The sequence below is a fragment of the Stenella coeruleoalba genome (assembly GCF_951394435.1).
Source record: "Stenella coeruleoalba genome assembly, chromosome: 1".
Taxonomy (NCBI): domain Eukaryota; kingdom Metazoa; phylum Chordata; class Mammalia; order Artiodactyla; family Delphinidae; genus Stenella; species Stenella coeruleoalba.
In genome coordinates this window covers 115080999-115150303 of record NC_137169.1, presented here as the reverse complement: position 1 = coordinate 115150303, position 69305 = coordinate 115080999, and the positions used below count along the sequence as shown (strand labels likewise).

Sequence of the window (69305 nt, the reverse complement as noted above, 5' to 3'; positions counted from 1 at the left end):
GAATTTTGTTTGTCAATTTCAGGATGTGTCCTGAATGAAAAGGGCCATGCTCTTCTTTAGATCTTTTCCTGCTTTCTGACAACTGTAATGTAAATGTGATGACAAGCACTCTGGCAGCCATTTTAGACCATAAGTAGAAGTTACTTGTTGAGCATTATTGCAAAATAGGAGGAGTCTTGGTGTCTGAAGGGGTCTTGACGACTTTCTATCAGCTGTGGATTGCTTATCTTTAGATTTCTAATAAACGAGAGAAGAATAAACTTCTATTTTGTATAAATCATTGTTACGTTGTTTTTATTGGTCATTGCAGTTGAACCTAATTCTAACTGATGGAACTTTTCATTAGATTCCACTGGTATCTGCATATTCATGTAACAAGGCTATGAAATTAGATTTTAACACTGTAACATATTTTAATATGTGATAACGCATATACCTCTCAAAATGTTTTGTTAATTATTCTCATCTGTTATTCTTCTTGATACATTTTATGATAAATCAGTCAGTTTGCACACAAAAAATTCATTTGGGATTTTGATTAAAATTGCATTAAATTTGTAAGTTAATATAAAATCACTGACATTTTCACAATACTGCATTTTACCATCCAGGAATATGGTACATCTCTCTCAAAGCTTTTATTATATTCCTCAATATAATTTTTCCTTATATCAGTTCATATACTTTTTAAAAAATAAATTATTGATTTATTTATTTTTGGCTGCATTGGGTCTTTGTTGCTGCACGTGGGCTTTCTTTTTAGTTGCAGCGAGTGGGGGCTACTCTTTATTGCAGTGCGCAGGCCTCTCATTAAGGTGGTTTCTTTTGTTGAGGTGCATGGACCCTAGGTCTGCGGGATTCAGTAGTTGTGGCACATGGGCTCAGTAGTTGTGGCTCGCAGGCTCAGTAGTTGTGGCACATGGGCTTAGCTGCTCCGCGCATGTGTGATCTTCCCGGACTGGGGCTCGAACCCATGTCCCCTGCACTGGCAGGCGGATTCTTAACCACTATGCCACCAGGGAAGCCCCAGCAAAGACTAAGAACCTGGTGAAGTCCAGGAGTTACAACAAGAGGTAACCAGGAGAAATACAAAGTCCCCTGAGAATATTATTTAATTGGAAGTGGAATCGTGTAACTAAGAGATTGGGACTTGAACCCATAGTCTTTTTTTTTTTTTAATTTTATTTATTTTATTTTTGTCTGTGTTGGGTCTTTGTTGCTGCACAGGCTTTTCTCTGGTTGTGGTGAGTGGGGGCTACTCTTCGTTGCAGTGCACGGGATTCTCATTGCGGTGGCTTCTTTTGTTGTGGAGCATGGGCTCTAGGCACGCGGGCTTCAGTAGTTGTGGCTCGTGGGCTCTAGAGTGGAGGCTCAGTAGTTGTGGCACATGGGCTTAGTTGCTCTGCGGCATGTGCGATCTTCCCGGACCAGGGTTCAAACCCATGTCCCCTGCATTGGCAGGCAGATTCTTAACCACTGCACCACCAGGGAAGCCTGAACCCATGGTCTTTTAACTGAAATCACACGTCTGGTCTCAGAACTTAGTGAAGCTCAGGTTTTTGACGTCTCATCACAGAAAGAATTCGGTGAGAGGCAAAGTGATAGGTAAGAAGTGGATTTATTTAGAGAGAAACACACTCCACAGACAGAGTGTAGGCCATCTCAGAAGGCAAGAGCGGCCCCAGGGTACAGGGTTGTCAGTTTTTATAGGGGCGAGTAATTTCACAGGCTAATGAGTGGGAGGAGTATTCCAGCTAGTTTGGGGTAGGGGAGGAGGTTTCTGGGAATTGGGCCACTGCAGACTTTTTGACCTTTGATGGTCGGCCTTGGAACTGCCAAGGTGCCTGTGGGTATGTTACACTGAGTGCATACTGAGGCTCAAGGTCTAGTGGAAGTCTACTTGGACCATCTTGGACATATTTGGTTCTAATCAGTTTACGTTATGTCCTTGGGCTATGTCATTCTTATAAAGATTGTGCCCTGCCCCCTTCCCTCCTGTTTCAGAGGGACCCTGGATTTTCTACATGGGATGGAGGACCGAACTGTTTTCTTTGAATTGTAGAGAAAGGTAATCCAAGAAGGCTGATGACTTCAAGATATCCTGGTTGCAGAAATCTAGGTTACAACTATACTTCATTACCTTATTTTGTGGTTCATTTTCATTTATTTTTTGGTTGATATTAAGAGACTAAATATACAAACGGGGGACTTCCCTGGTGGTGCCGTGGTTAAGAATCCGCCTGCCAATGCAGGGATCTTCCTGGTCTGAGAAGATCCCACATGCCATGGAGCAACTAAGCCTGTGCCCCACAACTACTGAAGCCTGCGCACCTTAGAGCCCGTTCACCACAACCAGTGAGCCCATGTGCTGCAACTACTGAAGCCCACGCACCTAGCTCCCGTGCTCTGCAACAAGAGAAGCCACCGCAATGAGAAGCCCGCCCACCACAATGAGGAGTAGCCCCCACTCACCACAACTAGAGAAAGCCCATGTGCAGCAACGAAGATCTGAAGCAGCCAAAAAAAAAAAAAGGAAAGAAAAGAAAAAAAATATGGAAATGGTCAGACCATAGATGACCATAACACTCTGACCCATAACCTTTGTAGCAACCAACCTGGAAAGTCAAGCCAGACTCTGCAGCGGTCAGACCAGAAAAGTCAGGACTTGGTCAATGGTGGCCAGTTCCCCAAATTTTTGCTCTTGATTCTGTAACTGAGCAGGACCCTGTGGGGCTCCTTGGCACAAAAGCCTTTCTGTGTCCCTGTTTCTTTTTTGTAGGAGATAGGCTTCATTCAGCCTCCATGACCTTCTCTGAGTTTCAAAGGGCAGGTTCAAAGAGTTGCTAATCAGGGAAGGGAGGGGATGCAGAGACCAGGGAGGAGCAGACAAGAAACAATAGTGCAGCCTTGGGGCAGGGTCCTGGTTCTGCCTCAAGGGAGATACATAACAATACCTTTGAGCTGTTTTGCAGATACTGAAACCCCCACCGGCTGGAAGAAGTTAACTGTCTGCTGCCCACTAGCACGAGACCCCAGACCGGTTGGAACCAGGTTGATGATGCTGGCTCCCAATTACCTCACCACCAACCAATCAGAAGAATGTCCACAAGCTGATCTTGCTCTCCTCTTTGAACCATTACTATAAAACTCCTCACTACACCCTCCAGGTCAGTTTTGAGGGCATTATTAATTAGCCCACTGTGACCCCCTTTGCCTGGCAAACAATAAAGTTATTCTTTTCTACTTCACCAAAACTCTGTCTCCAAGGTTCAGTTTGGTACCAGTGTACAGAGGTGGAATTTCGGCTACAATTCCAGCTCGGGACCAACCAGAGAAAGTCAAATATGCTCCCCAAATCAATCACATAGGATGAATCTAGTTAGCCTGGCTTCAGTGTCCCCATGCCAACAGCCTCCTATCTGAGCATACTTGAAACCTCCCCTCTCCCGTTTTTGTTTTTTTATTTTTCTCACTGTAAAGCTTTCCTGCTTGCATTTGAGTTCCACCAAACCCAAGTGAATGTGACTGACTCCCCCCCTAAACCCAGCTCTGAATAAATAGCCCCCAATTTGTTTTCATTTGGGTGGTCTTTATTTTCACAATATTCTTGGGTTTTACAGGTAGGCAACTATGTGAACTGCAACAAAGACTTCTCTCTTTCTGATAGCTATACATTTCTATCTTTTTTTCTGTCCTATTGCATAGAGTTGCAACAAAGTCATATAACAATGACAATAGCAACTATCTTTATCTTACTCCTTACTTTATTGGGAAAGTCTCTAATGTTTTGCCTGTATATAACAACATTGTCTAGTGGTTTGAAATGGATATTCCCTCTTCTATTAAATAAATATATTTTCATCTCCAGTCTATTTAGGTTTTCCTCTTTTAATATCAGAAAATGATGTTTTTACTGTATTGAGTTAATCTTTTTATTTTTCTCCTTATGGGTAATAACATATTAATAGATATTCTAATTTTAGTCCTTGTAGTCTTATAAAAATAAACCTACTTGATCACAGTGCATTATTCTTTTAACACACTGCTGCGTTTAATTGGCTAATATTTTATTCAGGATTTTTGCATCTATATTCATAAATCAAGTTAGTCTGTAATTTTCTCTTTTTGGTGCTATTTTAGTCAGATTTTTGACTTGAAATCTAGTTCATCTACTATTAATATGGTAGATATTTTTTGTTAGCATGAACAACTGGCTGTTGGTTTGAAATATATGCTTTTTTGTCATGTTAAAAGATTACATCTAGACCTACCACATTTGGAGGATGGATTCTTTGGCAATGATTTCCAATTTGTTCCATGTTTGTTAGTCTTTTCGGACCTTCTACATTCTCTTGAGTCAATTTTGATAATTTTTAGTTTCCCATACATTTACCATTTCATGAAGATTTTCAAATAAGTTGGCATGAAGTTTTATATAGATTTTTAAAAAAATTTAGTCTCTCTATGTGTGGTTATAATATTTAGTTTTGATCTGTGGCTATAAAATATCATTTTTAATTTGGTGTTATTTTTTCTCCCTCTATGGGTACAAGACTTTGTTTGTTTTGGATATTTATTCAATGTACAGTTTAGGTTTCCCTTTGAGAAGGATTTGAGCTCAAGGAGTTTATTCAGTTTATTTGGTTGATGCAAGAGAACACTAGAAGGGAGCAGGGAGGTGACCCAGGGGAAGGAAGTCAGCCAATAAAGGATGAGTTTTCAGCCAGCCACTGCTGTGGGGACGGGAACGTGATCCTGGGGAATTCGGGAATAAAGGCATGCCTCAGGGGGATCCCGCCGGAGGTGCGGTGGCGTGGAGGTATTTACACACACAGCTCCTGACCGTTATTGGTTGAGGGTTACTGTGTGTAGAAATGGGGTGGGTTGTGAGTGTCAGGGTGTTCATTCCCTGGCACTTAAGCCTGTCTTGGGCACAAGCAGAAAGGCCTCCCATAGTCTTAGAAAACGCTGTCATACAGGGGGCTTCCCTGGTGGCTCAGTGGTTGAGAGTCCACTTGCCAGTGCAGGCGACACGGGTTCATGCCCCGGTCTGGGAAGATCCCACGAGCAGCAGAGCGGCTAGGCCCATGAGCCATGGCCGCTGAGCCTGTGCGTCCGGAGCCTGTGCTCTGCAACGGGAGAGGCCACAACAGTGAGAGGCCCGCGTACAGCAAAAAAAAAAAAAAAATCTGTCATACAAAGGGATGCAGATACTGACACTGGAATTCCTTTGGAAGACACAAAAGTGATGATGCCCTGGGCATTGGGACAGGCACAACAGCTTCTGCTATGTACACCCTCTGGGGCTTATTTATCAATTCTGTTCTTTCATAGGTTTCTAATTAATTTCATCATTTGGCTTTATTAATTTATTTCTTCTGTTTTTTATCTTATTTTATTTATTTATTTATTTATTTTTAGCTGCGCCATTTAGCTTATGGGATCTTAGTTCCCCAACCAGGGATTGAACCTGTGCCCTGGGCAGTGAAAGCATGGAGTCCTAACCATTGGAGAGCCAGGGAATTCCCTATTTCTTCTGTTTTTTAAACTTTAATGTTCTTCTTTTTAACTTCTTGCATGATGTGCTTACTTCATATATTTTTACTTTCTTATTTGATAATATTAATAAAAGCATTTCAGATTGGTTATGAGGAATAATTGAGAAGCTACATGTAAAAGTGCTTAGTGCAGTGTCTGTCACATAGTAAGTGCTCAACAAATGTTAATTACTATTTTTATTGGCTACTTTGAAGTAGCCTCTGATTACAGATTTGGCTGTCTCCTCTTGATGTTAATATGTGGTATTGTTATTATCATTATTTTTGAAGCGTTCTTTAAATTGTGGTTTAGGTTTCCTCTTTGATCCATGGATTATTTTGAAAATTTTTTCCATACCAAGTAGTCAGACATTCTTTTGGTTACAGATTTTTCCAATTTCTAGTTTTATTGTATGTGGTAAAGGGTATAGCCATGTGTAATTTCTGGGTTTGGAATTTTGTTAGAGTTTTTTGGTGGTTTAATACACATCCATTTTTTAAAATATCTTTATTAGAGTATAATTGCTTTATAATGTTGTGTTAGTTTCTGCTGTACAACAAAGTGAATCAGCTATATGTATACATATATCCCCATATCCCCTCCCTGTTGAGCCTCCCTCTCACATTCCCTCTCCCACCCCTCTAGGTTGTCACAAAGCATAGAGCTGATCTCCCTGTGCTATGCAGCAGCTTCCCACTAGCCATCCATTTTACATTTGGTAGTGTATATATGTCAACGCTACTCTCTCACTTTGTCCCAGCTTCCCCTTCCCCTGCTGTGTCCTCAAGTCCATTCTCTACATTTGCGTCTTTATTCCAGCCCTGTCACTAGGATCATCAGTTCCGTTTTTCTTAGATTCCATACATGTGCGTTAGCATATGGTATTTGTTTTTCTCTTTCTGACTTACTTCACTCTGTATGACAGACACTAGGTCCATCCACCTTATTACAAATAACTCAATTTCATTCCTTTTTATGGCTGTGTAATATTCCATTGTATATATGTGCCACATCTTCTTTATCCATTCATCTGTCGATGGACATTTAGGTTACTTCCATGTCCTGGCTATTGTAAATAATGCTGCAGCGAACATTGGGGTACATGTATCTTTTTGAATTATGGTTTTCTCAGGGTATATGCCCAGTAGTGGGATTGCTGGGTCGTATGGTAGTTCTATTTTTAGATTTTAAGGAACCTCCATACTGTTCTCCATAGTGGCTGTATCAATTTACCTTCCCACAAACAGTGCAGGAGGGTTCCCTTTTCTCCACACCCTCTCCAGCACACAATCCTTTTTTTAAATTTTTTTTTTTTGGTGGTACGTGGGCCTCTCACTGTTGTGGCCTCTCCCGTTGCGGAGCACAGGCTCCGGACGCGCAGGGTCAGCGGCCATGGCTCACGGGCCCAGCCGCTCTGCTGCATGTAGGATCTTCCCGGACCGGGGCACAAACCCATGTCCCCTGCATCGGCAGGCGGACTCTCAACCACTGGGAGGGAAGCCCCACAATCCATTTTTTAAAATATTCTGTAGACACTGAAAAAGAGAGTGTATTCTCTTTTATTTTTTTCATATTTGCTAAATGTATCTCAGCAATGCGTTTTGTCAGAGGTTCGACATCTTTATGTTTGTTTACTTGATCAGTTAAGAACTGACAAAGTCTCCACAGCAATTGTTTTTCAGTCATTTTCCTCTTATTATTCAGAAACTAAAGGTTTATGACAAACATATCTTCATTCCAGATCTTGGTCTTCATTAATTATTTTTTATTTTGTTTAATAGTTTAGGACTATAATTTTCCTTTTCTAAATATATCTTTTCCCATCTTTTTATTTTTAAACATACCGAGTCACTTTGTTTTGGATGTGCCTCTTGTGGACAATATATAGTTGGATCAAATATAAGAATCTTTGTCACTTCAAAGGGAAATATAACTTATTTAGATATATCATGTCAGAACTAATGTGTTTGACTTTCTGATGAATTTATCTGGATCCCTTATTGAGGTATAATAAGAAAAAACTATTTGATGTTTGCCCCTGATTCCTGGCAGAGACCTAAAACCCATGGAATTTCCCAAGTGATAGAGGTGATAAGAGCATCTTCCCATAATCATAAGGGGCCCCTTTCAACTAAGTTCATGCTAATAATGTGACTCTTGGCCAGCCCCTAGATAGCTTCAGGATGGGGGTTGATGCCAGAAAGAACAAGGCAGGATTAAACACTTGGAACTTTCAGCCCCACTCTGCCCCCTCTCACCGTCTTCCACCCAACCTCCTGGGAGGGAAGAAGGGTTAAAGTTGAGTTAATTACCAATGGCCAGTGATTAATCAATCATGTCTGTATAATAAAACCTCCACAAAAACCCTTAATTACATGGTTCAGGGAGCTGCCCAGTTGGCAAACACAACCAGAGAAGGTGGCACATTCCAAATCCATGGGGACAGAGGCTCCTGTACTCGGGAATCTTCTGGACTCATCCTACGTATCCCCTCATCTGACTGTTCATTTGTGTGCTTTATAAAGATAAAAGATAAAATGAAACATTTTATAAGTTTTAAGAGTTTGAGCAAAAAAATCCATTGGAATGGGGCAATGCCAAACGGGAAGAGGTCAGGTGCTTTCCGCCTGTACGAGCTCAGGGAGTGACTTAGAGGAGGTGCCAAAGAAAGGGAATTATTTGATTGGCTGTAGCTTAAAACCTGATTGGCTGTTTGTGATCGGGTGTCCTTAAGCTTTCATTTCATAACCTGAAGGCATTTCCAGGCTTAGGTTTTGGTTTGTTTACATAGCCTGCCATGACATTAGAGCCATCTCAGTCTGATGACCTCCTTGTTTGATTAATTCAACATAAACTGTAATAATAAATGTAGATTTTTCCTGAGTTCTGTGAGTTGTTCTAGCCAATCATGGAACCTGGTGGGAATGGGGGTGGGTTGTGGGAACCCCTGACTTTGTGGTCAGGTTGGACAGACGTGTTGGACAGACCCCAGTCTTGAGGCTGGTGTTTCAGGGACTGAGGCCTGAAACCTGAGGAGTCTGCATGGGCTCTGTGTACTTAGTGTCAGAAATGAATTGTGGGGCAACCAGCTGGCATCAGAGAATCAGCGATTTGGTTGGTGTGAGAAAAAAACCTCATGCTTGGCAAAGATGGAAATCTACTTTCAGTTTAAGTGTTTGCTAATATTTATAAATACTTGCTATTTTGACTCTAGGGATTGGCCCAGACCCGTCCCTACACAGCCTTGTTGATGGTGGTGCTACATGGAAACCAGACGGGATTCATGTTGCTTTGGAAGATGTCTCTTCATTGCTGCTGCTGCTTTTTGTTTGAAGTAGTTGTTCATGCCTGGGCTTTTAAGCCTGGCTTCTCAGGAAGTTACTATGCTACAGAGCTCAGAAGTACTCCCTCTGATCCCTTTCCAGACTGTACCAGGGCCTGCCCTTGTCTCCAGCATTTGCCTCTCAAACTGGGAGTGTCTCAAGATTTTCCCTTCTGTTGTTACAGAACTAGGTGATGATGGAAGTTCTCTTCTTCAGGAAACAGAGGGGAAAAATCACCCTGAAGTTTTTCTTCAGTCTAGTCCCACTGAACTTCGTCTACTGTAAACGCATTGAAGTTTCTGGAGTGTGGCTGACACTCTTCTTTGGACCCCGGTCAAAGTATAATTTTCAAAATGATAAAAGCCTAACTCTCATGCATATATGAAATGAATCATGTCAAAAATTTAATTCAACTATCTCATGAATTAATGTGGAAACCAGTAAGATGTCAAAGCTGGTTCAAAGAACATTTGAGAAACTGAATATGCAGATGTATAGATAGGCAATTTAATAAAGAAATGTTAGGTTAAGATTGCTGGGTTAAATTTAGACACAAAATGTTTTAAAGTGTCATAGGGCAATAAACTGTAACACTTGGGGTTATCTGTTCTATTCGACAATAAATTTTTCACATTTTTTAGTGGACAAAAACTACAAGTTAACTTCTTAAGTATTGTAAAATAACCTAATCAATAGAAACCAAGCTCAGCACTGCACCAAAAGAACACTTTAAATATCTCTTTTGCCTAGTTCCAAGATACGGATCGTTTTTGTGACAGACGTGCTGTTTATCAGTATCATTATTTCTGGACTGGGTAGAGGTAGAGGGTGTCCTCAGTCTTTATATGGCCGTCTTACACAGAGCACCGAAAGAAGTATTTCTTGTTCTGCTGCAGCTACCTCCCGAGAGAGTGTTTTCATTTCTCTTATTAATGGCTTATTATCTACTCTACTCAGTAGAGTCTTAGCTAAACTAGGGGTCTTAAATTATAAAAGAAGCTTCTCCAAAATTTAACACAAATGTCTTATTAATTTAACCATGCAAACACAAAAACTCAAATAAAGAAGAATTACATCATATACTCGTTGAAGTTAAATAAGTCCAACTATATACTGAGCAAGAGAATACTTTACATAGTAAGAGAATTTCCATGTGCTATTTCAGATTCAATGAATATGTACCACAGAACGAGGGTGAGAGGGAGACACAAATTGGCTTTCATTTTCATAAATCTCAGTTTTCTTGCATGAATATCTTAGTATGCTGAGTGTGATTCTCATGTTTAAAAAACACATATATTTTGGAACCACATGGTCCCTAAATGAAAGCCACCTACTTCAACTGGTACCATAAATTCCAGGGTAGAAGAAAAAAATCTAGCTGCGAGTGTCAGCTCTCCTAAAGGATTTTCATGGGTAATTTTAACACTATGTTTGATTTGCCGCATACAAAGTCTGAAGACATGGTATTAGTTTTCTATGGCCACATAACAGATCACCACATGAGCAGCTTAAGAACACACACATATATATTAGCTCACAGTTTCTGTGGGTCTGGAGTCCAGGTGTGGTTTAGCAGAGTCTTCTGCTCAGGGTCTCCCAAGATTGCAATCAAGGTTTCAACTGGGCTGTGTTTTCATCTGGAGGCTCAACCGGGGGACCATCTGCTTCTGAGCTCATTCCACTTGTTGGCAGATTTCATTACCTTGTGGTCATAGGACTGAGGGCCCTGTTCTGAGTTCTTTGCCGTGTGGGCCTCTTTAAGACAGCTCTTACTTTATCAAGTCAGTAAGGAGTGTCTTTCTGACCTCAGAGAAGGCCTAGGCCTCTCTTAGGGGCTTTTACCTGACTAGGTCAGGCCCATCTCAGATGATCTCCCTTTTTATTTACTCAGAGTCAGCAGTTTGAGGACCCTAATTACCTCTGCAAATTTCCTTCAATTTGCCATGTTCTATGGGCTGGAAGCAAATCACAGGTCCTGCCCACACTCAAGGGGAGGGGATTATGCAGGACCTGGACACCAGGGGACAGGGGTCATAAGGATCACCCTAAGGGTCTATCTGCCACAGACCTTAACCCCCCAAAATAATCAGGGCCCAGTCAGGAAAACAGCAGCCATGCTAGGTATCCTAACAGAAAATATTTAATGTAAGAGATTGGTCAAATAGTTACTAGAGGACTAAAAAAATTAAAAAAAAAAAAAAAAAAGGAAAATAAGTGCAGGAAACATCTACCTTTATGGCTGGGGGATGAGGGGTGAGGTCAGTGTTACCAGGACCTATGAGCTTGGAGGAGAGGCCCACAGTGCTGAGCCTTAACCTCAGAGTAAAGTCCCACTTTGACTACCTCTGTTTTTCAAGGAGGCAGCAGAGCTGGCTCAGACCTCTGAGGAGGGGGTGCTGTCTGGCTCATGCTGGTACCTCTGAGGTGGAGTCATGAGGCTTGTCCTGGGAGTGTGGAAAGAAGCTGTACCAGGTTGACTTGCTGCTCGGATGAAGGGCTGTTGCTGGGCCCACCTGCCAGGAGGTGCAAGCCAACAGGAAGAGCATCTTCCCTACTCCTGCCTTCCAGTCTCTCTCTAGCATCCCTCCTGGCAGAACCTAACAGCTGCAAGCCAGCAAAGGAGAAACATAATTTGGAAAGTACTCAGCATCACAAAACAAATATGAAAGGGTAGATTTGGAACCTACACACAATAGCTTGATAACCAGCATATACCTTCCCTAGCTAAGACTGCTGAAACCTAGGACCAGTAGAAAATCCTGGCCTCGGCCTCCTGTCTTAATACTGGCAGTGCTGGGATTTTAGGTGGTCAATGAGTAACACCTCTCTCTTCCCTGCTTGAGTTCTGAACCAACCAAGTCAGAGTATCAGCAGTTAGAAGATGGAGATAAAAATATCAGCTTTATAACTAACAAAGTCTGTGTGGTCAGGTATGTAGCCAAATGTGCTTGCAAACACGCCCAGACCCAAACTTCCTGCCCCAAGCTTCAGCCTTGCCCTGTGGATTCATGAGAACATGTGTTCTCAGGCAGCCCACAACTTCCAATAAGAGACAGAGAAACATCTAAGTGAAGCCCACCCTTGGGCACAGTGCCTGGAGGGTCAGAGAGGGGCCTGGAGGGTCCGAGAGGGGCCTGGGGGTATTCTCTGGTAGAGGGCCCTCCACTAGGGAAGGTGACGAGATTTGGAGGCATATTTGATCATAATCTGGCTCTGGTTAGAGATGTTGTAGAAATACAGGTTATTTTTTCTCTTAATTAGAGGTATTGTTTTTAGATTGTGGTAAAATATCTATAACATAAAATTTACGAATTTAATCACTTTGAAGTATACAGTTCAGTGACATTAAGTGCATTCACATTGCTGGCAGCCATCTCCAGGACTTTCTCATCTTCCCCAATTAAAGCTCTGTACCCATTAAACAAGAAGTACCCATTACCCCCTCCCTGTGCCCTGGAAACCTATCATCTAATTTCTGTCTCAGAAACTGACTACTCTAGCCATATAAGTGGAATCATACAGTGGTCGTCCTTTTATAACTGGCTTTTTTCACTAAACATAATGTCCTCAAGGTTCATTCATGTTGTGGCAGGTGTCAGAATATCCTTCCTTTTTTAAGACTGACTGATATTTCGTTGTATGTATATACCCCGTTTTGCTTATCTATTCATCATTGGTGGGTTTCTTTTACCTTTTGGCTATTGTGAATAATGCCACAATTCACATGCTTTGAACATGGGTGAACAAATACCTGTCTGAGTCCCTGCTTTCAATTCTTTTGGGTATATACCCAAAAGTAGAATTGCTAGATATACGGTAATTTTTTAAAAAATTTTATTTATTTATATATTTGGCTGCACTGGGCCTTAGTTGCGGCACACGGGATCTTCATGGCGGCATGTGGGATCTTTCGTTGCAGTGCACAGGCTCTGCATTGCGGCGGGCGGGCTCAGTAGTTGTAGCACGCAGGCTCGCTAGTTGTGGCATGTGGGCTCCAGATAGCGTGGGCTCAGTAGTTATGGTGCATGGGTTTAGTTGCTCCATGGCATGTGGGATCTTATTTTTTTAATTAATTTATTCTATTTATTTATTTTTGGCTGCATTGGGTCTTTGTTGATGTGTGCAGGCTTTCTCTAGTTGTGGCGAGTGGAGGCTACTCTTCGTTGCGGTGTGTGGGCTTCTCATTGTGGTGGTCTTGTTGCAGAGCACAGACTCTAGACACACGGGCTTCAGTAGTTGTAGCACGTGGACTCAGTAGTTGTGGCTTCCGGGCTCTAGAGTGCAGGCTCAGTAGTTGTGGCGCATGCGCTTAGTTGCTCTGCGGTATGTGGGATCTTCCCGGACCAGGGCTCGAACCCGTGTCCCCTGCATTTGCATTCTTAACCACTGTGCCACCAGGGAAGCCCCGGCATGTGGGATCTTAGTTCCCCGACCAGGTATCGAACCCATGTCCCCCGCATTGAAAGGTGGATTCTTAACCACTGGCTCACCAGGGAAGTCCCTCTGGTAATTCTATTTGATAAGGATTGTGAAGAGTATCCAGAGGTATGGGCACAGAGACTGTGAAGTGCACATCACCCAGTCTCAAGGCCTCTTAGGTACAAACTGCCCACTTGGCCCTGAGTCTGCTCCTGCAGCCTCTTCAGGCCCACAAATTGGGGAAGGGGCTTCTCGGGAAAAGGAGCCCACGTGCTCCTTAGGCATGGGGTGGTGAGCTCCACACTCATGAATGAGGGCAGGGACTGGAGTCCACTTGAGTCCCCATAATCCAGGGACTAGCTGTGGGACTTGAGGAAGGTTCTGGAGACCTTGCAGCTTGCCAAACTTTGTTATTTTTGCCATCCTTTGCCATCAGTATCAGTGTAATGATTGGCAGTAGAGCCTTTAAGATGGGGGTCAGCTGTGTGTATGTCTTTTTAAAATAATTAATTAATTAGGTTGCACTGGGTCTTAGTTGCAGCATGTGGGCTCCTTAGTTGTGTCTTGCAGGCTTCTTAGTTGTGGCATGCAAACTCTTAGTTGCAGCATGTATGTGGGATCTAGTTCCCTGACCAGGGATCAAACCCAGGCCCCCTGCATGGTGAGCTCAGAGTCTTATCCACTGTGCCACCAGGGAAGTCCCAGCTGTGTGTATGTCTTTAGGGACAACTGGTGAAGGAAGCTGGGAGGCCTTTTTCTGGTCTACGACCACTCTTGGGGTGAGGGTGAGAAAGGAAAGCAAGCTGAATCCCTGATGGTTGCAGAAGTTTAACAGTTGTAAGACCCATGCACCGTTTCTGGACAGAGTTAAATTTTCTATTCAAAAGAGTCACCCCAATTGTGGAATTTCAAGAACGAGGGCAGACTGTTGGGTAAACATTTTGGAGCAGATGGCAGGGATTAAAAAATAGTGTATGGTATGGAGGGAACCGGCTCCTGCGAAGCCACACTGGAGGATGGTGCTCTGAGCTCACTGGATGTCTCAAAGAGAAAGTGACAACGACCTCCTTCTGCCCTGGGGCAGGGACCCACACTGTGTCTGAGGCTAATTGAACTTACTCTCTTGGTTTAGCTGGACCTGGCAGTCAAGAATTAAGGGTGCTCCCAGGAATGTCTCTTGGACAGCATCATAAAGATACAAAAAAGAGGAAGCAGATGAGTGCCAGGGGCATTTGTAAAGAAGTCAGTGTGTCTTACTGCTTTCCCTGAATGCTCAGGGCTTGCCTTTGTGTGTTCTCTTCAGCAAGGTCCAGAAACTCAGAGCGCTCTGTCAGGTGGAAACATAATGCGAGCCACACACAGAAATGTAAAGTTTCTAAGAGCCACTTTGATATAAAGGTAACATACAGGGAAAGGGAAACGGGTGAAATTAATTTTGATAATATATTTTATGTATCCACTATACCCAAAATATTGTCATTTCAGCCTGTAATCCATGTCATAACTATTGAATTATTTTACATTCTTTTTTTTTGGACTACGTCTTTGAAATTTGGGTATGTTTTACACTTGTGGCACACCTCAGTTCAGACCAGCCGCATTTTGTGTGCTCAGTTGTCGCATGTGGCTTGTGGCTGCCATATTGGACAGTGAGGTTCTAAGAGATCCAAGGATATTTATAATAGCGGACATTTATTGCACAACTACTATTACATGTATTAAATCATTGAATCCTCATAGTGATACTCCAAAGTAGTTGCTATCTGCTAAGGAATATGGATGCATCCCTTGCTTTGTGGCCCCCTTCCTGCATCTTTAAAAAGCTGGTGATATAGCATCTTCTGTCTCTGATCTGCTTCCCTCTACATCCATCATCACATGGGCTTCTTCTGACGCTGACTTCTACTGAGTCCCTTTCATAAGGACCCTAGTGATTACCTCAGGTCCTCCCAGTAATCCCAGGATAACCTCCCCATCTCGAGATTCTTAATTTAATCACATCTGCAAAGTTTCTTTTGCCATGTAATGTAACACTCACAGGTTCCGGGATTAAGGTGTGGGCATTTTGGGGGAACACTGTTCAGCCGACACGGAGTGGACTTTGTTTTCATAATCATGTAAGGAAAACGCTGCACTGAGGCCACACGTCTTCTACTTCCTCTTCTCACCGTCTGTGTAGTCAGCTCACCCTGCTCCTAGAGACCATCTCCTTTGCTCCATCAAATATGAAGCACTGGCTGCTGCCGGGACAAGTGTGGCCACGCTTCTCCTGGTGTCCTGGTCACTTGCCGCTGGGAATAACCCTGCTGGGACTTCCTTGTGTCTCTTCCTTGAGGGAACTGGTGACTTGTGAGGAACCTTCTTCCTGCCTTTTGCTTCTCATTTGGGGGGAGCGGAGAGAGGAGACTGACCAGAATCACTAACGAGAAGGGGCACCTCTATCCTCTTACAGGGGACCTAAAAGCTCATCTAGCCTCACCACCCTACTCCTACCCTGCCAGCATCCACCACCCTGCTCCACTAGCCAGGGCTGGTGGAGAGGTTAGGGATACGGCAAACGGGAAGAGGCTGGGAAGAGTGGCCGAAGGAAGAACACTAAGCTACATGAGAAGGTGTGTCTTCTAAGAGCAGAACCAAAGACTCAGCTCCTTGTGGAGAGATGTCTGTGCCCCAGAAGCGCATCCTGGAAGTGTGCCTAGGAATCATGGTTCTAGTGGGTGGTTAGGGATGAGCTCTCAGAAGCAGAAATGGGAAAGAACGGAAGACTCATTGTAAATTGGCTCTAAACTTCCTTTGCCTTGGTCTTGCCCAGAGGCCCTAATGTTCTCTCCCATCTTCAACTAACTTCCCATTCCTACCTTATGATTCATCCAGACCTGACCACCTGACATTTCCTAAAATATATTGTGATTTCCCATCTGCGTGCCTTTGTTTATGTCAGTTCCTTCACATACAATCTATTTTACTTATAGCTGCCTCTAAATCCCTCCTATGCCTGCTGAGCCCTGCAACTGGGTGGGCTACCTCCCTTCATTGAACTCTCCCAGTACTCTGACACTTTGCTTTGTGTCTCCACATGTATTTTGTCCTGCATGTAGACTGTCTGGGAAAGGGGACTGTTATATGCAATTTTGTGTCCCCAGTTTCACCTAGCACAGTGTCCTACATATAGTAGAATGAAATAGATCTTTGCTGAGTTAAATTGAAGGAGAAAAAAATTGCCTTATGTTATTTTCTCTAGGTCATTCGTGGTAAAGAGTCCCATGAGAGTCTCTTGCAGTCGATAAAATATTTTTTTGGCTACCATACTTTGCCGCTTAACTCCTGGTCTTGGAAGCTTAGGTTGATTTAAATCTCTTTGCTTGAAATGCTTAAACTTGCACATTTACCAAAATGAGCTCATAGCTTCATCTCATCCTGCTTACCCAAGGAGATTTACATTTTTTTCCTAAACATTTACAAATATATTAGAACAGTTTTTAAGCAGAGATATGCTGTAGTTTCCTCTTATCTTCCCAGCAGTATTTGCATATTAAAGAAGAACTTGGGGGAACGTAGTGACAACCAAAAAGAAATCAGTGGCGGGCGTGCGGGGAGGGGGGTGGCGGGGGGTGCGTCTAAGAGAGTTGTGCTTGAGAAGGGCTTCTCTAAAACAACTCAAACTTTACCACCTAGGTAGCCTTCTACTCCCTCTGATTTGTAAACAGTATTATAACTTCTGCCTACCCACACCAATTTTGCAAGAGTTTCTACTCGTGGCCACACTAAGTGAGACAAAAACTCGGAAAATTGAACACCATCAAATAGAAGTTAAAAGGAAACGATATCAACAGCCTTGATGAGATGCATCTAATGATGTACAAGGCTCATGTAGTGCCTCATGATAAATAATCATACGTGAATCCTCTGTCCTTCAAAACGAAAAGCAATCTGTATTTTCACACAGTCATATGAAGTATTTTCTGGGGTCAGCTTGGGAAACGATGGTTTGGAATGGGAGACTCTCCCCTTCCCATAAGAGGAGAGAGCCAGTTGCAGCTCAGATTACAAGGAAATATTGCCTTCTGTGATAGTAGCAAAACTCAGAACCTCTGAAGTTGGGCCTGGAACAAGGATCTCCTGGTGAGAGGACCAACTGGGCCACAGATCTGAGGTTCTTTTGGCTTTTGAGGTTCACCTTCTCGTGGGTGCTCTCCTTGGTGACCACTCCCAGTGTCTACCATGCTGGGTTTTGGAGAGCTCTGCTTCCTCTTCAACACACGACTGAGCTGGCCTGAAACCTTTAGACAGCTATTTACTAAAGGCTAGGGTAAGCAAAAGGGAAACAAAAAAAAAGTACCAGGAATCTGTCTTGTAAGATATAGTTTAGGCATCTTTATCTGCCTCCCTTCTTAGGTCCTGGTCTGGATGCCATTCTAGCATCTGTTACCCAGGTGACTACAGTTGTCCATTTACCTCCTTCAAGTTGGAGCCAGGCTCCTAAGAGATGAAGAGTCCTTTCCACGTGCTGAGAGCCACCTCATCAGATCTGCTGTCCTGTATGAAGACCCACGTTTACCCTCATAACTGACATCAAAGTCAGTTATCCTTTCTAAAGTCCCCACCCCGACCCCAAGTCTTGTCCTGCCTGCTGCTTCTTAGAGGACAAGGCAGTTGTCATTTAATCCCATCTGGCTTCCTTTCCTCATTCCTCCTGAAGCAGGGAGGATAGGGAGTGGGGAGAGGTATGCCATGAGCTGGCTCCGTGGACACCCTAAAGTCATGATGGCCAGATGCTGGGCGGAAATGTTCCTATGAAGCTTCTCAGGAACTATGACCAGCTGGGGGTGGGGAAGCAGTGGGGGCTGGTACTTACCAAATGTGTGTAGGAAGAGGGAGTAAGGGGGCCCACTCATCCTCCTGTATCCACCATTCCCATGTTGAATCTCTCTTTCCATCAGGAAGTCCTTATGGTCGAATCTAACCCCCATCACTTTTCTCCACTGCAGAGCCCTGTGATGGAAAGTTTGGTGTGTTCTTAGTTTCATGTCCTTGCTGTTTCTGTGTGTGTGGCAGTATTCACGTCCCCTTCTGACCACCCAGACTAGAAATGTCTGTCTGAGGGGACAACCATCCCGCCGAGGTTGCTACAGCCCCTGACTCTAAATCAGTCAGTAAGGCTGGCTTCACGGTGCTGAGCTGGAGCTTGTGTGCCCGTCTGTGCTGAGCCGTATGCCAGGTCTGAAGGCATGGGAGGTCTCAAGGTCTCTTCCCTCCTGCGAATGGCCTTGAACCCACCCCCTCCTTCCCAGTGCGCAGTGACGAACATCTGTGCCTGGGCCCATTCTGCTTTTCTCTCTCAGCCACTTTCTCCCATTCACACCAGGTCTCTCCACCAACGGAAGTCCTAGCCTTGCCTACAGGAGCTAGAAGATGCGTTACTAGCTCTGCTGTCAGCTCAGCATACAGGACAGAACAAATCTTTCCCATAACTGGAGAGAGAGCATGACGCCAGCAAAAAACCCTGTATCTGCTCACCTTATGTGTCTTCCAGCATTACCTGGGACCTCGGCCTGTAACTCCAAGGACTCTGGCCCAGCCCTGCTTTGTGTCTCTCCTGTCTTCTGCCACCAACAAGAATGCAAGCCTATGGTCAGCTGTCAGTCTTCTCACTTACCCACCCTGCTCCGCCTAAGCTGAGGTCTCCCGGATTCTTTTTTTTTTTTTAAAGTTTACCTTTAAAAAAAATTGTTTTTGTATTTATTTGTTTATTTATTGGGCTGAGTCAGGTCTTAGTTGCGGCACGCAGGATCTTCGTTAGGGGATCGTTCCTTGCGGTGTGCAGGCTCTCTAGTTGTGGCGCGCGGGCTCCAGAGTGCGTGGGCTCAGTTGCCCCGTGGCATGTGGGATCTTAATTCCCCGACCAGGGATTGTACTTGCATCCCCTGCATTGGAAGGCAGATTCTTAACCCGTGGACCACCAGGGAAGTCCCTCCCCCAGATTCTCGGTCCCAGAGTCTGTTCCTTACCTTCTCCTGAGCACCCTCCTTGTGCGATGAGAGACTCAGCTCAGGATCTCCTGCTGCAGGGAGCGGATCCCTACTCAGGTAATTCAGGCAGGAGGGGTTTATGAAAGGATGGAAAATGGGAAATAAAGGTTAGAATCTTTTGTTTTATCTAGTTTTTTTAATAAAAAAAATGTGAATGTGGTAAAAACATTAGAAAAATTTTTAAAGAACAAAGAAGCGCATTGTGAAAACTGTTTTTCCCCAGACCTAGCCCACGAGTTACCCAGTCTACCCACTATATGCTAAAAATCTTATATGCATATGCAAACTGATAGATGTGTGAATATACATGTGTATACCTTTTTATACACAGTGGAGGTGCACTGTACACGTGGGGTCACATGTTGCTTTTTTTTTTTTTTTTTTTTTTGCGGTACGCGGGCCTCTCACTGCTGTGGCCTCTCCCGCTGTGGAGCACAGGCTCCGGACGCACAGGCTCAGCAGCCATGGCTCACGGGCCCAGCCGCTCCGCGGCACGTGGGATCCTCCCGGACGGGGGCACGAACCCGTGTCCCCTGCATCGGCAGGCGGACTCTCAACCACTGCGCCACCAGGGAAGCCCTCACATGTTGCTTTTAATTTTCTTTCACTAACGCTTTATCTTTGGGGTCACTCCACTTGGTATTTATGGACATACCTCCTTCTCACGGCTACATTATATTTCATTATATGGCTGGGCCGTAATTATTTAACCAGTCCCTGATTAATAAACATTTTAGTTGTTTCCACTCTTTTGCTGTTTTATGTATATATATAAATAGTCTTATATATTTATATATATTATATATGTATGTATATCTATAGTCTTCTAGATACTATCTCCTTAGCGTCACTCTGCATCCCAGCAGCCGAGGGGGAGACTCTGGGCTTTACTGGTGTGAGGCGGCCCTTGAGCGTGGCTGGGTCCAGAAACAGAGTCCCCAGCTGGAGGTCAGGGTGAGGGGAGGACAGGGAGACCCTCCCCAGGGGCCTGGGCAGTGGGGCCCCCTGGGAATGTGGGGAGGGGTTCCTAAGGGAGGAGCCCGGGGGGTCCCGCTGACCCTTCCAACTGTGTGCTGCCCCGGTTCCTGTGTCCCGTCCTCTGCTCACCTTGAGACCCACCAGCCGAGTTGTGGAGCTCCTCCCCTCTGATCCTCATTCTACCTCAATGGGGACACCCTGTGGAACCACATGGCTCCATGGTAGAGCGTCTCCTTCCTCTTCCCGGTGATGTCAGAGCAGGATGCTGGGGACTGCACCTGCGAGGCTGAGAACAGTGTCTCCAAAGAGACAAGCAAGGCTGAGACACTCTCCGTGGATGGTAGGTCTTGTCCCCCAACTGGGCTGTGAGCCCCAGCAAGCTGGCCAGGGTCAGATCTCACTCCTCTGTGTTCCTCCCGCCATGCTGGGTACAGAGCATGGGGAACTTGGAGGAGGGAGATGTGTAGAGGGAGAGGAACCTCAGGTCACACAAAAATAAGCAGTTAGATGGGTCCTCTTTTTACAGTCACAGATGTTGTGGACCCTTTAGAGAACCACTTTTCTGGGATCTCACTAAGTCTGAGCCATTTGGATTTTGGCCTCAGACACAGGCAACTTGTCTCCTGTGGATAGGCCTTAAGGTGTGTGTTATAGACTGAATGTTTGTGTAAACCCCAAATTCATAAGTTGAAGATCTAGCCCCCAATATGGTGGTATTGGAAGATGGGGGTTTCTGGAAGGTAATTAGGGTTAGGTGAGATCATGAGGGTGGGGCCCTCATGATGTGATAAGTGCCTTTGTAAGAAGAGACACCAAGAGCCCCCTCTCTCTCCCTCTCCTCCATCCCCCTTCCCTTCCCCTCCCCCACCCCTTCCCCCTCCCCTCCCCTCTCTCTCTCTCTCTCTCTAGGCGTGCAAAAAGAAAGGTCGTGTGAAGGTACATCGAGATGGCAGCCACCTACAAGTGAAGAGAAGAGGCTTCAGGATGAAACCTACCTTGGGCACCCTGATCTTGTACTTCTAGCCCCCAGAACTGTGAGGAATTACATCTCTGTTATTTAAGCCTCCTAGTCTGTGGCGTTTTGTTATGGGATCCCGAGCTAAGACAGTGTGTGTTAAAGAGAGAGCAGAGAGGCGGAGAGCCTGACCGAGGCACACGCAGGGACACGAGTAGAGAGGCAGAAGCTGGAGTCCCGGGTGCAGATGAGCTCCAGAGACCCACAAGAAGCCCCACAACCTCAGCTTGGCCCCCATTTCTTCCCGTGTCTGCCGATGCCCTTCTCCCCAGAGCTGGCTGCATTGCCTTCTCCCCTGGCTACTGGGGTGGGCAGTCACACGGTCTGCATACCTCTCTGCCAAGGGGACCCTGCGACCACACAGCCTGGAGGCATTTCAGGAACCTGAACTCCCAGGACTCCCTGGAGCACCAGGGGAGAAACGGCAGCTGCTTTGCCCAGGTGCTGGCTGAAGGCTCGTGAGAGTGGCTCTGAGGCTCTGGACCCTGAGTGCCAACTATGACCTTGACTCAGCATCCTTCCCAAACAGTTCTGCAAAGCTGCCAGGACTCCCACCCTTCTACAGCACACGTGCCCGTCTTAGCCTACTACGCCTGGAATCCCTTCCCTAGTAACATGAGAAGATGGCAGAGTCTGAATCCACCTCAGTCTCATCAGTATCTCCTTGCCTTCCCTGGCCTCAGCGGACACTGTCTCTCCTCCCCTCACTCAGGGCAGAGCAGCACCCTCGGCTCCCTCTTCCAACCCTGGGTACCACAAGAAGCACAACAGAGCGGCTCAGGCTGTGGGCTAGAGTCACTGCTGAGGTCCCTCACCTATTGTCAATAGGGGACTGTAGTCAGGAGTCTGGTCATGACTGGACTGATTCGATTTAACTGGTTGGTTTATTCCTTCTTTCCTTCTCCCCTTGCTGGAAAAATGAATTTAACACATTGTGTCGTGAAGAATTAACTTTCCCAAAGAGAGGTCTGGCTTTTGCCATTGGCTACTGGAAGTGATCTTTAGACCTTTGGAATATCAGGTCTGATAAGCATGTCTTCGTTTGCATGGGGACCTTGGCCACCAGACCGTCTAACAATGTGATGTGTGATGAGGGCTTTGGGCCATGCAGTATTACTTCTCCTCGCAACCTTTGGAAGACTAGAGGCTAAAGATCAGTCATGAGGGCCGTATGTCATCAAGCCCCAACAAAACCGGCACCAAGGCTTGGGCGAGATTCTCTGTGTGTATCGTCACACACTGAGACCAGAAGCGTAACACTGTCCTAGGATTCCATAGAGAGAGGACCTGTTTGGTACTTTTCCTGGGCCTCTGCACTTCCTCCCTAGGCTGATTTTTTTTTTCTTTTTTCGGTACGCGGGCCTCTCACCGCTGTGGCCTCTCCCGTTGTGGAGCACAGGCTCCGGACGCGCAGGCTCAGTGGCCACGGCTCACGGGCCCAGCCGCTCCGCGGCACGCGAGATCCTCCCGGACCGGGGCGCGAACCCGCGTCCCCTGCATCGGCAGGCGGACCCCCAACCACTGCGCCACCAGGGAAGCCCCCTAGGCTGATTTTTTACCCGTGAGAACAAAAGCTTTCAGTGTGTTCTATGAATCCCTTTAGGAAATCTTTGAACCTGAGGATGGTTTGGGGGAACCCCTGAAACTTGCAGTTGGTGTCAGAAGTGAGGGTGGTCTTCTATTCTCTCTAACTGTATGCTTGGCTAACCTCGCACAAGTTTTACAAAATGCATACAATGTGGCAAGATAAGACACCAATCAGGAAAATGAGATTAGAAGAAAGCGGGGTAGAAAGATAAGCCAGTGCCAGGAACACAGTCCTATCCGAATTGCATGCTTCAGTGTTCTATCCTGGCCATGGGAGGCCACCCACATGGCTCTCTACTTGACAGCAGCAACTCTGAGGGGGTAGTAACGTCAGCTATACGGTCACAAGACTGCTCAGGGAAACAGCCCTGGGCCCTGCAGTTTCTGCCACTTTGTTGCAACTTCCTAAATATCTGTAGGATGAGTGGCTACTTTTATATATCAGTTGGTGACAGCTCCGATAAGATGAGGCAGCCTCCCAGATTCTGATCAACTCTGGGACATTGATGAGCTGGAGTTTTGAGCCTGTGGTGGTGTGGAGAGCTGGAACCTGATCAGTGTTGAATTTGCTGAGAAAAGGGTCATTCTGTGCAGAGCTGTCTGGGCGGCCAGCTGGCTTCCCTCAGGCCACCCCACTTTGTTCCTGTCGGGCTCTCTTTGAGCGCCTCCAGTCTCAAATAGAAATGAACAATAACGAATGAATACAAATACAAATTAATAATGACACCAGCAATACTAACATTTACTGAGGGTTTTCTGTGTTGGGACATCACAGATAGAGTGTGTTACATCCCAAATTTGTTTCATCAAGTCCTGCCACCAAGGTACCAGAGGACCTGGGTTTTGGCAACCGTGTGGCCTCGGAGAAGTCCCTCCACCCCATGGACCCCTGGTTTTTATTTTTGTTTTTTGTGTTTTTTTGTAAAATAAGGGGTTGGACAAGATTGGTAGGTTCTGAACTTTTTTTCTTTCCTATTTTCAAACGAGTTCTGCGTCAGCATCCTGCATGTCAAGGAATAAATGCAGGTGCACGTCTTGGGTTGAAGCTCTGGCCCGGACCTGCTTCCCTTGGCAGTCCTGGACACAGTGCTTCCTAATGCCCAGGGGGACTCCCAGGAGGACAGATCCAGAGGCCCCAGAGTCCATCTCATGTTCTAGGAAGCCCAGCCCAAGAAGGCAGCGTTTCACAGCTCTACTCACTGGGAAAGAAACATTTTGTGATTAGAGACAAAGGCAGCTCAGGCTGGGGAACTTTCTCTCTGCTTCAGCAAAACACAAGAGCAGGCAGCGTGGGGCATTCTCAGACTTTAGCGTACAGCAGAATCCCCTGGGGACCTGGTTAGCAGGTGGCTTCACAGCCACTACCAGGTGCCACCCCTGTTGTGATTCCCTGGGTCTGGAGTGGAGCCCAAGGAATCAGCATTGTAACCAGCCCTCTGTGTGATTCTGATGCAGAAGATACAAAACCTGCACTGTGAGAACAATAAACAGAGCATATGGCGGGGAGTCGATTTTAGGAAAGAAGGGCAGACGCATCGTACTTACAAGGAAGGTTGAGGGAAGGGTGTGGGTATAGGAACCACTCTGGGATTTCGATGCCCAAGAGATAAGGAATGAGGGCTTCCCTGGTGGAGCAGTGGTTGAGAGTCTGTCTGCCGATGCAGGGGACACGGGTTCGTGCCCCGGTCTGGGAAGATCCCACATGCCGCAGAGTGGCTGGGCCCGTGAGCCATGGCCACTGAGCCTGCGCGTCCGGAGCCTGTGCTGTGCAACGGGAGAGGCCACAACAGTGAGGCCCCCGTACCGCAAAAAAAAAAAAAAAAAAAAAAGATAAGGAATGAGTCATCAGGCAGTGTGTTTTAAAGGGGCTCGGGGAATTCCCTAGTGGTCCAGTGGTTAGGGCTCCACGCTTCCACTGCAGGGGGCAAGGGTTCAATCCCTGGTCGGGGAACTGAGAAACCACAAGCTGCCGAATGGCAAAAAAATAAAATAAAAAAGGCTCAGCCCAGCATGCTGCGTCTCTGCGTACATAACGGGCTGATCTGGTGAGCAGGCAGGTGGCATGGAAAGCACCGAGCTGGGCTGAACCTGCCGGCAGCAAAGCCCTCTGTGTCCTCAGATCAGGGGCTGATCGGTGCTGCCAGAGAACAGTCTCAAATCAGCCTGTTCACGCATCTTCTGTTAGAGACTTCCTACCTATTCTCTTCCATAGCCACAGACCCTGGCCAAGTACGAAGGGGTCCCAGTCTTCACAATCCCCAAGCCCACCATCTCGACACTTAACCAACCTTCTGTAACAACCACAACGCACACTCTTCGAGCCCTCGCTCTGTGCCGCTCTATGCTAAGTACTTTACAGGCATCATCTCACTTCATTTTCACAACCGCCCTACAAAGCTGGTGTTGTGAGGATCCCATTCTGCAGACGAAGGCTCCAAACCCAGCAGTTTGGTTCCAGATATGTCATCGTTTTCCCTGCCCACCCCACTATCTGTCTCCAGATCTTTAGGGCAATTTGTTGACCAGAAAAGCTAAGGGTGGCCTTGAACTCTTAAAGCTTAGCTATTTCACTGTGATTCTTTTTCTAAGATCTTGCTCCTGTTTTAGGGTAATCACATAACTTACCCTACAAACCAGGATACTTTCTAAGAGTGAAAAGGAGCATGATTAATAATTAGGCCAGGACAACAGACTTAAGCTGGGACTGTCCCAAGAAACCCGGACCCAGACTCACTTCATCTGTTTCAGGCTTTGCCCATTCTCCTGAAATACCTGCCTTTGACAAACTCACCTGAACCTTCAGTTTCAGCAGATAACTTTGCCTCCACTTTACAGAGAAAATTGAAACCACCTGACAGGACACCCCTTAACTTCTTGCCACAGTCAAAGAAGATGCTACCTGCAACTCTGATCATCTTTTCTTATTATAATGAAGGACCATCCTGCAATTGAAGACTGGTTCTTCTTCCTGGCCTCTGAATCCCAGTTCCCTCCCGACTTCTGGGGGTGGTGGGGGAGGCCTTGCTCCACTGACCATCTCCTTTCTTTCCTGCGGCTCCACTCCCCACTTGCTTCTTCTCTTCCCAGCATTTAAATATGTTCAAATCTCTCCCATTAAAAAAAAAAAAAAAATCAACAGCATAAACAACAAGGTCCTACTGTATAGCACAGGGAACTATATTCAATATCTATGGTAAACCATAATGGAAAAGAATAGGAAAAAGAAAGTATATATGTATAACTGAATCACTTTGCTGTACAGCAGAAATTAACACAACATTGTAAAGCAGGCATACTTTAATAAAATTTCAAAAAATCAGCAGCAATAAAACTTTCCCTCTATCCTGTTTTCCCTTCACCTCCAGCCTTTATTTCTCCTGCCTATCAAAGTAAACTCCTTGAGAGACTATGACTTCTAAGCTCTTGAGCAGGTCTCCAAGGCTCTAAGGTGAGCTGTCTCCAGGGCACCTCTGCCGCCCCCTCTCTGATCTTCGCCACCTCACTCTTGCCCCACTTGGTCAGGCTGCCATCTGTGCCTCCGTGTGCTCTGCTCTCTCCCACCCCGAGGGTCCTGCCCAGGCTGGTCCCTCACAAGGAACACTCCTTTCTCCTCTGTTTCACAATGGCTCCTCTGGGTGCCCTTCAGCAGTCTGCGGGCTATTTCGGTTCTCACCAGCCACCTTCATAGTTCAACTGAATAATCACTCTTTTAACCCTGACATTTAAAAAAGAAAAAGAAAGGAAGGAGGTAAACCATGTTTCAGGCGCAGCCCCTTTGATGGAACCGAAGACATGTGCGGGTCTCAATGTGCTTTGCTGTGGGAGGGAGGTGACTGATTTGGAACTTATCTGCTAACGGCTCTGCTGTGTGGGTCCCGGTTCCTGACGAGAAGCTGAAGAGAAAATCTGATCAAAGGTTTGACCCTTTATTATCCCCCCATCCTTTCATCAGAACAAGACCAGCTTTTCACCGGCCCCTGTTTCCCAAGGCTGTTACCTCAGGAGAATTGGTGTGGGAATTGGCTGCGTAGTGCGGCACACAGGATCTTAGTTCCCCGACCAGGGATCGAACCTGTGTCCCCTGAATTGGGAGCATAGGGTCTTAACCACTGGACCGCCAGGAAAGTCCCGAGACTCATTTCTCATTAACTTATTTGCCCCCTAAAGACCCAGGCAGAGGAGACAGGGCATCTAACTTTGACTGGCTGAACTACTATATCATATATAATAGTATCTTAATCTAGGTTCCTCCCAAAGCAGTACCTTTGACAAGAACTTGGGTAGAGGTAGTATTTTCTGGGAGATGATCCAGGAAGCCAACATAAATGAATGAGGAACGTGAGATGGGGAAGGGAGAAAAGCCCATAAAAGGTGTGGACAACCGGGCTCAGTCTGCTGAAGAACTCTGGAGAACAAGCCCCAGAATTATTCCATGGAAGGTCAGGGAGGCTGGGGCATTTATCCACCAACGCAGCACTCTATTGGCTCCAGGGGTTGCCTCTGGGGTCTGTACACTCCCTACACTTTCCGGCTGCACTGCAACTGGGCTGATGCCCTTCCATTGCTGCAGAGATAGCCCTGAAGCAGAAAAGCAGAGGTGCAAATTTCAGGGTGGAGGGGCACAGTCGTGCAACTGTCCACCACAGCACTGCAGAAATCAGCTGGGTCACGGGCTGTGGTAAGGGGACCCTATGTGTTAACTGGAACTCTCCCTGCCGTGGTTCCACGGAGGTGTCCATGGGACAGGAATGGAGAGATCAAAGGCAGCGTGAGGGAGACCTCCCCCTGTGAAATTTTCAACCAGAATGAAGGAGAACCTGTGTCACTGCTCCTGGAACCCCCTCATCCATGGATGGAGAGTTGAGAGAGGGAGATTGGAAAGAGATTTCTTTTCTCTCTCTCTTTTTTTTTTTGGCTGTGCCACGCAGCTTGTGGGATCTTAGTTCCCTGACCAGGGATCGAACCCGTGCCCCCTGCAGTGGAAGCACAGAGTCCTAACCACTGTACCACCACGGAATTCCGGAAGGAGAGTTCTTTAGAAATAACTGTTATTTTATTGTCAGTCCCCACCTCATCCCTCAAAGGATAGATGATTTTATGTCTGAGGGGACTTCAGAGAGAGGACGTGTGCCTGCAGGTGAGAGTAAGGGGACCGGAGCCTAAATCAGGGCTCGGAGAATTAAAAACAACTGTGGACTGAGATGGGACTCCCGCGAGGCAGCCAGGAGTGTGGCGATGTGCTGTAGATCTTGGAATCTGTCAGGGGTCAGGAATGTTTTTGGAGGGCAACCGAGGACCACCGATGAGACACAGCCTGTTTGGTTGGCCTGGGTACCATACAGTGGGGACAGTTGGAGGGGTGGAGATGAGACGTGCAGCCAGGTGTCCAGGAGCTGAGGAAGGACTTTCAGAGGACCACCCAGGGGCTTCCCTGGTGGCGCAGTGGTTGGGAGTCTGCCTGCCGTTGCAGGGGACACGGGTTCGTGCCCCGGTCCGGGAAGATCCCACATGCCGCGGAGCGGTTGGGCCCGTGAGCCATGGCCGCTGAGACTGCGCGCCCGGAGCCTGTGCTCCGCAACAGGAAAGGCCACAGCAGTGAGAGGCCCGTGTACTGCAAAAAAAAAAAAAAAAAAAAAAAAAAAAGGACCACCTCCAAGAGAGATGCATCCTTCCTGGGTCAAGAGTAGGAGAGAAAGAACCAGCAGAAACCTGTAAAAACCCACGAGACTGCTCCTCAGAAAAGTTCATCTTAACCATCTGCCAGACCCGTAGAGCGCAAAGCCACTCAGCCAGATAAGAACAATTCTACCAGCTCTCCACCCTCCTGGGGAGGGGGAACATGAACTGGGGAGGCAAGCTGAGGGGAGAAGGAGGAAGGGGGAAGCTGAGCAGAGAGCAGGACCTCTCCCATTGCCCTGCTGTAAGCTTCCAGCCTGAAAGAGACACAAGCCAGGGCAAGGGGAGATTGCTTGATTCTACTTAAGTTTGGAATTTTGTATATTATTGGGTTGGCCAAAAATTTCGTTGTTTTTTTTTTTTCTGTAAGATGGTTCTAGTAGCGCTTAGTTGTCTTTAACTTCATTTGAAACAATTTTGTTAGATTCAGTTGTGAGAGCTGTCATTTCAGCGTGCATTTAAAAAAATCTTATGAATATTTGTGAATTTTTGTGTAGCCATTTTAATATTGAAGATGGAAGAAAAAAAGCAACATTTTCGGTATATTATCCTTTTTTATTTCAAGAAAGGTAGAAACCTTTCTACCAAAAAAAGATTTGTGCAGTGTATGGAGAAGGTGCTGTGACTGATCGAAAATGTAAAAAGCAGTTTTTGGATTTTCATGCTGGAGATTTCTCGCTGGACGATGCTCCACGGTCGGGTAGACTAGTTGAAGTTGATAGCGATCAAATCGAAACATTAGTTGAGAACAGTCAACGTTATACCACGCGGGAGATAGCCGACATACTTAAAATATCCAAATCAAACACTGAGAATCCTTTGCACCAGCTTGGTTACGTTCATCGCTTTGATGTTTGTGTTCCACACAAGTTAAGCGACAAAAACCTTCTCGACCATATTTCCACATGTGATTCTCTACTGAAAAGTAACAAAAACGTCCCATTTTTAAAACAGATTGTGACGGACGATGAAAAGTGGATACTGTACAGTAATGTGGAGCAGAAGAGATCGTGGGGCAAGCGAAATGAACCACCACCAACCACACCAAAGGCTGGTCTTCATCCAAAGTAGGTGATGTTGTGTATATGGTGGGATTGGAAGGGAGTCCTCTGTTATGAGCTCCTTCTGGAAAACCAAACAATTAATTCCAAAAGGTACTGATCCGGATTAGACCAACTGAAAGAAGCACTTGATGAAAGCATCTGGAATTAGTCAACAGAAAACGCATAAACTTCCATCAGGATAACGCAAGACTGCATGTTTCATGATGACCAGGCAAAAACTGTTACAGCTTGGCTGGGAAGTTCTGATTCATCCACCATATTCACCAGACATTGCAACTTCGGATTTCCATTTATTTTGGTCTTTACAAAATTCTCTTAATGGAAAAAATTTCAATTCCCCAGAGGACTGTAAAAGTCACCTGGAACAGTTCTTTGCTCAAAAAGATAAAAAGTTTTGGGAAGATGGAATTATGAAGTTGCCTGAAAAATGGCATAAGGCAGTGGGACAAACTGGTGAATATGTTGTTCAATAAAGTTCTTGGTGAAAATGAAAAATATGTCTTTTATTTTTAGTTAAAAATGGAAGGAACTTTTGGGCCAACCCAATACATGGGACAGAAGTTCTCATTTCTGAACTGAGAGCAGAAACCTCAGGGGAAGACCACCCCACTGAATAAGATTGAAGAGGCAGTGAGAGACGGAAATGGAGTTGCATTTGGGTCGCAATCCATGAGCCAGAATAAAAAATCAGATTTCCAGACCACTTGAAAATCATGTTTGGAGAAGGGCTTTCTCCACACTGGGCTGGAAAGGGCTTAGTGAGGGTGGGGTAGGGGCTGGGGAGGGAGTGATGCAAATTATTTCCCTCTGCTCAATAAGTATAATGTACTGTTTATGGAGACAAGTTTAATCAATCTGCACACAGTCACCTTTTATCTGATCAGCATATTCACTGCAGCAGCCGTGAAGGCGCCCCTGGATCTCCTTTCAAGAGAGAACCTGTCTTCAGCTGTGAGGGATGCAGTTAACTGACAGCCTCCATCTGCAGCACCTGCAGCACCCATGCACTTCCTGGGCAGCCCTAGCCAATGACTGCACACAGTGAGGGTGCGGGAGCTCCGCTGCAGAGCTCCCTGCTGAATTAGCGGAGACTGTCTGCTCAGCATCATGGTCCCGGGCTCTCCTTGCGCATTTCTGCTTCCTTTCCCTTTTATCTTTTACAGGCTTTACCCCCCACACTCCCTCCCACACACACATTAAACTCTTTCTTTTTTAAAAAAAATTAATTAATTAATTATTTTTTTTGGACTGTGTTGGGTCATTGTTGCTGCTCATGGGCTTTCTCTAGTTGCGAGAGCAGGGGCTACTCTTCATTGTGGTGCGCAAGCTTTTCATTGTGGTGGCTTCTCTTTGTTGTGGAGCAGAGGGTCTAGGTGCGCAGGCTTCAGTAGTTGTGGCACGTGGGCTCAGTAGTTGTGGCTCACAGGCTCAGAGTGTGGGCTTCAGTAGTTGTGGCACGTGGGCTCAGTAGTTGTGGCTCACAGGCTCTAGAGCGCAGGCTCAGTAGTTGTGGCACACGGGCTTAGTTGCTCCGCAGCACGTGGGATCTTCCCAGACCAGGGCTCGAACCCGTGTCCCCTGCATTGGCAGGTGGATTCTTAACCACTGCACCACCAGAGAAATCCTAAACCTCTTTCACTCCTAATTCCAGTATCTGATTCTCAGAGAACCTAACGCATGTGCTCAAACCTTCAACTGAATTTTTTCTTCCTTGCTTTAATATTATTTTTTAAATGATTTTACGTTAAAAAGTTTTCATACTCAGACTGAGACCTGATGTACCTTTTCAAAAAACCCAGCCCCTGAGGTTTGATAATTGTATAAATTGAAGTTTAAGAAGTATCTCCTTCATTCTCTTCTTCACTTAGCAGATCTTACTCATCCTTGAGGTCTCAGCTTAAATATCATTTCTCCATGGGGACCAGCATCCATAGAACATACAGAGATGTCCCAAAAGAAAGAGTCTGCCTGGGGAGATAAAGATGTTTTTATGGTCATATGATCACAGCAACATAGGAACTGCTAAGGGAGACCCGAGGCAGAGCATCCTGAAAGCCAAATGATAGGGCTGGATAGAAAGTGTTCAAAGAACTTGGGGAAAGTGCTATGTCTGGGAAGTCTGGGAGCACAGAGAGTAGGGATCTAGGAAGGCTTCATTTAGGAAGTGGGATTTCAGCTGAGTTTGAGGGACAGGAAACATGAGGCAGTGGGTAAACCATCTTGCCAATCAGGCTCAGAGAGAGAACTCTTCCCAAGGTGGACACGGAGGGGCTTAGTGAGATGGAGGAAGTTAGAGGGCTGCTGCATAGGGTGAGAGTCATTTCTCTCTCCTCAGGACTGTCAGTTGGTCACTCTGTCTCTCGCAGCATCCTGGCAGCTTGTCTTCTTCACAGCCTTCGGGGCTGACCAAGTCACACCTGGAGCACACCGGGACACAGGGCTGTGGACATGGGGGCCCTTCCATGGCTGCTCCTCCTCTTGCTGTTCGAGGAAGGTGAGACAGACTGCTAGCTCCAGGACAGGAGTATCTCTTTCCCCCTCTGTTCTCCTGCTGGGTCTTGGGCTAGCAAGTCACCACCTTTGGGACCAAATGCTTCAGCTCTTCTGGAGTAAAGAGGACTAGGGTGTGGCTTCAGTGCAGGACCAAGAGATGAGGAAACCTGGGGATATGGAAGGGGAAGCAGCCCCATATCCCTCCTGGGGATATGGAAGGACAGCGAATGGAGAAGAGAAAATTTGGAGGGTGGGGCACAGATGGAAGCCGAGCCCTGGTAGGTGCTCAAGTCAGGTGCAGCAAAAAGCTAGAGCCAGAAGAGGCAACTGGAGGGCAAGGTTGAGTGTGGGTCCTAGAAAATACTCAACTGAGATTGAGACCACAGCCCTGCTGCCAGTCTCAGCAGCCTAGAGACACCAGCTGTGTTGTTTCCATCTTTTCTTTCTTTATCTGCAGCCGAAGGGGACTCTGGAGATGGCGTGGATCCCGAGGAAATTGTTGCAGTCCTTCAGGAGTCCATCAGCCTCCCCCGGAAATACCATTGGATGAAGAGGTTGAGAACATCATCTGGTCCTCCCACATAAGCCTTGCCACTGTGATGCCAGGGGAAGAGGGACATCCGGCTACCATCATGGTGACCAACCCTCGCTATGAGGGCTGAGTGAGCTTCCTGGAGCCCACCTACTACCTGCACATCAGCAATCTGAGCTGGGAGAACTCGGGGCCTTACCAAGCTCAAGTCAACCTGAGGGCGTCCCAGATCTCCACCATGCAGCACTACAATCTTCGTGTGTACCGTGAGTTTACTGGGAACCATAAAGCTGCTTTTTCTGGCTCTCCTGAACTTCTCACACAAAGGATCAGGGGTCTTAGGACTCGGGGTTATGGCTTGAGGGTCTGGGATGGGAAGGCAGTCTGCCTCCAGTGTGTCTGACCCCAGTATCTGCACTGCAGGTAAAGTGACCTGGAGTAGCAAGACCCTGGACTGAGGCTGTTCCTGTGGATGTGCCCAACGCAGTGAGACGGGTCAGGGGTTTCGTTTACAGACGTCTAAGGAGCCTTTCTCTCCCAGTGAGATTCTGCATCCTGGGCATGAATGCCACCTCCATTCTTGAGCCTTTTGTCCTCCTGTGTGATTTGAGGGCTACTAATCAGGGTCTCCTCCCTACTTGACCCCAAATTTCCTCTTAGTGCCTGTGACATTGACTGATTTTCTTTTTCTTTTTTCATTAATTAATTAATCTATTTTTGGCTGCGTTGGGCCTTCATTGCTGCGTGTGGGCTTTCTCTAGTTGCAGCGAGTAGAGGCTTCTTTTGCTGCGGAGCTCGGGCTCTAGGTGTGTAGGCTTCAGTAGTTGTGACTCCCGGGCTTAGCTGCTCCGCGGCATGTGGGATCTTCCCGGACCAGGGATTGAACCTGTGTCCCCTGCATTGGCAGGTGGATTCTTAACCACTGCGGCACCAGGGAAGTCCATTGACTGATTTTCTACCTTGAATCTTGCAGAGGCACTGATTAAACTATAAATGCCCCTGGGAGGGGTGATAATATTTTCTAAGATCAAGGAGGCAGGACAGAGTCTGAAAGAAGGTGGGGTGCCAAGGTAAGAGAGAGAAGGCAAGTCATAAAGGGGAGGTAGAAGATGCCAAAGGCAGCTCTGTCTGCTTGGCCGCTGCCCTGGGGACTCTGGAACAATAGGTTTGATGGTGGCTAGGTGCTGTTAGTTTGGCTTGTTTGTTAAGTGAAGCAGGTCTCAGTGGGCAGCGTCCATACCCCAGTGTTGAAGAGCTTAGGAAAACAGACCCAACCCCTGATTACTTAGAGGGTCTTTGTGTTTCTCCTTCATCTAGGATGGCTGTCATAGCCTCACATGGCTGTGAACTTTGAGATCTCTGGGGAAGAAGGTACTGTAATATGTCCTTGACATGATCCACAGGGAGGCAGGCCTGGATGTGACCTACTGCTGGATATCCTGGAGGACGGCGCTGACACGGCCCATGAAGGCCCTGTCCTTAGCATGTCCTGGAGGCCCGGGGAAAAGTCTGTCTCCTACACATGCAGGGCAAACAACCCCATCAGCGACGTCAGTTCTCATCTCATCCCTGCTGGGCCCTTCTGTGCAGGTACCAGGGCCCCAGAGACAGCCCCTGAGCGACCACAGGGCCTCAAGTCTACCCGCTCCCTCCCTCCCTTCTCCCCAGGAGAGTACATGGAATCTAGACCTAACTACTCCCGTGGAGACTTGACCCCTGGATTGGGGAGGGGCCCCCCACTTTCCCTGTGCTCCTTCCTAGTCCTCCCAGCTTCCAAAGGTCCCTTCTAGTCTCTTACTCAGGTTGAGATTACTCCCCAGAGCCCAGCCCCTGAAATTCCGTGAACAGAATATACATTTCCTGGGATACTTGCCAAGGAACATCAACAGACTGTGAACTTGAGAGCCCCTGTGTGGAATTTGGGGTAGGTGTCTGCCCCCTAATCCAGACCTTCCCTCTGGTGAGCCCCTCTCTCTTTGCCTTCTTCTGTCCCAGATATTGGCTACCCTTTGGAGAAGTCTTCCACTTCCTTCTGTCTCCTGGCCAAGGCATTGCTCATGCTCTTGCTTTTTGTAATTCTTGCTGTGGGGCTCTGGCTCATCCGAGTCCAGACAAGATGCAAAATGCCAAGAATGAAGAAACTCAGGAGAAACAGAATGAGACTGAGAAAGAAGGGGAAGCCTGGCCCCAGCCTGGCCTGATGGCCCCCTGGGGACCCCTGCCCTGAGCATTGTTTCTTCCCAGCCCCAAGGGAGACCTTCCTCTCCTTCCCAGACTCATCTCTTCCCAGGGAGCCAAAGGGTGGGTGTCCCAAGGGCCATGCTCCCTGAGGGAAGATTGTCTGGCAATAAAGTCAAATTAGGTGACCTCACTCGGGAGGAGCTGTTTGGTCCTTCCCTGGGTGACTCTGGCAGAACCTGCTTTCCTGCATTTCTTCCATTCCAGTTACCCTCTTCCAACCCCACGTGCTTCCCTCACCTGCCTTTGGGAAGGAAAGTGAGTCTAAAAGACCCGCTCACAATGAAGTGTTGGTATGTTATTATTCACGCCTAACCCATTCCCCACCAACACACATAACATTTACACTTCAATAAGAAAAGTGGGAGATTCCTTTTAACCTAATAGAAGCTGTGACTCCCGAAAGGGAGATTTCAGGCAATGAGAACGCTACGTAAGAGCGGTGTTATTCCTGCCAATCTTTCTGCTCTCACACCCTCCTTCTGCCCTGCCCTTAGCTACTCCCACCCACCCCACCCCACCCCAGTCTAGCGGCTGTCCGGCACGGGCGCTCTGAAGCACCCCAGTGCAGTCCTACTCTGGGTCTGACCTTTCTACTCTGACCTTTCGGTCATCTCCCTGGTGCCAGCTTCTCTGGGGCTCTGGTACCTGACCCACAGAGATGGCAGCTCAGCCGGATTAATAGCAGAGGTCTGCCCTTGACCTCTGTTTGTGGTTGGTGTTACTGTCCTGTCTGTCCCTTCTCCATAGACTTCCAGGCCTCACACCTTCTCCCTGGACTCTTGTCCTGGGTTAATGCCCACCCCCTACACATACATTACCTGTGCCCCCCACAGAAGCCTTTAAGTTTATATGTTCTTTCTCTTTCCCAAGCCCAGGGATCAGTCCGAATTCCTCACCCTCTGATTAAGTCTTGGTCATTCTCCCCACATCAGATCTTGTAGATGTTACTTAATGTGGCTGCTGCGGCAGGGTGGGGAGGGGGGTGAATTGGAGAGGGAATGGAAAGCCACTCAACTCACAGGACATGCCTAGGGAGTGAGTGACCTGGAGGAGGGTGGTGTGCAGGATACGGTAGGGAGCTCATTGGGTGAGATCTCAGGAGATATGGGCTGTGCTCTGCCACTGGTCTCTGGCTTGGGACACTTTGCCCAGCAGATGTCCATGGGGGCACCGTCCCTTTCCACCAGGAACACGCGCTTTGAAGGAGAAGCAGGCGCAGGTGCAGCTGACTGGCGCTCTTACAGAGACAGGGCTAAGTGAACGCCTTGGGCCCCACAGGGGCGGGAGGGGCCGGTAACCCCGGGGGATTTTAGAAGAGGGTCTGAGGGGTAGAGACAGAGCCATGTAGCAGAAGCCATGCCGGACATCTCTCTGCATCTGGCTCTCCCCTCTCAGTGAGGAGAAGGATGCTGACCTCCAAAGTGTTTCCCAGGAAAAGGAACACTGAGGCTGTGAAGGGGCAGTGGGACGCACTGGGGAACCACGGGGACCAAGGATGGCTTTAGGGAAAACAGGACACATGGACCAGGCACTGGGACACTCCAGGAGGGGGGCTCCACTGGGACACTCCAGCCAGGGGAATGGTGGAAACCAAGAGTCAGGGTCTCCAGGGCTGGAAAGGAAGCAGGGCCAGGAGGTAAGCAGGGGCTTCCTGTCTAGGTTTCTGGGCAGCAGACGGAACCCTGTAGGGCTTGGGAAGGACGTGATGAGGTTGGGAAACCTGTCCCCAAAGAGCTCCTAAGAATAGCAACCGATCCACTCTACTCCCTGAAGGCCTGAGTCCTTGTCCTGCTGGAAGGCAGTCTCTGGCCTGAGGCTGGTTCTCTGTGCCGCCCTTTGGGCTGAGGAGGCCCACCTCCAAAAAGGCACGAAGTTCTAGGACCAAGCCTGCAGCACCCAACTCCTCTCATTCCTTTAATACCTTTCTGGAGACTGAGTGGAAAAGGCCAACAGCCCTCTTGCACACACAGGGGCAGGTCTTTTCTTATCTATTTCAGAGTCTGGCCCAGGAAGTCAATAAGGGAATGAATGTCACTGTATGGCTGGCCCAGGGCCCTCCCTGGAATTTGGCAAAATACCTTCTCACACCCAGTCTCTGAACAGAGAAAGGCTGAGGTCCTCAACCAGTCCAGAGCACCTGGAAGAGGAAGGCTCAGACCCTCAAGAAGGTGGAATATAAGCTCAGAGAGACCCAGGCCCCTTCCTCTGCAGGAAGCCAGGATAATAATCACCTGACAGCACTTTGCCTTTTGCAAAGTTTGCTGTTTGGAAATAGGTGAAAAGCAAACTGAGGGGAGGAGGATAATATTTGAGCATTGAGTGCCAGGCATTGGGCTAGCCGTGGAGAGGCGGAAAAGACACTGTCTGCCCTCAAGGAACTCTTTGTGGGGTGTGTAAGATATAATTACAACGAGCTGTGACAAGGGCTATGGGTGAAGTTGAGGGCGTGGTGGGAGGAGTCGTTGATGGTGTCCTGGAGGGAAGAGGTAAACAGAATTTTGACCTGTGATTAGCAGTGAGTTCAGGGAAGGGAGAGAAGGACATTCTAGCTAGACAGACGATAAGTGGGAAGCCACTGATAAGTGAACAAGCACCATGAATTCTAGGGACTATGAGGCCACATGTGCTGCCCTGTGATGAAGGGGTAAGTGATAAATGAGTCTGGAGAGGTAGGCAGGGCCCCTCTGATAGGCTAAGGGCTGGGGAGGAATTCAAGGATGAACAAGACCAACTCCACACATTCATGGAGCTAGAGTCTCGTTGGGTCAGCAGATAGGCACGCCAACAGTCGATGAGGAACGATACCTCTTTTCTGATCAGGTGACAGGACCAGTGCCCATAGCATGTGGTCAGCAAAGTCCCTGTAATTGACAACATTGTCTGGTCTTCTTGTCAACAAGTTGAAAATACGTGGGCTGGCTGAAGCTTTGGTAGAACGATGCTAGGCAGAATCCTAGCAGATTGAATACATTATACCAGAGCGTGATGATTACAGATCCAGGATAACCTAGAGGAAAATCTTTAGTTTTGAGCCTCAGGGACTAACTTTACGGACTTTAACTCCTGGCATGGTGAGGGAACAAGTTAGGGTTAGGTTCCTTTTCTTACCAAAAAGCCAACAAGATGCATCTGAATCAGAGCAAAATGACAGTAATAATAAAACACAAAATAAACTTCCAGAAAAAAAAAACGACCATATTATAAACTTTAAAAAATGGAAAATCATTTTAAATCCCAATTTTACAAAAAGTTATTTTAATGTCCAAAAGAGTTTAACTTATCTTCAAGAAAACACTGGAGACAGCAGAAATGAAACCTTTGAACCAGAGATGGAGCTGATTCTAACATGGGGAAGGGAGATCTTTCCCACTAGTTGGTGAGGGGCCAAGATGTAAAAGAGGTTGCGCTCTTCGACCATATTCCCTAGGCATTCTGCCTGGCCTTGCTTTCATGCTGTGTCCACTGACATGTTTTCATTAGAGTCTCAGCACTGTTAGGTCTATCTGTTACATTGTAACATTGGAAGCAGCCACTTTGGGAAAATTTGCTGGAGGGATTGTGGGAGAGATCAGGCCACTGCTCCTGCCTCCTCCCTCACTTCCCATCCCCCTATTTTCATCTCAGGCTGTGGCAAAAAGCACCCAGATGTTTACACCTGGAAGAACTTTCCAGCAGTCAAAGTCCCCGAAGATGGGGTTTCCCTGGTGGCGCAGTGGTTAAAAATCCACCTGCCAATGCAGGGGACACGGGTTCGAGCCCTGGTCTGGGAAGATTCCCACATGCTGCGAAGCAACTAAGCCCGTGTGCCACAAATACTGAGCCCGTGAGCCACAATTACTGAGCCTGCGAGCCACAACTACTGAAGCCTGCGTGCCTAGAGCCCGTGCTCCGCAACAAGAGAAGACACCACAATGAGAAGCCCGCGCACCGCACCGAAGAGTAGCCCCAGCTCGCCGCAACTAGAGAAAGCCTGTGCAGCAACGAAGACCCAGTGCAGCCAAAAAAAAAAAGTCCCTGAAGATGGAATGAGTCACTATAAGGGGTGGTGAACTTCCTGGCCCAGAATGTATGGGGCTGGATGACCACCTGGAAGGGAGGATGTGGCAGGGATACTGGTCTTGAGGTAGGAGATAGATGGGCACTTGGGCTGGACAGCTGGTGTTTGTCGTGTGGAGTAAAACCAAAGCTTTGTTCTCACCCAGACACTCCAAGGACAAAGTTAGTGGCGGAAGCTGAGCTCTGCTTAAGTAAAGAGATAAGGGTCCCACTCCTGAGGTCAAGGGAAACCTCCCTGTCTGCACATGCGCAGGAAGTCTCCTTGGGGGTCAAAAATGGAGGGGACACCACCCCATAATAAGTGTGGATCCCACACAGGCCTCTGTGGTGGGATCCATCTTAGCAAAAAGTTGTGCACGCATGTTGGGGAGGGTCCTAGGACTGGTCAGGTGTGCAAAAAGAAATGAGATAATAGGCCAAAGGTAAACAAAGACACAGAAGGACTGTCCTGTATAAGTGATTTAAATCACCTCTTCACTGCTCTCCTCCTCATTAGAGAGGATGCCCATACCCTTTCTCTCCAGGTGTATATTTCTACCTTGCTTCAGTCTTAAATAAACTGTTTTTCTGTGTGCTCTCCCACTTGTGCTGTGTCTCTAATAATAAACTTTGTACCGGGCTTCCCTGGTGGCGCAGTTGTTGAGAGTCCGCCTGCCGATGCAGGGGACACGGGTTCGTGTCCCAGTCCGGGAAGCATCCCACATGCCGCGGAGCGTCTGGGCCCGTGAGCCATGGCCGCTGAGCCTGCGCGTCCGGAGCCTGTGCTCCGCAACGGGAAAGGCCACAACAGTGAGAGGCCCGCGGACCGCAAAAAAACCCCAAAAAACTTTGTACCTGTTTTTACAGTTTTTGCCTCCTTGAAACATTCTTACTTTCAATGGAGGTAAGAGCCAGGGAACTTTGTCTCTAGCCCCTAGCCCCTGGTGGTCTGGCGGTTAGGATTCCTGGTTTTCATCCAGGCTTCTCAGGGTCAATTTCTGGGCAGAGAACTAAGATATCTCTTCAGGACCGCTCACCGATGTCCCTCCGAGTTCGGTGTGAGCCGTGGTTAGACCTAACCTGTTGGATCCCTCCTGGTGTTGAGGCCATGACTGGGAATGGTGCACTTGGAGTGGCAGGACTTCAGCCCGGGGGGAGATCAGAGTGCTGCTTTTAGGGAAGGCTTCCAGGGCAGCACCCGGACAGACTTAAGACTGCTTAAGCCTGGTGGGGAAGGTGTCATGACCCTGCATCCCCAAGGTGAGGAGGCACCAAGGTGAGGAGGTAGAAAGCTCTATGGGGCACACATGCAAGATGTATTTTTGCCTGCTGTTGAAGTTTCCAGGGGGGTGGGTGTGATGGAGCCCCAGCTGGGTCTGATTCCAGTTCTGCCCTGTGCTAGACAGGAAGTCTTGGGCAGGTGACTGCACCTCGTGGAGCCTCAGTTTTCTTATTAGTCAAACGGAGCCATACCTACTTCTGAGGGTTTCTGTACAGGTTACGTAAGAGTCATGAAGCATGTAGTCCAGGATCTGGCGCCCTGTAGGGGTTCAGTAAATGATCACTTATTTCATTCCTCCTCTCTCAGTCTCCCGTGCCAGGATGTCTCTCCCCTCTGGGCCCGTTTCTCTGGATGGCTGGTGCTGGTAGCTAACTTGGCAAACCTCAGGCTGGGAGCGCCGCCTTCCCCTCTGCACACTGTGGGCGGCGCCTGGGCAAGATTTGGGAGCTCGCCAGTGCAGACAGGTATTTCCAGTCCAGCCAGAGAAGAAATGTGTGGAGGTGGGAATGGGGATGGGAGAGGAGATCAGAGGAGCCGGGTGGGTCCCCTGGGAGGAGGGCGGGGAGTCCTGCTCCCCGCTTGGTGCTCCTGCCCCCAGGCTCAGATTTCAACCCTAGCTGCCACTTCTGCGGTTAAGCCCGTTAGGGGAGGGGAGAGGGTCCAAGGTGGCTTACACAGGAAGGGAGGTGTGCAAGGAGCCGGCTGAGGGCCGGCTCCTGCGACCCCGGGAGCCCGGGACCTGACCGGCGTAGCCCCTCAAGCTTGCGGCGGGAAGCGGCCAACCGGCCTTTCCACCCTTCGTTGTATCGAGCTCCACCAGGGGGCGACCCGGGCCCACGTGCCACCCAGTCCTGCTCTCTCGAAACTACAACTCCCAGGCCGCTCGGGGGTCGCGCCCGCCTTGCCTCGCCTTCTGCTCGCTCCAATTGGCCGCCGCGGGAGGGGGATTGGCGGTCTCCAGGGCGACGGGCGGCGCTCTGGGCATCCGAGGCTGGGAGGCGGGTCCGCCCCCTATTGTGTAGCTGGACGAGTGGAGCGGAGCGGTGCGGAGCAGGTGAGGGCGGGAGCGCCCTGGGGGCAATGGAACGGGGTGCCGGCGGGGGGATGGAGAACAGTGCGGGAGTTATGAGGGACAGGAAAAAGCGGGGGAGTTGTGGAGAGAAGTGGAATTCTTTGGGGAGCAGAACTAGGGGAGTTCTGGGGAGCGAAGTGGAATTCTGGGTGGGTGGATGGGTGGGTGCTCCTGGAGAAGTGGAGGAGGTCTGGAGGTAATGACTGTGCCGGGGGTGGGGGATGGGGTTGGTGGGTTCCAAAAGCAGGGAGAAGTTCCAGGGGTCCGGAGAAGGCGAGGGAGAAGGAAATTGGGGGCGGGGTACCAGAAGTGTACTGTGGGCTGAGGCGAGCGAATTCGAGGGAGGGAAATTCCAGGGAAGAGAGGATAGAAGTGGGTGAGTGGCGATTCGGGAGGAGACAGGGAGTGCCTTGAAGCGGAGATAACCTGGTGCAATTGGAGATCAGGTGCGAAAAATAGGAATTTGGGGTGTGGGAATTGTGAGAAGTGGGGATAACTGGGATGGGGGAATGAGAGAGTACTGGGTGGGGAGATTATTAGGTGAGGACGTAGTGGCCGACAGAAGAGTTGGAAGGATCTTAGGAAACACAGAGGAGTTCTGGGCAAACCTGGATGCTGAGGTTTTCAGAAAACTGAGCCAGGAGGGAACTGGGGGTTCCTATGCATTTGGAAAAAGATATGTCCATGAGGTGGCTGGGGACAGTGGGAAGCAAGGGCGATGGGTGCTTGCTGGTGAGTTATCAGGAGTTAGACGTGCAGGGCCATTCAGTCCAGGCAGGGGTGTTTTATAGCCCATTCCGAACTGTGAGGCCAAGAGTGGGGTGGAGGCCCGCAGAGCAGAGTCCACTTGGATCTTCCAGGCCCAAGGCAGCACCCCCCACCACCATCACCACCACCACCCCAGCCTGCTGTGACTTCCTTAGATGCTCAGGGGCTGGGGCTATCAAGAGTTCCTCCCCTCCATGCTCCAGGGCTCACTTTGTACACCCTAGGGACTGGTTGACTTTTTAGCTTCTCATGGACCATGCCCCTGGGGTTAGTGAAGGGGGAACCTAGCAAACCTTAGGCCCCGAAGATACTGGAGGGAGAGTAAGTGGGAGGAATTGGGTTAAGGCACTTGGGTCATGGTGTCTGGCAGAGGGAGGGCTGCCTGACAGCATCAAGAAGAGGAAGTGGCGTCAGCCGCCAGCCCCAGGACCTGCCCAGACCTGGAGGATGCTGCCTGGGCCCCCATACCAGCAGATGGGAGGCAATCGTCCTCTCCCAAGTGTCTGACTCATTCATGGCTAAAGCAGTATTGGGAGGCTGATGGAGAAAGAGGTACAGGGCCTCCAGCTTGCAGGGTTCACAGAGGCTGGAGAAATGAGGCAAGGATTTGTGCTCTGGGGGCCACTTTCCCTGGGTTTTCATCCAGGCTTTGCCCTTAACTGGCTCTGTGCGCCTGAGCAAGGCTCTGAGATACCCAAGGTCCTTATTTGTCACCGTGGGGTGGAGGCGAAAATACTGGTTCTACCTTGCTATCTGCTACCTTGTTATCAGCATCAGGACTAAGGAAAGAACAGGGAGAAGAGGCTGGGCTATGGGGCTCTTCATCTCCCATGCTTTCCTGAGAAGTCCTTTCCCAAGTGTGTAGGAACCCAATTTCCCTCCTGGCCCAGCTTTCCGAGAGCCTTGGTAACCTGCGTATCCCCGGAATCCCTCTGCTTTTTCTAAGATCTTTCCAGCTCCTCTGCTCCCCACATGTCCTCATCTGTCTGGTCTCCCCACCCGGCACTCCCTCACCCCAGCCCTTCCCCCACGCATCTGCTCTCCTCTCTCCTTCTGCCTTTGCTCACCTCCAGCTTCTCTCTAACTCGGGGTTTCTTCTGGTTTCCAACATTGGCCCACTCTGCACGTTGCCTTGCGTTTTGCATCTAGATCTGGCGGTGCTCCAGAGGACGGCTTCATCAGGTGTTACACGAGCCAAGCCCTAACTGTCCAGAAGAGTGAGAGCTGACCCCCGTTACCCAGTCAGAAGGATTGACAGGGCTTGCTGGGCTGTGCAGGTCCCTGGGCCCCTCCGTCTGGGCCCCTGTGGATAGGAGGGGCCGGGCGAGCAGGCAGCTGGGCTATGGTTTGGTGCCTCAGTCTGGCCATCCTCAGCCTGATCATCGGCCAGGGGGCTGACGGTGAGCTGGACTTCCTGGGCTCCGGAACTCCCTGTTGGCCTTGGGGTGGGTGGTGGTCCCCTGGGGTTCTCTGTGCGCAGGTCAGCGGAGGGGAGGAGCAACACTGGTTCTGCAGAAGTCGAGGATTTCCTCAACCACTTCACAAAGGCCTGGGGAGCCCACAAAGACAGAGAGGGTATCTCCCCTCCCAGCCCTGATTCTGGCCCTCTGCTGTGTCCTCATGCCACGTGCCCTGCAGGTCGAGGGAAGCCTGAGGTGGTGTCGGTGGTGGGCCGGGCCGGGGAGAGCGCGGTGCTGGGCTGTGACCTGCTGTCCCCGGCTGGCCGGCCCCCTCTGCACGTCATCGAGTGGCTGCGCTTTGGATTCCTGCTTCCCATCTTCATTCAGTTCGGCCTCTACTCTCCCCGCATCGACCCTGCTTACATGGGTAAGGCTTATCCTCAGGTGGGAGGTCGGGAGGTGTCCCCAACAAAGGTGGACTGGGTAGAGTGGGAACAAGTCCTCTTCTTAACAGCTCTGCCCCTGTCCCAAACTCATCTCCAGCTCCACTGCCTGAACTCTGCTTAACAAGCGTGGCTCTGCTCCCAAGCAGTGTTCATTCATTGAAGGATTCATTCATTTACACACACACACACACACACACGCACACACACACACACACAGAGACACACATGTGGTCTCTTTAAAACTCCACATGGTCTGTTCCAAAGGAGATCCCGCAGCCCTATTCCAAGTGTCCATCCTACTTCTCTAATCGCTCTTTCTAGAGCTCATGAAACCTCCCAGACCATCCTCATTCTCCCTGTTCTCCCTCCTTGGCCCTCTCCTGGTCCCTAGCTCCGCTATCTTCTCACTGCCCTGCCCTCTTCTTCCCCTACTTTCTTAAATGCTAGTTTGGGTGTTCTAGGCTTCTAGGGAGTGGGCTGAGGGGGCAGCAGGGTGGGTGGGTCTACGACCTGGCTGCTTCTCCACTGCTTCTGATTCTGGGTACAGCAGAGTTCGTGCGCGGACGGGGTGGGCTGGGGATGGACCAGGTTCCCTTAAAGATCAGCAAATGGATGGAGCTGGGCTGGGTTCCTGCTTCAGCTGGTTTCTGTATGGACTTAAAATAGTGTATAGGCCTCCCTAGGGGCCTTCTCCTGTGCCCCAGCTGGCTCCCTCGAAAGGCTCAGCTTCCCCCTAATCCCTGATGGAGCCTTAATCTGAGCGGTTTAGTGCAGGTCTCCGAGGACAGTGTGTGGGAGAGCCTAGGGCTGGGGCTGGGGCTGCTGGGGAGAGAGTCTGGCTGCCTCCTCTTCAGAGGGGAAGCCCAGGAAAGGCCACCTGGGAGGACGTCGATGGGGGCAGGGGGACCCCCTCCCTTTTCCCTCTTTAGTTTGAATCCTGGGAGAAGCCACAGGATTGGCTGAGCTGTCGCCGCGGGGCAGGCTGAGCAGAGAGGGGAGGAGGCTCAGGCAGGTGCTGCAGGAGGGAAGAGTTTATTTTCAAACTGGGGTCAGTTGTTGGCAAACAGCCTGGTGGGAGCGTATGTGTCTGCACAAGCCCCCGGAGAACTGATGAAAGCGGGGCCCCAATTAGGACAAGTGGAGAGACAACGGCTGTGCCCACCAGCCCTCCCTGCCTCTGCCCGCCGGGCTGGGAGGAGCTGGGCTGCCAGGCTGAGGCTCCGCAGATGCAGAACGTTGCCCGACTGAAGGCAGGGCAGGGGGAGGTGGAGGACAGGGGAGAGAAGGGCTTTTCCTGGGCTTCCCCCAGGGAGATGTGCAACTCTCCTCCCCCCAACCCCCTGCCCTCTGTCCTGTCTTGAGGTCCCTCAGGCGGACAAACCCCTGGACGGTAGCAACTTTGCTACCTGTGGGTTTTCTTTCTGTCTCTGTGGTGTTCCTTTCAGCTGCAAGTCTTTCTTCCTACCCCTGCCCTTCATGCCCACCCCTGCCCCAGCTCTGGAGCTCCTGGTCGGGCAGGGCTAGTCTGGGGAGTCAGGGCCCTGGGGAGAGGCCCCTGCACCCATTAACCCTTTTACTGCCTCCCAGTGTGGAAGGGGCCTCTCAGCCTTTGTGTAGGGGACTCTGAACTGCAGTTGCTAGGCAACGGGAGGTGAAGGTTGCTAAGGACAATGCTGTCCTGTCATAAACCCTCTGGGCAAGCGAAGGGGAGATGGCCTGGGACTGTGTGTGTGAGGCCTGTGGCCTAGAATGTGGGAGGGACCATGAGAGAGACTGGGGCTTCAGGGATGACACTGAAGAGAAGGCTTCCAATCTTTGAGGACCCTGGAATCCATCTAGCAGAGGAGACTGGATTTATAGACGAGTATAAAAGTAGTAAAAAGCAGGATAAAACAAGCCAGGACTACATCCTAGGATGGAGTTAGCTGCTGTACGTAAGGAACCCAGCACAGAGCCTGTACAGAGTGCCTGCACGGTGTGAAACCGTGACTCGGTGTGCAGAGGAAAGAGGGTCCACTTCCTCTACACCAGCTTTCCTGGGGTGGATCTGAGATCAGCTCTTCTAATTCATGGGACCAGCTTTGGGTCTTCGACTTCTGTGCTATATTTCTTGGGAGTTTCAAGATACCCCATGTGGCAGAAGGGACATGAATTTTCTCTCTGTCCTGAGTCATTTGATACAAATCAGTTATCTTATCCTCCACTTAGAACCACCTGGCTCCCTGTCATCATCTCCCCTCACTACCTTTAGCCTTGCATCCCCTCTGCAGAGTCACCTCTTCCTGGAAGCCTTCCATACTCCTCCTGCTTCTTAGCCTCTTGGAATATTTTTTAAGCTTCTGTGTGTATATGAACTTGCACGTGTCCATGAGTGTGGATTCCGTGCCTTCCTAGAGCTTGCAAGAATGGGGACTGTGCCTCCTTCCTCTACACTCCCCTGCACGTGGGGAGGTCCAAAGACACTCAGGCTCCGGCTCTGCGGGTGGAGGGGGGCCCAGGACTCAGGAGGATACAGGACGGCCTGCCCCTGGCCAGCTTCCTGTGCTTCTGCGACTCTACAGGTCTAGCCATTCGTACCTCACAGAAAAGTTAGGACATACTCTATGCTTTATTAGATGTTCTGATCAACAGACGTTTGGAGCTGTTACCCGTTGGCTGCCAACATCCCCCGAGTGAGCATATACTGACTATGCTCGGCGATCAGTGCCCTGAGCGTCCCTTGATCCTCACACTAGTGTGCAATGGAGAGCATGCTGCATCGTGAGAAAGGAGGCCTGGCTGGATCCCTGAGTAGCTTATTGGAAAGAAGCTTAACATCAATTCCTTCTTCTATAATGGAATTCTTGGAAGGATTAAGTATGGTGACAATGCCTAATATTACGTGGCTCATATCCCAGACTCTATTTCCCTTCCCTCTTCTTCCTTCTTTGTAGCGACTGAAGATCACCGTAATGAAATGTTGCCATCACACGGGACGTAGGAGAGGTCGCAGGGAGTTCCCCGGTGGCCTAGTGGTTAGGATTCCGGGCTTTCACTGCCATGGCCGGGGTTCAATCCCTGGTTGGGGAGCAAGCCACGTGGTGCAGCCAGAAAAAAGAAAAAAGAAGAGGTCGCAGTGGGGTCTGCGGGGGTCCCATGGCCAGGCAGTTTAGGGTTACTGAGGAATCCCACTGGTGGGAGGAAGGGTGTGATCGTATTAAATATTTACCTGCATGACCCAGGCTTATCTTCTAGGTGGGGATTTAAACACCTAGCCCTTTAAGCAGCTCCACCCTTTCTAGAGAGTCTGCGCCCTTGGACCTCATTCTTGGAAGAAAAAAGTCCCTTGCCTATGAGCACAGCGCCGGCCTCAGCCTGATCATCTCCTCTTTTTTCCTTGATGTCTTCAGGGCCCCCATGGGTTTTGATTCTATTTCAGAAAGGTGAACCCTAGAGGTAGAATGCAAGCAGATGGGAGAGGGCAAGTGTGTGAGCAGCTTCAGACTGCCCAGTCTTAGAACGGGCAAAGTAGGGGCGCAGTCTGGTTGCTTTCGTTTAGCATAACCCACAAGAATTAGAAAATGTCAGCTGTCCCTATCAAAGGTCAAGGCGGGGTGGGTCGCTGATGAATGTGGAGGGCGGGAGGCTGGAGGCAGCGGGACCTCTTTGTGGACTGTTGGTGTAACCCAGGAGAGAGATGCTATGGGACTAAACTAAAGAGAAGGTGGCAGAGAGGGAAACAGCATCCAGGAGGTAGAATTGAAAGGCTTACTGAACAAGCAGATGTGGGGTTAATGGAGAGAGCAATCTGGGTGACACCAGGTTTCTGGTAGGGTGATGTGCGTGACGGCACTGTTCACTACTACAGGGGAGAAGACGGAGAGGGTGTGTTGTCAGGTGAGGGGTGGGCCAAGGTTGAATGCAGGCTGCTGATTTCAGATCATGAGCTCCTTCATTTGTTCAACCGCTTTTATTTAAGCACCCGCCGAGGTCAGGCACCATGCTGCCTGCCTTCCATCCACCCTACCTGGATTTTTTTCTCTCTCATTTTATAGATGAAGAAGTTGATGTTGAGAGAGAAGTTAAGTGATCTGGCCAAAGAAGTAAATGGCAGAGCCGGAGGCTAGGTCTCTGTGGCTCCCCAGCGTGCGCCTTGCTTTCTAGGCTGCACTGCCAGGGACCCACGAAGCTGTCTGGGGTGCAGGACTCCGTCGGGGTGGGAGGGCGCCGTCTGCTTGCGCTGGGGCTGGGTGATTTGTGGAGCTCTATGTAGTCTGTCAGCCGGGGCTTGGATGCCCTGGAGCGTGAGGGGATGGGGTGAGGAGGCTGCTGACCTTGCTGCCTGGCTGGTTTGGACTCTGGCCACCCTAAGGCGCTTAGGCCGCTGATAATAGCCCTGGCGGATTAGGGGGCTTTGGTAGGCGAGGTGTGGATCCCAAACCCAGCTGTGGTTTCTGGGCCCCGAGTCCTCTGGCAGGAGCACTCCCGGGACTCCCCTTACAAAAAGAGCTCAGGGATGGGCAGATTCTGTATGAATCCAGAGGAGACTGAGTGTTGGCTCTTCAAGCCCCTTCCCCCTACAGTCCTGGAAGCTGGGCGTAGTTCAGTGCCCACCTGCTGCTGCTCCGGTTTCTCTTTGTCTAAGCCGGGTCCCAGCTGCTGAAAGGCAGGAGCCATCAGAGGGGCTGAAGGGAGAGATCTGCCCTCAGTGACCCCAACCCCATCTGTGCCTCTCTGGACCCCACTCTATCAGGGTAACTGGGAGACACTGAGCCTGTTCTTGACGTCTGAGAATGACCAGTGTGACCAGGGGCCTGGGGTTCCCATGGGGTCCCTTCTGCACCCTTGATCCAGGGCTCCTCCCCCAGGGCGCGTCCGGCTTCAGAAGGGGGCATCTCTCCAGATCGAGGGGCTGCGGGCTGAGGACCAGGGCTGGTACGAGTGCCGCGTGCTCTTCCTGGACCAGCACAGACCCGAGGACGACTCTGCTAACGGCTCCTGGGTGCACCTCACAGTCAATTGTATGAGGCTGGGAGCAGGCAGGCTGTGGAGGAGGGAGGGGAGAGGAAGGAGGAGGGAGGGGAGAGGAAGGGGGAGGGAGGGGAGAGGAAGGGGGAGGGAGGGGAGAGGAAGGGGGAAGGAGGGGAGGAAGGAGGAGGGAGGGGAGGGGAAGGAGGGGGAGGGGAGGAGGGCAGTCCCGATGCCCCACCCTTGCTGACACCTCCTGTTTGCTGGCTCCCTGTTTGCATCTTACCCCTGCCACCCCCACTCCTGCCCTTTCAGTTCCTCAAACCTGAATCCAATCAGCCTTCTCGACTCTTTGTCAGGAACTTCCTCTTCCTCTCTCTTCCCTGCTCCTGCCTCCCTGGCCAAGAGAGGGTAATGGGTAGGAGGGGATAAGGGGTTATTGAGCCCTGAGTGAACCATCACTCACGTATATACAACATTTTGTTTTTTCAAAACACCTTTTAACCCAGTACCTCATGAATTCTGTCTCAACCCTAAGAAGCAAGGAGGTCATAATTATTCCCATTTCACAGATGGGGCATGGGGAGACTGGGTCATACGACTGATTAGTGGCGGAGCAGTCTAGAACTCAGGTCTCCTGACTCCCAGGACAGTGCTTTCCTAGAGGGCACCTAGTTCTCTCCCAGCTCTGAACACCCAGCCTGGTGGTCAGCTCCCTAACCAACTCTGCAAGCCAGTGGGGGAACGGGCTTGTGCCTCCTTACTGGGTCCTGGGTGCAGCAGACAGGGTGGCCCTGGGTTGGGAATTCCTATGAAGCTGGTGGGCTGATGGGCTGAAGGCTGAGGCCCTGATCTGCCTCTCTGGTCCTCGGACGCTGCTCTTTGGGCTGATGGCCCTTCTGGCAATCCCTGATGCCTCTCTCCTTGCAGCGCCCCCTCAATTCCTGGAGACGCCTCCCCAGGTGCTGGAAGTGCGGGAACTGGAGCCTGTGACCCTGCGTTGCGCGGCCCGCGGCAGCCCCCAACCTCGTGTGACTTGGAAGCTCCTAGGACAGGACCTCGGCCAGGGCCAGAGTCAGGTGCAAGTGAGTCCCAGGGCTGGACAGGGTGAGAGTGTGAGGCAGGTAGTGGCCTGGGAGCGGGGCTGGAGGCCAGGAGGTTGGGAGACGGGCCGGAGGAGGGCTTGGCATAGGCTTCCCTGAGCCCAGCACGCTGCCTCCCTCTGCTGGCCAGACTGGGAAGTGCGGGGTCTGAGGCCCGCCGTGGGCAGGGGAGACACAAGAGTCCTTCCTCACCCACTCTGACTCTAGGTGCAGAACGGGACGCTGAGGATCCGGAGGGTGGAGCGAGGCAGCTCCGGGGTCTACACCTGCCAAGCCTCCAGCACTGAGGGCAGCGCCATCCACGCCACCCAGCTGCTGGTGCTAGGTGCTGTCTCGGGGGAGGGCCGGGAAACAGGACACACACGTGAGAGGACTGACCTGTGGCTGGAGGTGCACACAGCCAGCAGCCGGGGGTGGGGGTGGGGTGGGGTGGGGGGGGTGGGCGGAGGCTTGTGCCTGAGGTGAGGGGCCCATGGAGAGGGAGGGCGCTCCCAATACAGGCTCTTCCTCTAAAACCAGCATCTTGCCTGTAAAAGGATCAGTGAACGGAGATAGATATTTAGAGCCAGCAATGTGGTATAGTGAGAAGAGCGTGGGTGCTGGTGTTAGACCATGAGCCATGGAACCCCCTTGACCTCCAGTTTCCTCATCTATACGAAGAGGTTCCTATGTTCCTTGCAGGATTGTTACAAGAATTAGGTTCAGACGAGCACAATGATCATAGTAATTCCTGGCCAAGCCCTTCCCCTTAGAAAGCAAGCTGAGAAGTAGACTCTGCCTTCACGGAGCCTCTTATCCACAGGGGGAAATAAGACGCAGTGGCGAAGTGCCTCTCTCCTGGGTACTGTGGGAGAGGCAGTGCTGGGCAGTGGTGTCGAGTCTGGTGTTGAGAAGGCCTGAGTATGAATTTGCCTTCCCCGCTGATCTCGGGCAAGTCACCTCACAGTCTCTCTGCCTCTGAGCCTTCATGTCTTCACCTATGAAGTGGAGACAATAATTTCTACCACAAAAGGCTCTTGGGAGGATTAAATGAGAATAGCGCAGGTAAGGTGCTCAGCTATGCCCGGCATGCCTGTACACCAACTCATATCATTACCGCTTATTACTGACCACTTATTATAGGAGCCCAGAGAAGGGAAACAGCAGTGCAGCTGCAGACGCTAGGCTCTCGGGGAAGGCCAGGCTCTCAGGGAAGAGCATTCTGGACTGCGGGTCCAGAGAGCAAAGGCATGGAGATGGGAGTGAGTCTGGCCTAGGCGCAGTGAGCTGCCCATACTGACCTGAAAGAGTTCACAAGGACTTGACATATGAAAAGACAGTTGGCCAGGCAGGGGTTACAAGGGCCCACGGGGCTGGGTCAAGAAGTTTGAGCTTAATGTGCTAGGAGCCAGGAGCTGTTGTGGGTTCTTGAGTAGAAGTGTTCTGTGGCCAAAGGTGGGGGGGACATTTCTGCATGAATGGCCATCAGAGTGGCAGTGATGGCGGAGCCTGGAGTCAGGGATTGCTGCAGCATCTTGGGGTAAGGTACTGGGTACCCAGATTAGGGTAGGAGACATAGAGGTGATTTCAGGTGTGACAGATGAAGGATGGAAAGGGTAGTGGGTGTAAAGGTATAAAGGGTGATCAGAGGGGTAGAACTGATTCCCCCTCCCCAGCACACACACACACACACACACACACCGGAAACTAGGTGAATGGAGGTGATGGGAAGGGGAGCTAGCCAGGGCAGAGGAAGAACTTGTGTTAAATAAAAGGGTTAGGACCTGTTTCCACTCCCAAGGCTTTGTAGCAACCAGCCCTGTATTCCAGAGAGCGGACCTGGGAAGAACTGTAGAAGTGACCCTTAGGGTTCCTGGCAGACTGGGCTGAGGCCTCCCCTCCCCCGTGTGCTCCCCCTGACAGGACCCCCAGTCATCGTGGTGCCCCCCAAGAACAGCACGGTCAATGCCTCTCAGGATGTTTCCCTGGCCTGCCAGGCTGAGGCGTACCCCGCTAACCTCACCTACAGCTGGTTCCAGGACAGCACCAATGTCTTCCACATTAGGTGAGGCATGGGGTGGGGTGGGGGTGGGGTACTGATGGGCAGTCTGAGTCCAGCAAGACCTGGACCCCCCTGCCCACGTGCCATACTGCAGCCGCCTGCAGCCCCGAGTGCGGATCCTGGTGGATGGCAGCTTGCGGCTGCAGGCCGCCCAGCCTGATGATGCGGGCCGCTACACCTGTGTACCCAGCAATGGCCTTCCACGCCCACCCTCGGCCTCTGCCTACCTCACTGTTCTCTGTAAGCCTGACCCCAGCTCCCTCCCCAGACTGCTCTCCTCCCCTGGGCCAGGCCAAGCTCCTCCCCGACAACTTGTCACTGCTTCCCCCCAGACCCCGCCCAGGTGACTGCCATGCCTCCTGAGACACCCCTGCCCATGGGCATGCGGGGGGTGATCCGGTGCCCGGTTCGTGCCAACCCCCCACTGCTCTTTGTCAGCTGGACCAAGGATGGGCAGGCCCTGCAGCTGGACAAGGTACAGGCTTGGGGCAGGGGATAGAGGACTTAGCTTGGTGGTATTCTAGTCAGGACAGCTGGGGCGGCATTAGATCAATTCAGTGACTGGGGAACATGCTGTGTAGGTTGTCGCATGGGGGACAGGAGCAGAGACACCCATGCCTAGAGGGGGCAGCACAGCCGTGCAGACACTGCTAGAAGGCCAGGAGGCAGCGAGCACCTTCCTCTTAGGACTGGTTGAGGATAGATCAGCAACAGCTTCTGGGACTCTGGTGATGGGCCTTGAAGGGTGGAGAGACATTCCATGCAGAAACCAGGGCAGGAACAGTATAGTGCATTTATGGCATGATGAGTCTCCCAGCTGGGGGGAGCTACAGTGCCTATGGGGACGTGACTGGTGCAGAGAAATCTGGAAAGACTGGTTGGGACCAAAAGGAGGAACTATGGATGCCAAGTTAATATTACCTCATTCCACGGGGATTGAGATCTTTTGTTTGTCGGCAAAGACCACAAATTCCTTGTGGGCTAGTATTTCATCTTTTAATCCTAGTCTCCCCAGGGCTACTGCAACTGTAGTGGTGCTCAATAAATTTTTGTCTAAGGTTTTAAAAAAAAGTCCAAAGGCATTCGGAGGCAGTGAAGTTGCTTGGGCAACGGTGTGATAGGAATGGAGAGGAAGAGACTGGACAGACAGAGGGGGTACAGAGGCTATTGAAATGAGAGTGTGGGTGAGAGGTTACGAGGCCTGAGCTAGAAAGGAGGACATGAAGATAGATGGGACAAAAGGCCTTCCCAGGAGGACAGACGTGGGGCCTGAGACAGAGCGAGGAGTCGGATGTTAGCCTTTAACACAGAACTAGGGAAGCCAGGAAGAAGAACCGATTTGGGGTGGAAGATGCAGAATGTAATCTCGGAGTGCTGGGAAGACAGCAGGCCGGGAGACCCACACCTTTGAAGCTCAACCCCAGGGTGTGCCGTGCACACTGGATTCCCCGTGAGTGGCTCTCCTGGAGTCTGCAGTCCCAGTCTTCACCCCCATTGGTAGTGGCCCCTCTGTAGGAAAGAGAAAGGAAGGATGGAATTCACAGAGAGGTCTGGCCTAGGGGTAGGGTTGTGGCATCCTCTGCATAGATGTGGGTCCCTCCCGGGCATTGCCTCTCTCCATCTCTGGTCTGGCCTCCGCTGAGTTTCTCTCTCTGGTTGTCATCTCCTCATGCCTCCAGTTCCCTGGCTGGTCCCAGGGCCCAGAAGGTTCTCTGATCATTGCCCTGGGGAATGAGGATGTGCTGGGAGAATACTCCTGCACCCCCTACAACCGTCTTGGCACTGCAGGGCCCTCCCCGGTGACCCGCGTGCTGCTCAAGGTGAGGCTCGGGGGGGCCAGCGGCAGCGGGTCAGGTGGCCGAAGATGCGAACCTAGTGCTGACACCGGGCTGACAGAGGCGGGTGGGACAGACACATGTGGGGAGGGGGGGTGGGCTTCCCAGTCTGTGTTTCCCACGGTGGCCACGGCAGCAGCTGTCAGATGCCATCACAGAGGTTTTTGCAGAGATGGTGCTGGGGAGGTGGGGCATCGGTCACCTCCACACAGTAAGATATCCTGCCTGCCCCGACCCTTTAATTTGGACCAGGCTGCCCTCCGCTCTAGAGGGAAGAGAGTGGGAAGCAGAGGGCAGGGTGAAGGGTGTTCTGCAGAGGTTTGTACGTCTCCAGAGAGGCCCTCGTCTCTCCAGCAATGTCCCTCCAGCTTCCCTGCTGGGGAACAGAGAGAAAGCTAGAGAGACACTGAGAGATGGAGACAGACGCAGCATGACGGGGGCCCCGCAGAGGGGAAGGAACGACCCTTAGACAGCAGTGTGAGAGAGCCCCCTCCCAATGCCAGATCTGGCTTACAGGCTCCCCCAGCTTTTCTAGAACGGCCCAAGGAAGAATATTTCCAAGAAGTAGGGCGGGAGCTACTCATCCCCTGCTCTGCCCGAGGAGACCCTTCGCCTACTATCTCTTGGGCTAAGGTAAGGCTCCTGACCCTGCTCCTCCTGTATTCACGCCTCCTGTGCCCCTGCCTCTCCGTACCCCTGGCCGTTTTGTGGGAGGGAGAAGGGGGAGGAGAGGGCTGTCAGAGGCAGGGCGGGGAGGAAACTGGAGCTGCCCAGAGAGATGAGTGGCGCCCTTGGTGAGGGGTGGCTGCGTGTGTCCTCAGGGCTGACCAGTGGTTCTGTAGGTGGGCCGGGGGCTGCAGGGCCAGGCCCAGGTGGATAGCAACAGTAGCCTCATCCTGCGACCGTTGACCAAGGAGGCCCACGGGCGCTGGGAGTGCACAGCCAGCAATGCTGTGGCCCGAGTGGCCACCTCCACGAATGTCTACGTGCTGGGTTAGTGGGGGCAGAGCCAGCTGGAGGCAGCCATGTGGGAAGGAGATGGGAATAAATCATTCTGGGGGGCCCAGATGGGGGATCTTGGGTGGGGTGCCCCTGGGATGATGGGTGGAGGGCCGAAGCCCTAGTCTCCCCCTAGCTCTTTGCTGTCCCTCAGCACCCTGACCATCATCCCTCTGTTCCCCCCACCCAGGCACCAGCCCCCACGTCGTCACCAATGTGTCCGTCGTGCCTTTGCCCAAGGGTGCCAATGTCTCCTGGGAGCCTGGCTTTGATGGTGGCTACCTGCAGAGATTCAGCGTCTGGTACACCCCACTGTGAGCGACCTGCCCCTGCCATCCCTCTCCCTCAACACCCTGATTCTCTCTCTGGCCCTCTGTCTTTTCTCCCAGCCCTCTATCCCAGCCCTGCCCTAACTCTGCTGCCCGAGTTCCAGAGAATCTCAGGGACTCATGGCCCAGGTCCTGAGACCCCGGATGCTGAAAGGGAGGGGAGAGGTCAGCCCCCATTTCCTCCTGTCCTCCAGGGCAAAGCGTCCTGACCGAGCCCACTACGACTGGGTGTCCTTGGCTGTGCCCCTGGGGGCTGCTCACCTCCTAGTGCCAGGCTTGCAGCCCCACACCCAATACCAGTTCAGCGTCCTCGCTCAGAACAAGCTGGGGAGCGGGCCCTTCAGCGAGATCGTCTTGTCTGCTCCTGAAGGTGAGAGACCTCTTACCCAGAGCAGCAGACAGGGATAGGCAAGGGCTGTAGGGACCTGGGTGGGAGGGGGCAGAGGTGCTGGGCAGCTTGGGGGCCAGAGGGCTTTGTGGAAGATGATCCAGGCTTGTCTTTAGGGGCTCTGGGAGAGCAGCTGGGCACCAGGGGATGTCGAAGGCCAGAGGAGCAGGGGAAGAGCGCTGGAAATCCCATCTTTACGAGTCTATCTGTCCCATTCAGGGCTTCCTACCACACCAGCTGCCCCCAGTCCTCCCGCAACAGAGATGCTGCCCCCCCTGTCCCCTCCGAGAGGTCTGGTGGCAGTGAGGACAGCCCGGGGGGTACTCCTTCATTGGGACCCCCCAGAACTGGTCCCTAAGAGACTGGATGGCTACGTCCTGGAGGCACGGCAAAGCTCCCAGGGGTGGGAGGTGCTGGATCGGGCCGTGGCAGGCAGTGAAATGCAGTTTTTGGTGCCAGGACTTATCAAGGTAGGTGTGGGAAGTGGGCACAGGGAGGGTCCTCCCAGCAGCCCTCCTGCCCTCTGCTCCACTCCCCAAACCTGATCTCACCCTGATTTGACTATCCTCACCTCCGGCTGTCCACTTCACCCGTACCTTCCAACTGCAAAGTCTTTCCGAACGGGGTTGGGGGTGGGCAGTGCTGAGCCCTGACCCCCTTCCTGGACCCCAACCTCCAGGACGTTCTCTACGAGTTCCGCCTTGTGGCCTTCGCCGGTAGCTATGTCAGTGATCCCAGCAACACGGCCAACGTCTCCACTTCTGGTGAGAATCTGGCAGGAGGGCAGAGCCCTGGGCATTGGGGGGCTCGAAGCCCACTAAGTCGTGGACACCGACCCTCCCCCGTGGCCCTTTGCCCAGGCCTGGAGGTCTACCCCTCGCGCACACAGCTGCCGGGCCTCCTGCCCCAGCCAGTGCTGGCCGGCGTGGTGGGCGGGGTCTGCTTCCTGGGCGTGGCTGTCCTCGTGAGTATCCTGGCCGCTTGCCTTATGAACCGGCGCAGAGCCGCGCGTCGCCACCGCAAACGCCTCCGCCAAGGTAGGCCACCTGGGGCCCGGCCAAAGAAGGGCCCCGCCCCTCCATAAGCACCTCCTACCTGGAGGAGAAATCCCTCCCTCCTACGTGGGCCAGGTGTGTTCCCACAGCCCGTGGTCCTGCTTCCCCACTGGCCTCCACTTTTCCCAGGCAGATGAGATTGGGTGCCTGTGTCACCTCTGGTTCTCCTGTCCTTACAGATGCACCTCTTATCTTCTCTCCGGCCGGGAAGTCAGCTCCCCAGTAAGTCCCTCCACTTCCTCGGCTTCCTTCTGTGAGCACCAGGGTTCTCTGCTTCCTTTTCTGCACCTTGGGGTAGGAGGGGTAGGAGAGGTGGAACAGAAGTGAGAGGGAGGTAAGGATGGAAGTGCAGAGGCCCCAGCCTGGGGGCTGGTCCAGCGTTGCCTGTGCCTCCCCTCCACCGCTCCACCCCTCCACCTTGTGGGTCCTTTTCTCCCTTGCTCTCCCTAGCTCTGCTCTGTTCTGCATCAAACCTCTCAAGGCCTGACGCTGGTTCCTGGGAGGGGGACTGGCCCCCTACCACAGACCCTGATCTCCTGTCCTTCCCCAGCTCTGCTTCGGGCTCGGGCAGTCCTGACAGCGTGGCGAAGCTGAAGCTCCAGGGTTCCCCAGTCCCCAGCCTGCGCCAGAGTCTGCTCTGGGGGGAACCCGCTGGACCCCCCAGCCCCCCTCCGGATCCTCCACCTAGCCGGGGGCCCTTACCCCTGGAGCCCATTTGCCGGGGACCAGATGGGCGATTTGTGATGGGACCCAAGGTGGGGACCTCCCAAGAAAAGTCAGGCCCTGATCAGGCTGAGCCTCGGACCCCAGCTCAGCGTCAGGCCAGGTCCTATGATGGCAGCAGCAGCCCCAGTGGGATGGCCCAGCCCCTCTGCATTGCAGACATCAGCCCTGTGAGGCCCCCTCCAGCAGCGCCACCCAGTTCCCTGCCAGGTCCGGGACCCCTGCTCCAGTACCTGAGCCTGCCCTTCTTCAGGGAGATGAACGTAGATGGGGACTGGCCCCCCTTGGAGGAGCCTGCTCCTCCCCCAGATTACATGGATACCCGGCCCCGCCCCACCTCATCTCTCCTCCACCCCCTGGACTCCCACTCTGAGTTCCCCAGGGCGGCGCTTCCTGGGGCCGTGCTCGGGGTTGGGGCCTCCCCAGAGCCCCCGTACACAGCGCTGACTGACTGGACACTGAGGGAGCGGCTGCTGCCAAGCCTTCTGCCTGCTGCGCCTCGGGGCAGCCTCACAAGCCAGAGCAGTGGGCGGGGCAGCGCCTCCTTCCTTCGGCCCCCCTCCACGGCCCCCTCTGCAGGAGGCAGCTACCTCAGCCCCGCTCCAGGAGACACCAGCAGCTGGGCCAGTGGCCCTGAGAGGTGGCCCCGAAGGGAGCATGTGGTGACGGTCAGCACCAGGTGAGGGCAGTCCCTGCCCAGCCCTGCCCTATCCAGGTTCTCCCCACCCCTCTCCTATACCGTCTGCCTTCTCTGCTCCATTCCCACCCTGGGACCAGGAGAGCTGAGGTCCTTTTGCTGAGGTCCAGGGATCTTCAGAGGAAACCCATGGCCCACCCTCAGCTGGGGGTCCCCGGGTTCAGGCTTTTCTGGCTACCCTCCATTGCTCCACCCATACCAAACGTCTGTCCCTTTTAACAGGAGGAACACATCTGTGGATGAGAACTATGAATGGGACTCAGAATTCCCAGGGGACATGGAATTGCTGGAGACTCTGCACCTGGGCTTGACTGGCCCTCGATCCCGACTTGAAGCTGAGCCAGAGCTAGGTGTGGGAGCCCTCCAGAAAGGCAGGCACCCCTGGCCTTGCTGTCCTGCACCCACACCCTTAGGACCTAGTCAGTTCCCAGCTGGGCCCTGGGCCCCAGGCCCTCTCCTCTTGCTGTCTTGGCTTCTCTGCATTGGCAGGCCCTAGGGAGCTTCACGGTGCCGGTGAACCACAAGACTTCACCCAGGGAACCTTAAGACTTCTTCCTCTCGTTATTCTGCCCTCTTGCAGGTGCGAAGACTCTAGAGGAGGGCTGCCTCCTGAATACCGCCCACGCTCCTGGCCCTGAGGCCCGCTGTGCTGCCCTTCGGGAGGAATTCCTGGCCTTCCGCCGCCGTCGAGATGCTGCTAGGTTCCGGCTACCGGCCTATCGACAGCCAGTCTCCCACCCTGAACAGGCCACTCTGCTGTGAATGCCCTAATGTGAGGCAGGGGGAAGGCACGCGGACCCTGCAAAGAAGGCCCCCAGCAAGAACTAGCTCCAGCCTGGGACACTGCCCCTCCTCCTTTGGTGCTCAGGCACAGACCCTGACAGTGGGCTTGGTGTGGGATGTGCTGAGCCTCTAGAGTCTGGGGACTGGAACAGGGATCTTAGGTCTGCCCGTGTGTGTGTGTGTGTGTGTGTGTGTGTGTGTGTGCGCGCGCGCGCGTGCGTGTGCACGCGTGCATGCGCGTGTGTGTGGTGTTTGTGGTGTGGGTGAGGTTTTTTTACAGGTGAATAAAGAAAGTCTGAAAAATCTTTCTGTGTGTCATCTGCTTTGAATCTGAGAGGGAGGTTGGAAAATCCCTGAACCCTAAAAAAGGAGGGTAGGGCTTCCCTGGTGGTGCAGTGGTTGAGAGTCCGCCTGCCGATGCAGGGGACATGGGTTCGTGCCCCGGTCCGGGAAGATGCCGTGGAGCGGCTGGGCCCGTGAGCCATGGCCGCTGAGCCTGCGCGTCCGGAGCCTGTGCTCCGCAACGGGAGAGGCCACAACAGTGAGAGGCCCGCGTACCGCAAAAAAAAAAAAAAAAAAGAAAAAAAAAAAAGTTACAGTACTATGTGATAAGTTCTGTGATAAACTATGTGTTGGTTATTAAGGCAGCATGAAGGAAGGAGTCAGCAAACAGTGAATGCTTACAGCTTGCGCTGGGATAAATTGGGACGATTGCAGGCATCATCACAGGAAGTGAGAACAATGATGACAGCCACAGCTGAGCACTCACTATGTGCCAGGCACTGCTGTAAGCTCTTTACATGTATCATTTAATTCTCTACCACTCTGAGGTAGGTAGTACTATTAGCTCTATTTTATAGACTAGGGAACTGAGGTGCACAGTGCTTTAGTAAGTTGCCCAAAAGTCACAAAGTTGGTGGTGGATAGAGTAGGTGAGAAGTCAGTCAAGGGAGGAAACGCATCCCAGGCAGAGGAACAGCCTGTGTAAAGGCACGGAGGATTCCTTGGCCTACCAGGGAATCACTGGAATATAGGGGTAGGGAGGATCGGGCAAGAGAGAATGGAAAAGTGGGAAGGCACTGGTTTTTTTTTTTAATTATTATTTTTAAAATTTATTTTATTTTTGGCTGCATTGGGTCTTCGTTGCTGCGCGCGGGCTTTCTCTAGTTGCGTGGAGCGGGGACTACTCTTTGTTGTGGTGCACAGGCTTCTCACTGCAGTGGCTTCTCTTGTTGTGGAGCACGGGCTCTAGGCGCACGGGCTTCAGTAGTTGTGGCACGCGGGCTCAGTAGTTGTGGCTCGCGGGCTCTAGAGTGCAGTCTGAGTAATTGTGGCGCATGGGCTTAGTTGCTCTGCAGCATGTGGGATCTTCCCGGACCAGTGACCAAACCCGTGTCCCCTGCATTGGCAGGCGGATTCTTAACCACTGCACCCCCAGGGAAGTCCGGCACTGGTTGGTGATGCGCTTGAAAACCAGGCTCAACTGGGTCTTCTATCATCTGTGAAGAACTCCACTGATGGATGTAAGCAGAGACTCCACCCCAGAGGGACTGCTCAACTGAAGCCTGAAAACAGGGAGGAGGGAGCCCTCCTTTAACCCCCAAACGAGGCTCTCCTCCACCCTCAGAGACAGAAGAACTGCTAGCCTCTTCCTCCACTGAGGGTTCTTTTAATCCCTCCAGGATTAAGAAGAGGTGCCAGGTCATGGAGGAGGAAATGAAGGGGAAAGAAGTCAAGTCTGGGGACTTCCCTGGTGGCACAGTGGTTAAGAATCCGCCTGCCAATACAGGGGATATGGGTTCGAGCCCTGGTCTGGGAAGATCCCACATGCCGTGGAGCAACTAAGCCCGTGCACCACAACTACTGAGCCTGCGCTCTAGAGCCCGTGAACGACAACTACTGAGCTCATGTGCCACAACTACTGAAGCCCACACACCTAGAGCCTGTGCTCCACAACAAGAGAAGCCACCACAATGAGAAGCCCACACACCACAACAAAGACTTAACACAGCCCCCAAATAAATAAATAAATTATAAAATAAAAAAATAAAATTGTTTAAAAAAAAAGAAGTCAAGTCTGAACCCTGGGTCTCAACGCTGTTCATGCCTCTTGGGCCCTGGGCACGGAATCACCTCACTGCTAGTCTGGGGCTTGAAGAAGGTGGGGAGCAAGACCACCAAGACCAGGAGCTGTCCTGGCCTGCTAGCCCCAGTCCTGCCTCACCCTAGACGGTTGTGTGTGTGTGTGTGTGGAGTGGGGGCAGTGAGCGTCTTCCTGTACCTCCATTTACTTAACCACCCTTTTTAAACCAAGAGGTTTCTTCCCATATAAAAACGCCCACAGTCTTGAGCTAACCTAGGCAGAAAGTTTCCCACTGGGGCACAAGTTTAAGGGCTCTGGGGTAGGGGTATAGGTTCTCAAGAGTGGAGGCTACTGCCTCCAGGTCCTTTAACTCAGGTTCTTCTCCACCGCCCCTCTCTTTTAAGCACTGCCCTCAGCTTCTGGACTGCGGCGCCTTTAAACCCTCTCGGCCCTTGCCCCGCCCCTGGTCCGCCCCGTCCGAGGCGGGAGCAGGCTGAAAACCTCCGGCCGGGCCCGGCCCCGGCGCTTCACTCGCGCTGCAGACCCCGCCTGGAGTGCGCAACTCTTCGGTCCGCGTGAACGGTGAGCTGGAGGGAGGGGTCTCTAGAAAGCTAGAAGCCAGAGCTTGCGACTTGCTCCAGTGAGCTTGGTGATCAAGGGCTGGCAGGCAAGGGTCCGTTGACTGCTTTGCCCCTCCCCGGGCTGTCAGGTCTGTCCCCAGGCTCTGACCCCGCATTGTTGAGCAATGAGGTCAGCCGCTGTTGCTAGTGCATAGACGGGGCCGTCCGTCCGGATCAGGGACTCGGGGACTGCGTCCCGCCCGCCGGCTCCAGCCCCGGGTCTTCGCTGGGGTGGGGAAAGAGGGGCGTCAGGGATTAGCTGGCTGGCCCCCAGTGATGGAGCGTACAGGGTCCCGGCGCCCACCCTGGCCAGCTCGGCGCCGCCGGGGCTTCCGAAGCGACACTTCACTTCCTAGTTCCAGGAGCACGTGTGGGTGCTGCCTGCCCTCTGCGTCCCCGAAGCCGACCTTTCTGTTTATTCTCCTGCAGCTCGTTTTTCTGGGGATTCGGCGTCGCGGGTTGGGGCGAGGGGGCTCCGTGCGCGGGTCCCGCATGGCCTCGCCTTCCCGGGTTCGGGAGGGGAGTTGAAGCTCCAATCGCCTCCAGGAGAGTCCCCCCGACCTGAAACATCTGGGAGGCTGCAGCCCTGACTGCGCCCCATCATGCCCTGTCTGTAGGAGGTGGTGTTGAGGGAGGATGGATGCTTTCCAGGCCTCCAGCCCCTACGGGAGCCGATGCCCCCACCCCTTGCCCCCTGCTGCTGGGAAAGTCGGTGGTGGCCGCGGGCGGGCGGTCGGGCGGGCTGCCCAGACCACTGCGTCACCCCAGCGGCGGGCGGTGGGTGATTCATCCCAGTAACGGCCCAGGGTGTGGCGAGGGGGGGGCGGCAGGACCGGAAATGGACTGCCACCTCCCTCCCCCATCCCCCTCCCTCTGCAGGCCTCCTGGAGTCTCCTGGAGCCGCTATCTGTGAAGTTCTGGGGCACCTTGGTATCTGTGAGCAGAAAGAAGTGGGGTAGAAGTGAGCATGGACTGGTGTGGGGATCCGGTGTAGGAGGAGGCCTGTGGCTCTCCTAGTTTTCTGACCCCAGAGCACCCGACGGAGGGACAGCTCCCCGTCTTTAACCCCACTCCCAGTTTCTCCTTCCTAGTCTACAGGGAAGACTGCCGAGGAGGCCAAGGTAGGGTGGGGCCGGCAGGGCCCTCCCCTTCCAGAATCAACAAATAAGTCTTTGTCCAAGTGCAGTTCTCCCCCCACCCCACCCCCCCCCACTCCACAGCCCGGGTCCCTCTTTTGCTCTCCGGGGATTGGCCTCTAATCCCTTCTCCCCACCCCCATCCCCTCTCCCCCACCCCCATCCATTCTCCCCCACCCCCATCCCTTCTCCCACCCAGGATTTTCAGTTATGGGGCTCTCTAGCTCAGAATGTACCTTCTGTTCCCAGGATATTTCTTCTACTCCTGAACTATTTCCTTAAATCTACTTCTCTATCCCCAAACTTGTAATTTCTCTTCTCCACACGCCCTCCGTACCCTCCACAGCTGCTTCCTTGAGGAATCCCTTGCACCTGTCTGTACCTGTGAAGCGGCCCCTTTCCCAAGGATCCCACTTCTGCTCCCCGCCCTCGCCCCGCCCCCGCTCCGCCCCCACTCGGAGCCTCCCCGCCACTCCTGCGCCAAGTGGATGTTTCTGCCTGGTGCCCCCACCCTGCCCCATTCCTGTGTTTGGTACACAGAAGCCATGGCAACGGCCCCCACCATACCCCTCCTCCTGCGCAAGCCTTGTGGCTTCCTGTTTGCATAGCTTCAGCTTTCTCTTCTGCTCGCTGACTCTTGATACCAAGGCGGCTGCCCCAAGGTGGCCCTTCAATCATAGGTCTCCCATCACCCCCGCTCCCTGTGGCTCTTCACTTTGGGGGCAAGTATCCCAGTTTCGCCTTTTCAAAATAGTCTTAATGCCAATTCTGGATTGGGAGGTTCCCCTGTGTCCTCTCTGCACAATGAATGGAGAGTCCCTTTGTCTTTCCAGTTCAACACCCCAGCCAGGAGCCCTGGAATCCTACTCCCACCCCATGTCCGCTTTTTCTTTGGCGTCGGCGGTGGGGTGAGGTCAGCTTCCAGCCCAGGGTCTGGGTGGGGCTGAGGGCTGGAGTGCCTTTTGTGGCCCCTCCCCCTTTCCCAACTGTTGTAACCTTGTGGGTGGGAGTGAGGGCTGTTCCCACCGCTGTAGGCAGCTCTGGAGTTTAGGTTACTCACTGCCAATCCACCCCCCAAGCTGTGCAGCTGTTGTTTTCCCTTCGGACCCCCAGCTCTGGGCATCTCCCACACAGCCTTTCCCCACTGCAGTAGGCAACTGGCTACCTTCCCTCCTTTAAGGGAGAGCCAGGGTAGGTCCCCTGAGTGTCACTAGCGTGGGCCACTCCAGCTCCAGCGGCCGCAGCCCCTCAGCGTGTGCCTGCTCGTGGGGGTGGGGAGAGAAGCCGTGGGCAGGCTGGGCCCGTCTGGCCTGCCTCCTCCCAGAGCTCTGCTTTACGGCTCTGGCACCTCGGGATCTAGGGCAATGGCTCCAGAGTGGAGCCGAGACACTGCAGCTGGAGTCTGTGACCTTGCCAGATGTGCCCAGGCACCAGAGTTTAGGAGGGAGACCCAGAGGTGGGTCTGGGAGGCCGAGTCTGTCCTGTCCGTCCATACCGTAAGTGACACTGGAGGGGTCACTCTTCGGTCCTGCGCTCCCCTCCTAACCCTGGTGTCTGGGTTAATCATTCTCCTGTCCTTTCTTTCCCTGGGCCGTAGTGATCCCTGGGCCTCAGGCCACTTGGCTCCATGGAGACACAGCCCTGAGGCCCAGGTGACCACAGTGGAGCTGCTCCCAGAAGTGAGGTCTGAACACTGGGCTGGGAAAAGGGGTCTTACTGGTGGCAGCAGCCTCTGGCCCCCCTCTCCTTGCTTCTGAGCCTCCCAGCCGTGGCCCTGTGCGTCAGGGGTCACAGGCTTACGGAGACCGAGTGGCTCTCGGCTGGGCAGCTGGGGCTGGGCTGAGGGGAGAGAATCTTGTCTCCCTCCCTCCACTCGGCCGGCCTGCCCTGTCCCTGCTGAGTGTGTGCTGGCTCGTGGTGTGGGTCAAGGCCCAGACTGACATTTATCTGGCCCGGCTTCCGGGCTGGGTGAAGTGGGGCTGGGTCGTCTTAATGAGGTTTAAAAATAACTGATTATGGGGAGGATCGCTGCCGGAAATGTGCAGCCCAATAGGCTGCAGTCGGAAGGAGCAGCCATGTTGCAGTGGGGGGGAGGGGACTGGCCCGAACCCCACCTCTGCTGGGGCTGAGAGGTGGGAGGACGTTTGAGGCAGCTGCTGTCCCTGTGGCCTGCCCCGAGGCCCAGGGAGGGGGGGTTGGGGTGGCTCAAACTGCTGTGCGGGGGACCCAGGGAGCCAGAGTGACTCCTTCCCTTAAGTCTGACCTGGCCTGGGGCCAGAGGTAGGGAGAGGCAGTGTTTCTCCTCCCTCCCCTTGCACAGAGGTGCCTGGCCTGGGGCATCCCCTTTTATGTACAGTCAGCCAGCTCTATCTCAGAGCAGAAAGAAGAGCCCATGGGGAGGGGATGGGGGCAGGAAATGGGGTCCTGGCTCCCCCTCGGCATGGGTAGCATTCCTAGGACAGGGCTCTGGGTGTGGGACCTAGGCAGGGAGGTGGCAGGTGGGGACAGACTGCCCACTGCGAGGTGCTGTCAACCCAGGCCAGTGGTCAGGAAACCACCCAGTTCTTCCTGAGGTCTTCCAACTAAGTTAAAGAAACCCCGCTGTGTATTTCCCCATCCCTCCCTCTCTTCCCGGGTTTCCCTAAAAATGCCACCCAAGGCTCCTGGATTAGTGCCCTATTCCTGCTGTGACAAATTATCACAAACTGAGTGACTTAAAGCCACACACATGTAATATCTTGCAGAGCTAGGTTTCACTGGCTAAAATCAAGGTGTTGGCAGGGCTTACATTCCTTCCAGGGGACTTAGGGGAGATTCCATTCCTTACCTTTCCCAGCTTCTGGAGGCCATCTGCATTGCTTGGTTCATGACCCTGCATCACTCCAACCTTGGCTTCCTTCTCACTTCTCCCACTCTGACTCATCTGCCTTCCTCTTTCACTCATAAGGACCCTTGTAGTGAGTACATTGGGCCCCCCTGGAGACCCAGGGTACTCTCCCTATCTCAAGATCTATAATTCAATCATATCTGCAAAATCTCTTTTGCCATATCAGGTAACATTCCCAGGTTCTGGGAATTAGAACATAGACACCTTTGGGGGGCCATTATTCTGCCTACCACTGCTTCTAGAAAGGAAAGTAGAATTAGGTATTACCTCTTTTCTCATGGGAAGCCCCTTTGCCTGGTGAAATCTGTTAAGGACCTACTCAGACCTACCTCTTCCAGGAAGCCCTCCAGGCTGCTTCTGCCAATACTCCTCTCTCAATTCCTATAACACGTGGTCTGACTGTGTAGTTTAATATTCATCATGTACAACTCTTGCCCTTTCATAGGTGCTCACTTTGTCTCTCTGTTGGCACTGTGGGCAACTTTAGGACCAAGGACTTCTGTGTCTTCCACAATCCCCAGCACAAATAGTGGGTGTTCAATTAAAACCCAGTGGCTAATTAAGGGTAGATCTGTCCAGTCCCCTAGCTCCTGACATAGGTTTCTCCAGCCACTCCATATTCTTTCCAAATCATTCTCTTGCCCAGAACTGGAAAAGGCAGGGTTGGGGTTAGAATGACCAGTTTGCCTTTGCTAAAGCTGACCACCCCAAATGAGGGGCTGAACCCCCAATCCCGGCCTCATTTACCCTATTTTCTATTCCAGTGGGTTTTATACTTCATTGTAGCAGTGGAACCATTCAAATGAAATCTAATGGGAAGCCTCAGTAGAGTAGACAGGCTACCTGTCACAGGGGTGGAAGAACCCAGAGGTGCCTTAACACCTCCTAGAGTTCTGAGCACTGAGAGCCTAGCCCATGTCCAGGGGTTAAGGTGAGACTTCCCTCATTTGGTGGCTGTTCTCACCTCCTCACCTCCGGGGCCCACCCTGGGGATATGGTGTGTGTCAGAATCCCCCACCCCACAGGCTGCAGAGTGCTGACCACAGGCCTGGATGTGTCCTCTCCCCAGTTCCCCCAGACACCACCGCCCTTTGGAATGGCCAACAGGGGACCTTCCTACGGCCTGAGCCGGGAGGTGCAGCAGAAGATTGAGAAACAATATGATGCAGACCTGGAGCAGATCCTGATCCAGTGGATCACCACCCAGTGCCGCAAGGATGTGGGCCGGCCCCAGCCTGGGCGCGAGAACTTCCAGAACTGGCTCAAGGATGGCACGGTGAGAGCTGGGCGCCGCTGACCAGAAGTGCCAGGAGAGCAGGGCTGGGTCTGAGGGACCGGGGATTGTCTCAGCTGAAGAATGGAGGGCAGCCCCCTCCCAGCTCTTCTTGAGCCGGGATATCTTCATCGTGCAGAGGCCCCCTGCTTTCCTCCCTCCCGCTGAGGGAAGTGGGAGGGTGAACGTGCCTCCCTGCAGTGGAAGCCGTGTGTGACAGAAGGAAGAGGAACTCTAAGGGAAGAGCTGGGGGAGGTGTGCTGTAGTTGGTAATCCTGGAATAGCACGGTTTACACTCTGGGCTCAGAGGCAGGGGGCTGGGCAGGAAGGAGCCTGTGCTCACTCCAGGTAGAGTCAGAGCTGTCTTCAGGTAGGAGAGGCCCCTCTGCGGTTCACTGTCTCTAGCGCCGAGCATGGTACATTCTGATCTGTGGTAGGCAGGGCCTCACTTCTGCACACCTACTGTCCTCACCCAGGTGCTGTGTGAGCTCATTAACGGGCTGTACCCCGAGGGGCAGGCCCCGGTGAGGAAGATCCAGGCCTCCACCATGGCCTTCAAGCAGATGGAGCAGATCTCCCAGTTCCTGCAAGCAGCCGAGCGCTACGGCATCAACACCACTGACATCTTCCAGACTGTGGACCTCTGGGAAGGTGGGTCAGGGCCAGGGCACCGTCATCCAGAAGACCAGAGGCTGGGCTGGGCCATGTCCACCAGGGAGAAGGGGCAGGTTTCTGATACCTGAGGACAAAGAGTGGTGTGTGTGTGTGTGTGTGTGTGTGTGTGTGTGTGTGTGTGTGTGTGTGTGTGTGTGTGTGTGTGTGTGTGTGTGTTTATGGAGGAGTTGGCCATATTGGGGGTTGGGTTGGAGAAGGGTCGGGAGACCAAGAGTAAAAGAATTAGGAAGCTGGGCCTGCTGACTTAGTGATAGAGGTGGAAGCCTGGCATGCAGGACCCCAGACCCACTGAGGCCAACACACCCCCTCCCCCTTCCCAGGAAAGAACATGGCCTGTGTGCAGCGGACACTGATGAACCTGGGTGGGCTGGCGGTAGCCCAGAACAATGGGCTCTTCTCTGGAGATCCCAACTGGTTTCCCAAGTGAGTACTGCTGGGGCAGCCCAGGCCCCGGGCCGGCGCGGTGATCCTTCCCACTCCTGCCCCTAGGAAATGCCCTTTACAAAGCACTTTCACATTCCTCGTCTCACTTAATCCTCATGAGTCTCCCGGGGTGGCAAGGGACAGTCCCTTTTGAGAGATGACCGGGTGGCTTCAGAGAGCTCAAGGCTCTCCAGGGCAGAGCTGGCACCAGTACTTAAGCCAAAGAAAGCCTGTGCTGTGTCCATGGAGGACATTTACTGGGGCAGCCTCCACCCTCCTCCTAACCAACGCTCCCTTTCCACCCAGGAAATCCAAGGAGAACCCTCGGAACTTCTCCGACAACCAGCTGCAGGAGGGCAAGAATGTGATTGGGTTACAGATGGGGACCAACCGCGGGGCATCTCAGGCAGGCATGACCGGCTACGGGATGCCACGCCAGATCCTCTGATCCCACCCACAGCCCTGCCCCTGCCTGCCGTGAATGGTTAATATATATATATATATATATGTGTATATATATATATATATATATGTATATATATATTTTAGCAGTGACATTCCCTGAGAGCCCCTGGAGCTCTCACGCTCCCCTCTGCCAGGGTGGGGGCCTGGCCTGTCTCCTCTGGGGGTGCCTGACGATGGCCTCCCCACCGTGCTTACTAATACATTCCCTTCTCTAAATCCACCAAAACTGGACCAACTGGCCTCTTTTCCACGGGACCAAAATTAGGGGGGCATCACCCCCTCTCCCCACCATACCTCTTCTCTTTCTCTCTGGCCTCTCTTCGCCTGAGCCCTGTGCCCTAATCCATTCCTTGGCTGGGAGTCAGGGATGCTGCCTAATGGCCTTCTCCCCACAAGTACGCCTCGCCCACAGCTGTGGCTGCAGGGACTTAATTTATAGGGAGGGGTCTGTGGCGGCTGCCCCCTCAGCCCCAGCTGGACTACGCTCACCACACTTCTGAGGCAGCCTGCCCTGGCAGAGGCCTTCAGGCTTCTCATTTTCCATTCCCCTCTCTGTGGCTAACGGGTGGGGGTGAGGGGACTGGGGAGGGAAGGCTGCCCACCATGGGCTGGGGCTTGAAGAATCTGAGTTTGCTGGTTTAAATAAAGAATCTCTGTCTTTTTTTGGATGGACTCTGGCTGTGTCTGGGGCCACTGAGTCCACTGTTGGGAAGGGAGGAATGTGGGGGAAGGGCGGTGACTGGCTCCAGGGAAGAGGGCTTTGAAATAAAAGGTTACAAACATCTCCCCATCCTCGATTTCCTTCCCATTCTTTTTCTCACTTGGTTTAGGGGTGGGGTTGAGATGGGACAGGCCCTTCCAGCTGCCCTCGGGCTAGAAGCCATGATGACAGCATACGTGGGCAGGCTTCACAGGGAGGGGGGGCCGTCACCTACCCAGGTG

General features: G+C 51.7%; 3 protein-coding genes across 4 annotated transcripts; all 3 read left to right on the top strand.

Annotated features, from left to right (window-relative positions):
- Window positions 1-32080: 32080 nt before the first annotated feature.
- Window positions 32081-34858, top strand: SLAMF9 (SLAM family member 9; the record flags this gene model as incomplete). The annotated part of the gene is given in 10 exon segments (XM_079935144.1): window positions 32081-32126; window positions 32583-32654; window positions 32657-32784; window positions 32788-32923; window positions 33975-33985; window positions 33989-34028; window positions 34031-34045; window positions 34048-34097; window positions 34103-34247; window positions 34653-34858. Coding segments are annotated over 10 exon segments (849 nt in total).
- An 8435-nt stretch (window positions 34859-43293) lies between these two features.
- On the top strand, window positions 43294-58981 carry IGSF9 (immunoglobulin superfamily member 9). Of its 2 annotated transcripts, none has more exons than XM_079928036.1 (20): window positions 43294-43455; window positions 43694-43882; window positions 48749-48901; window positions 49779-49933; window positions 50159-50281; window positions 51811-51995; window positions 52087-52232; window positions 52325-52467; window positions 53672-53812; window positions 54344-54460; window positions 54670-54820; window positions 55017-55140; window positions 55350-55525; window positions 55763-56013; window positions 56223-56307; window positions 56404-56580; window positions 56778-56820; window positions 57149-58000; window positions 58241-58368; window positions 58599-58981. In XM_079928036.1, the coding sequence occupies exons 1-20, from the start codon at window positions 43398-43400 to the stop codon at window positions 58778-58780; spliced, it is 3579 nt and encodes a 1192-aa protein (XP_079784162.1). In that variant the 5' UTR covers window positions 43294-43397; the 3' UTR covers window positions 58781-58981. The 2 variants fall into 2 exon arrangements, with proteins under 2 accessions (XP_079784162.1, XP_079784163.1); XM_079928037.1 differs by having other exon boundaries at window positions 43294-43488; window positions 50159-50276; window positions 51854-51995.
- Window positions 58982-61335: 2354 nt separating this feature from the next.
- TAGLN2 (transgelin 2) lies at window positions 61336-69031 on the top strand. Its single transcript, XM_079920678.1, has 5 exons — window positions 61336-61466; window positions 66597-66803; window positions 67277-67451; window positions 67796-67898; window positions 68205-69031. The coding sequence occupies exons 2-5, from the start codon at window positions 66624-66626 to the stop codon at window positions 68344-68346; spliced, it is 600 nt and encodes a 199-aa protein (XP_079776804.1). The 5' UTR covers window positions 61336-61466; window positions 66597-66623; the 3' UTR covers window positions 68347-69031.
- The last annotated feature ends 274 nt before the right edge of the window (window positions 69032-69305 follow it).

Coding starts and splice junctions, on each gene's coding strand:
- IGSF9 (XM_079928036.1), top strand. CDS start 43,398: ATGGTTTGGTGCCTCAGTCTGGCCATCCTCAGCCTGATCATCGGCCAG. Junction 43,456..43,693: donor CATCGGCCAGGGGGCTGACG/GTGAGCTGGACT, acceptor CGTGCCCTGCAG/GTCGAGGGAAGCCTGAGGTG. Junction 43,883..48,748: donor CATCGACCCTGCTTACATGG/GTAAGGCTTATC, acceptor CTCCTCCCCCAG/GGCGCGTCCGGCTTCAGAAG.
- TAGLN2 (XM_079920678.1), top strand. CDS start 66,624: ATGGCCAACAGGGGACCTTCCTACGGCCTGAGCCGGGAGGTGCAGCAG. Junction 66,804..67,276: donor ACTGGCTCAAGGATGGCACG/GTGAGAGCTGGG, acceptor GTCCTCACCCAG/GTGCTGTGTGAGCTCATTAA. Junction 67,899..68,204: donor GATCCCAACTGGTTTCCCAA/GTGAGTACTGCT, acceptor CTTTCCACCCAG/GAAATCCAAGGAGAACCCTC.